Below are 71239 nucleotides of genomic sequence, written 5' to 3' on the forward strand. Positions count from 1 at the left end.
TCGCTAAGCTCATTTACAGAGATACTATTCTGATAAAACAACACAACTGTCCACTTAAGAGTAAACTGTAATAAGAATACATATTCATCGAATGGCATTCTTGTTTTTTTGACAAAGCAAAGTACCCGTAGTTCTCTTCTGTTCTCTTGATGCTATCTTGAGTAAAGGAACATTTTATTTTTCATATCTAACACCCTATAAACTTGTGTTGTTAGGGCTGAGTATTAAGGGGTTTAATGAACGTTAATTAACAAGCAGGGGCGTTTCTAGCTATTGAAAAGACCAGGGGCTCAGTCAAGCTTTCCTGGGGCTTGTATTTCTTTTAAAGGAGATTGGCATAGATAGGTTGGGGAGGTTATATCTAACTTTACAAGAAATATTATCACCCATGCACATTCACAGGTTATATCATTGTGACAGTGTTTATGCTGGGACAAATGAGGAAATGGAGACAGGCGCTACAATCCAAGGTGCACTTTTATTTCTAAAGGTCAATTTTCAGGGCCACTACTTCAACTCACTCTCCTTCTCATTCCTGGCCATCTGAAAGACACACAGAGACACACATTAATAGACAGCCAGTAATTAGACACAGTTGGATCTCGTCCCATGTTACCTGCTGGTTCAATCTGACTCCTCTCCGTTCACAGCCAACACTCGACCACACCCTCACTGCCACACTCATTTTTATTATTAGATAAATAATTTATTATTATCAGAGAGGCTGCGCGAGAGCGGGCTGAGAGCGGTCCCGTACTCGTGGGAGAGGCGTGGAGTGTTTGTGGGATGTACGTGTGCTCTTCTCCTCGTGCGGCTCTGCTTTCCTGTGCTCGCACTCTCGGGAGGGACGGTTCCGCCTGCGGCATCCTCTCGGGTACGGTTTTCCCGGTCGGGAGCCTCTGTGTGTGGCTTCACCTGCGGAGCAGCGGCCCTCCTTTTCCCTGCTTGTATCGTATGCCTGTGAAATGCTGGCGTCGCTTCCGCCACGACTCCCTCCCACTCGTGGTCTCTGGGTCTCTGGCATGAGATAGGGGCGATTGAGCGTGACGAGTGGTCATGCTTTAACTCGGCTCCGTAGAAATTAGAGTTTTATTTCTCCTCTACTGTATGAAATTTTCCATATTTAAGACAAATCTTAAGTGAAATCATAATGTCGAAAGATAATATCCAAAAGTTACGAAAAGAAAATGGCGAACTCAAATTACAGATCAATGAGTTAAGCCAAGAAATGGAAGGACTAAAGAACAAGATAGCGTCTCTTCCTGCACCTTCGAACAAGGACACTGAAATTATCAAGAGCCTTGATTTTATGAGCAAAGGATTTGATGATATGAAATTCTCCCAGTTTTCAGTGGAAAAAGAACTAAAATCGTTATCTGCTAAGTTAGAAAGACTTAGCAAAAGAGTCTATTCCATTGATGGGGCAATCGAAGACCATGTATAACTATAGTTACCAATATAACGTGAAAATCTTCGGTGTTCCACAAGGAGGCCCTCGTGAATCTGCTGACATCTGCATGAATCTTTTTCACAAAATGGGAGCAACCTCGATTTCTCTATCTGAAATCGACATAGTCCACCGAATTCCAAACCGCCGACCATCTTCTTACCCTCCAGCTATCATTTGCAAGTTTACGAGAAGACTGGCAAAGGAACAAGTTATGAATCGAAAGAAGGAGGCAGCAAGAATCAATGTTTCTGATATTACTGGTTTTCCGTCACCAACAAAGTCTCAAATTAAAGTTATGGATCACCTTACCCCAAGATCACAACAACTCCTAAGTGAAGCGAAAGAATTCCAGAAAAAAAACACGACTATAAGTGTTGCTGGACAAAGAACTCGGCTATTTACCGTATCTCAAGAAAGACGATGAATCTATTACCATCAAAGTAAGTTGATCAGAAGTTCTTCATCATCTGTGATCAAATCTACAACTGAAGATAGGAATTACTCTAAATGAAGCAAGATAAGTGTTCACTAAAGAAACAAAAAAACTTACTCAAGGAACTTCCCTATTATAATACGAACATCATGTTAAGTCATGGTCAATTCAACAATTTACTATCGTCAAATACTCAGAATCTTCCTTGTAAAACCTGCTTAGATAAGCTCCATAGACTTTATGATCTAGACTTATTTAAAACAAATTTTTCTCCTAAGCCTGATATCAGTCCTGACTTTCACATTTCAAATAACATTACCTCAAACTATTATTCGCCACATAGTTTCCAAAAACTGAAAAGCACTTTAACCTCTAATAATTCTGAAGCAAGTTTTTCAATAATTCATAACAATGTAAGGAGTTTAAATGCAAATTTAGAAAAATTTAAAACTCATCTATTAAATGAGCTTGGATTCGAATTTGATATTATTGGAATTTCAGAAACAAAATTAACTAGTTCTAGTTTGCCTCGTATAACTCATCTCATTATCTCTAGCCGCTTTATCCTGTTCTACAGGGTCGCAGGCAAGCTGGAGCCTATCCCAGCTGACTACGGGTGAAAGGCAGGGTACACCCTGGACAAGTTGCCAGGTCATCACAGGGCTGACACATAGACACAGACAACCATTCACACTCACACCTATGGTCAATTTAGAGTCACCAGTTAACCTAACCTGCATGTCTTTGGGGGAAACCGGAGCACCCAGAGGAAACCCACGTGGACACAGGGAGAACATGCAAACTCCACACAGAAAGGCCCTTGTCGGCCACGGGGCTCGAACCTGGACCTTCTTGCTGTGAGGCAACAGTGCTAACACCACCGTGCCGCCCCTTCCTATAACTAATTTGAATATTCCCGGCTACTTTTTTGAATACGTTCCGACACCTTTAGCTTCTGGAGGTGTTGGCATGTATATCAGTTTGAATCTTAATTATTCAATTCTCAAAAAAACTTCCAATTCTGATTTTCAAGCCCTATGGGTTGAAATTATGATTACTAATCAAAAAAATATTATCTGTGGTATAATTTACAGACAACATAGTTCTCCAGTTAACTTTTTGAAGGATCTGGAAAACACTTTAGATCTATACAATAAGAAGGAAAGATCAATTTTCCTACTTGGAGATTTCAACATCGACCTATTAAAATTAGAAACTTGTAATCACAGTTATAACTTTCTGACTACGTTGCAGAGTAATTATCTGCTACCAACTGTTGTTAAGCCTACTAGGGTCTATAATACCTCCGCCACCCTTATCGATAATATCTTTACGAACATAACGGAAAAACTGACTTCGAGTGGAAATATAATTTCTGACATTTCTGACAATTCTGTATAATTTCATCAACCAAACTCAAAATACAAACTAGCAAACATAAAACAAGATTTTTTTCTAATAACATTATCAATAATTCCGTAAATGAACTTTCCAAATCTGAATTTACCAAATACCCCGCAGCATCATTTTTTGGTAATGGTTATACAGACTTCCTTTTCTGTATTTTATAAAAAGATAAACAATTTAGTGAATAAACATGCTCCAATGAAATTTCCTTCCAACCGGAGACTAAAACAAATGCAAAAACCATGGATAACGCAGGGTATACAAAGATCAATTAAAAGTAAAAAATCAGCTTTTTTGCTCTGGCGATACTGACAAATATAAATACTATAGAAATAAAATATCTAGCCAAATACATTATCTCTAAAAAAACTTTACTACAACTACTTTTTTGAACTTAATATAAAAAACATGAAACGAACATGGAAAGGTATTAATACGCTTATTAATAACAATAAAAAAAGATCGAAAACCATTTCCCATCTTAAAGACCCGTTAAATAATGAAAAACTGGAATTCAATACTCGAAATTTGTCCAATATTATGAACATGCATTTTTGCTTCGATTGGGCCTAAACTAGCTAGCAATATTCCTTTGGCTAATAAACATTTTTCTGATTATTTAAAGAATCTGGATCTAAAAGAGTCTTTCTTCTTCTCACCAGTTTTAAGACAAGAAATTGAAAATGAAATCCTAGCCTTGCCCCAAAATAAGTCTTATGGTCTATACTCTTGTCCCGTTGACCTACTTAAAGCCTCATGTTACCTTATTCGTGATCACTTAGCCTATCTAATAAACTCTTTTATTAACACTGGATCATATCCCTCTAAATTAAAATTCTCTAAAATTATTCCTGTATTCAAATCAGATGATGACTCTGATCCAAGTAACTATAGACCAATTGCATTACTTTCAGTCTTTAATAGAGTCTTTGAGAAATTGATTTATAATCGTTTAATTGCATTTATTGATAAAAATGACCATGCTTCATAACTCCCGCTTTCTTCCATTTCCTCACACTCACTTCCTGAAACATCACTTCCCTTTGCAAACTTCTGACCATTCCCAGTCCAGTTGTCACCAACCACCTTTATGACACTTCCTCCACTCATCTCAGACAGCTCCAAGCTCCTTCACCAGCACCCTCTTTTTTTCGTAGTCAAACGACAACACTTTCCTCGTGCACCAAGCCGCTCCCCGTTTCGCTCTTCCACATCCATCTTTCCCTCCAGCGGATACCCCAACAAAACATTTCACAGGAAGTGACATACATAAATGCATCATGGGAGATTGAGTCCACTCAAACCATTACAATGTTCATCTTTACAATGTTTCTCTTTTAAATAAAATCCATTAAATTTTTAATACAATCATAATTAATATCATATATGTGCAATATTTTAATATGTAAAAACAAAAAGAACAACATAAACGGTAGCCATTACTTTCTATGGCTGCCTTCACACTTACAATAAATCAGAAATTACACAGATACTGAAAATGAAAGTTTCGCGATTTGATTTTGATGGAAATCCATTTTTCCGTCCGAGTACTAACACCCAAGCGTTGTGCATAAATTTATTTTCAATAACTGTTGGCTTTTTTTGCTAAAAAAAAAAAGTATAAATACAGAAACTAATTTTATACAACAGAAAATAAATCACGCGGTATTTATATACAGGGATGAGAATGAAAAATATTTTAAAAGTCTGAAAAACCGGGGCGGGGCACGGGGGGAGGGGCGGGGCCCATGGGGCTAATTATTTTTGGCTATTTTTTTTTTTTTTTAACCCCAAAACCATTAATTTTATCAGCAAAAATTTGCAATTTATTTGGAAATAAATTCCCCTTTTTGGTGGACTCCCAGGTGAAAATGATTAATATGGTACAAGAGACTTGTTTTTAATCAATTCACATTTGATGATTTCAAAAAATCAATGCACCTTTTAATATAAACGAGCTCGACAGTATTATATTTCTGCAGTTTTGTGATTCATCTTTGAATATTCCAATCCTTTAAAATGAAGTGCAAACCAGAAAAAAGTTCTGTCATATAATTCTCTTAAGCTTTCTTCTGATGTTATCGTGGTAGCAGGAGGTCTTGCATATTAAGCAGGCAACATTCAACATCACTCATCACTTCCCTTTCAACTGTTGTGTGTACTAACTAGGTTTTATCTGGACAGGATGTTGTGTAATGTAATACCATATGGTCAATTTGAAGATCGAGATGGTGATTTTGAATTAAAGAACAGGCATGTACAATGGGCATTACATATTGGAATTTTTTTTTAAATCAAAAACTATAAGTTCATCTCGGCCTAAAAAATGTGGGCAGACGCTCCCGCACGGCACACGCCAGCAATTCCCCCTATGAAATGAGCAATAAGTAGGAGAGTTATACATGCTATCATACCTAAAATTTTATCAGAAATATAGATATGATACTATGATTCTCCCCAACATGCTACATTAGATAAGCTAACCCCATTTATAAAAGATACACACTTATATATGACGTGTAATTGATATATATTTTTTGGGGCGTGCGCTCGCTCTCTGCCATGCCGATCCTGTAGGCTGCACTGACTCAAACTCGGGTCCTCGAGAAAAGAGATAAAAGCCCGCCCACACTGAAAGCTGATTGGCTTATTTTGCTGAGTAACCCAATCAAGATGCTCTTTGTCTGGCATGTGCTACATGAACAGGCACACAGGCAGTGTTGCCAGATTGGGTGCTTTTAAGTGCATTTGGCGGGGTTTTGAACATATTTTGAGCTGGAAAACATCAGCAGTATCTGGCAACACTGCATACAGTCTCCCTCGCGCACCCCCTCGCGCGCACACTCTAAGATGCGTGATGCAGACCTTAATGTTGCGCGCGCACGCTCTTGCTCGCTTCTATCAATATGCAGGAGACTCCCGGAACTTCCGGGAGACTTGGGATGTCTGCGTTATAAGGCGACCACAGATCGTTAATCATACCCCCCCCCAAAAAAAAAAAAAATTCTCAACGGATTTACATCGATCTCAAAAACGATCATTTTGGTCTGAAAAAGTCAGAAATCCGCCAATCGGCGGAAAATTCTCATCCCTGTATATAATTTCTTTAAAATCTAGAGGAAAAAAGTTTAGAAGAGAACAAAAATGAACAGCTTTGGTCTGACCCTGTAACAAAAAGATCTAATCTACAGTCACAGAGCACATTATTAGGAACACTAATTCATGCTGTTGGTGCCAAATTCTGACGCCACCATCTGTGAGCCTCAGCAGAAATCGAGGTTCATCAGACCAGGCTACGTTTTTTCACTCTTCACCTGTCCAGTTGTGGTGATCCTGTGCCCACTGCAGCCTCAGCTTTCTGTTCTTGGCTGACAGAAGTGGAACCCAACGTGGTCATCCACTTCAGTGTTCAGTGTGTTGTGCATTTTGAGATGCTTTTCTGCTCACCACAATTGTACAGAGTGGTTATCTGAGTTACTGTAGCCTTTCTGTCAGCTCAAACCAGTCTGGCCGTTCTCCGGTGAACCCTCTCATCGACAAGGCGGGGCCATCCAGGTGTTCCTAATAAAGTGCTCAGTGAGTATATTAAATACCAACCAAAGGACGAAGTGATAAATGTGCCTTGTAGTGAGTCTCCTCGGGACTTCCTCAGATTAACTTCCCAAATGCCGATCCTGTCAGGTGAGAATCCCACCAATGTCCTGAAACTGTTCCTGTCCATTTCAGCTCCATCTTCCACTGACTGGGTTCAGCTCGAGTCCCTGTGCTTTTTCACCTGCTCTTTCAGGGTTTTTAAGGGACTGAGGTCCAGGCAGTTTCATGCAGATCACAAGTTGTTCCACATTCAGTGTAGAATTGTGTGCAGTCTGATTCACTGTGCACCATGAACACACACTGACCACGTCTCCAAGTCTCTTTCATTTGTTAGAACTAAACGACTGACGTGTTTATGAATGGTGTTGTCTGTTCCCCAACATGGAAATGCAGGAACACCAGAGTCTTCATCACACACACAGATGTTAATCAAAACCTGAACCTAAAAGAAAAACATCTGGATTAATCCCCACACACTGGACTGTGGCACTTCATGACCAACAGCATGTAATCATCTCTGCTCCAAGAGAAACATTATTATCTCCTGTTCATAATTTAATTCAACATTTATTCAGTCTTCTATAATATCTGTGTTCTAACATTGAGCTCCAACAAACGAGAACTTCCACAAGATCTAACAGGAAAGTGAACAGACGTTTCCCATCACATCACTGCTCTTATCCAATCACAGGCTTTGGAGCTTTTTAAACAGTAACTAACACTGCGGTGGGTTTGATCTCTTGTTCTACATGTAGATTTAAGTGCAGACTTTAAGAAGAAGCCGAGGTGAATTTTACAGGAAAGACAGAAGACACGGTATGGAGGTGGAGAGAAGGAAGGAGTGTCAGAGTGAGTCAAGTGGCTCCTTAAATCACATATTTGTGGCAGTGTGGCATTAAAGATGATCATTTTACTGAGTTTTGAGGAGAGTTGAGAAGAAAGTGTGCTGCTGATCAGAAACAGGGAAAAGCCGAGATCATCTTATTCAGACAAAAGCAGCAGGATGGAGTCAGAGGCAGCAGGGTGTCACAAGGAGACGAGGTGTTCATTTACAATCACTCTCATGCACTCAGACGGGACATTTTGGAGACTCTGACTGACTCCATCTTCTGCTTTCAGATGAATTTTAAATCAATTTTACTGAACAACAAACAGCATTAGAGACAACTGGGAGGAAAAAGTTGATTAAATAGAACACAGTGAAAATTTCTAAAACTGGTTTCATTTCATGGCCTGGTCATGTGACATTTACTGAAATTAAAGAAAAATTATAATGAGATTAAATTCTTTTTTTTCCAACAGTCACCTAAAAAATTTATTACTTACGAGAGTGTCTGTAGTTTGTAATGTTCATCATCCTTAAGAGCAGAGAGCAGCTTCTTTCCTGAGTCTTCTATTTTATTCCCAGACAGACTCAGTACTCTCAGGTGTGAGGGATTTGATCTCAGAGCTGAAGCGAGAGCAGCACAGCCTTCATCTGAGACACCACAATTACACAACCTGCAGAGACACAATGACACACACTTCACTGCCTCAGTTTATGAACATCAAGATTTGCTTTGATGTTTTTGCTTTGCTTTCTAATGAGCTCTTGGAGAAGTCGTTCGCTCAGAGGTTCACACACTTTTTAAACCCCAGAGTGTGAATGTTTAAATGGTTTATTCAGGATTGACGAGAACAAATGTGACTGTTTTCTTTAGACAGAATGTGTTTGTCTACGATTCTGACTCGGATGAAGATTAGACCATGTTTTATTATTAAAGAAAACCAGGAAATGTCAAAGTCTTCAAAAACTTTCTTACAAACACAAGGAGTAAAATATTTTTTTTTAAATCCCCTGTTATTTATGAAGAAACATTTTGTGAATTTTTCCAAGTATTTGAAAGAATTTTAATTTCAGAAGAGAAAATGTCTATTCTTCATTACCGTTCTCTCTCTCATGCTGAGATGTTTTTTTTTCTACTGTGTAAAACACGTTCGCCCACACTCCATTCCCTCCCAGTGAAGCCGTGTGTCTGGGCGGGGCTCAAAATGATGCGTTAATCCTGTTGTCCAATGAGCTTTCGTCTTTCTGCCCATTAAAACAGCGAGTACACAAACACCTAACAGACACTAATAGATGCAGAAGCTTCAGTGGGGGTCTGTTAGCTCTGCGTCAGGGGCTTTTCACACAGGCCGCACTGTTCACCACTAAACAGTGTGAGTTTAATGAACAAACAGTGCGACATTGCAGTGAGATACTCCATCAATCTGATTCACTAAAATATTGAATGACACCAAGACTGATGAATAAAATAGACACTTTGGTAAACGTTTCATTGCTGCATTTTAATTTATTAATTTTTTTTATTGACATTCAGAATCAGACATTCATATCCGGTACATCATATGTTCATAAATCTTACATCTGTTGTCTTCCCCAAATGCCAAAATAGCATTTTTGTTTTGTATCTGAAGAATGAAAAGAGAAAAACAAACAAGAAGAAGAAGAAAAAAACCCCAAAAACCTATGTACAAGTAGGGAGTGATCCTTTTTATCCAGCACGGTCACTGGTTTGTGAAAATAAAAAATCAGGCCTATGGGGCATGACATATTTGACCAAGTTTTCCCAGTGTGAAGCGAATTTCTCCAATTTGTGATGAACGAAAGCTGTTATCTTCTCCATTTTATAAATGTCCATTGTAATGTCCATCCATATATTTAAAGTTGGGCTCTCCTGTGATAACCATTTCCTGGTAATACTCTTTTTACAGGCCACCAGCAAGATATTTATTAAATGTTTCTCTCTTTTTGGCCATTCCTCAGGTATGTGTCCGAAAAACATAGTCTTACTCTCGAGGAGTATTTCACATTTGAAGATATCCTGTAGGGCATTGTGTATCTCTCTCCAATCGTCCTTCATGACCAGGCAGTCCCAGAAAACATGGTAATGGTTTGCACTTTGATTTCCGCAGTTCCTCCAACAGACAGGGGAGTTATCATCATAGTGAGACTTCTGAGAAGGCGTAATAAAGTACCTAATCAGGCTTTTCCAGCCAAATTCCCTCCACTTCTGTGAGCTGGTACACATCCATTGATACTTCCATATTGTTGTCCATTCTTCCTTCCTTCCTTATGCCTCCTTCCTTCTCCCATTTTATTTTAATATATAAAGTTGAATGTGGTTTCAAATTCGACAGTCGCTTATACAAGCATGAAATAGTTCTATCAATAGTTTCTGAATTATAGGCATTTAACTGAATTATATGCATATTATAGGCATATAACTTCTGCATCCCTCGCCTGTATACAACCCCGATTCCAAAAAAGTTGGGACAAAGTACAAATTGTAAATAAAAACGGAATGCAATGATGTGGAAAATTCCATATTTTATTCAGAATAGAACATAGATGACATATAAACTGAGAAAATGTGTCATTTAAAGAGAAAAATTAGGTGATTTTAAATTTCATGGCAACAACACATTTCAAAAAAGTTGGGACAAGGCCATGTTTACCACTGTGAGACATCCCCTTATCTCTTTACAACAGTCTGTAAACGTCTGGGGACTGAGGAGACAAGTTGCTCAAGTTTAGGGATAGGAATGTTAACCCATTCGTGTCTAATGTAGGATTCTAGTTGCTCAACTGTCTTAGGTCTTTTTTGTCGTATCTTCCGTTTTATGATGCACCAAATGTTTTCTATGGGTGAAAGATGTTTACCACTGTGAGACATCCCCTTATCTCTTTACAACAGTCTGTAAACGTCTGGGGACTGAGGAGACAAGTTGCTCAAGTTTAGGGATAGGAATGTTAACCCATTCGTGTCTAATGTAGGATTCTAGTTGCTCAACTGTCTTAGGTCTTTTTTGTCGTATCTTCCGTTTTATGATGCACCAAATGTTTTCTATGGGTGAAAGATCTGGACTACAGGTTGGCCAGTTCAGTACCCGGACCCTTCTTCTACGCAGCCATGATGCTGTAATTGATGCAGTATGTGGTTTGGCATTGTCATGTTGGAAAATGCAAGGTCTTCCCTGAAAGAGACGTCGTCTGGATGGGAGCATATGTTGCTCTAGAACCTGGATATACCTTTCAGCATTGATGGTGTCTTTCCAGATGTGTAAGCTGTCCATGCCACATGCACTAATGCAACCCCATACCATCAGAGATGCAGGCTTCTGAACTGAGCACTGATAATAACTTGGGTCGTCCTTCTCCTCTTTAGTCCGAATGACACGGCGTCCCTGATTTCCATAAAGAACTTCAAATTTTGATTCATCTGACCACAGAATTGTTTTCCACTTTGCCACAGTCCATTTTAAATGAGCCTTGGCCCAGAGAAGATGTCTGCGCTTCTGGATCATGTTTAGATACAGCTTCTTCTTTGAACTATAGAGTTTTAGCTGGCAACGGCGGATGGCACAGTGATGGCACAAGTCCTTTTTCCCGCGAGTGCCGGCGTTAATTACTAATCCTTTGTTAACTTTTTTTCTACAAATAAATTTCCAGTATCCTCTTCATTTTTATTGTACTGTCGCTTTCATTTTTGTACTTTTCACTTTCGCTTTCCTTTTTCCGTTTTTTTCTCTCTTTTTTTCGGAAGAACGCCGAGACCGGAAGCTTTCTTTTTCTCTCCTCCTGTGTAAAGTCCACAAGCAGAGGCCATCCACATCTGATCTGCTTTAATATCAACAGATCTTCATTTAAGGTACGTGAATCTTTTCATCATGGCACACCTTCAGCCTGTTCAGTGTGCTGAGTGCAGGATGTTTAGTCATTCTTCCTCCGTCACTAGCGATAGCTCTTGTAAGAATATAATCCTGAATACTCCTAAACCTACTCTTGTAAATGCGCGGCCCAAGGGTGACTGTCGTGTAGTGTAGCAGTTTAGGGTTAACTTTAGGCTAGCTATAATACGCGCTGCTCTGTACATTTTGTATTTTTTCATGTTCTGTTCCTGTTTCATATCCTGATTTTGTCTATGTTTTTGTGTGAAACATCCTGTTGAACTGTGCATAACTCTTGTGACCTTGACTGAGTGTGCAAAGCACATTCCATAATTTTCCACTGCTGATACTTCCTATGAAGAGTGTATATATAAAGCCCCGACGCAGCTGCGCGTTGGGGCACGACTGAGAATAAACCAGATTGATTTAAGTCATGTGGTTCGCTCTCTTCTTGTCCTCGGAGATCTCCTGGTAACGCATCTGAACAGCACGCAGCGCAATCCTAACAATTTGGTGACCCCGACGTGATACTCTCAATCAGGTAAGACATGTTTGATTGACTACCTGGTTGGAAGTAGTTCCGTAGTGCCCTAAGGAGGGCTTTGTTTTCCCTGGTTCGAGTCCAGGAAGAGCGCGCTATAGAAATTTGTGTAGCACCCTAAGGAGGGCTTTGTTTTCCCTGGTTCGAGTCCAGGAAGAGCGCGCTATAGAAATTTGGATAAATATCTGCTGTTTGTTTCTGTTCAGATCCGTTTGCTTTACTGTACGATGGGGGGCTCGTATCCTAAACCTGAGGTCACAGACACCCCGGCGGAATGGATGAATAAGTGTGGTTTAGGCTATTACGTTACGCCGTGGCTGGACAATTTGGCTGGGTGGACGGAGGCAAATCCTCAGATTCCATCGTATCCCCGTGATGGGACGTTTAATCCAGGCTTCCTTGCTTCAGCGCACCGTATGATTTATGAAAGCTTAGGCGATCCGGATTGGGACCGCCCTTATATGCGCGCAGGGTATGATAAATGGTTTGACATGAAGAAGGTATGGGATAAATCAAAGGGTGTTTACACCCCGAGACCTGTTTTAAAGGCTATTCCAAAACCAAGACCAACGCCTGTTACTAAAGAGGCGGCCGTCTCTTTACCCTCGTCGTCCGCCGATTTAGAAGCACAAACTAAAGTTCCACCCGCCCCTGCCGTTTCCAAGAAAGGCAAGGGTCCCAAGGGGAATAATGGGGAAGATCACGATGAGGAAGAGGGGGGCGACAATGACTGGAATGATCCTGATGACGTGGGCCCAGACGCGGGCTCCAGACCATTTCCCCCAGGCAACGTAGCATGTGTCTGGAAAGTGAAGTGCAGTGGGATTGATGTGGAGCCCCCGTCGCCATCAGCCCTTAAAGATATAATTTCCCTGCTCCCTTCGCCCGACAAACCGCTTCTTTTTGTCGACATGTTAATTAAGGCATCCCGTAACTGTCAGTTAACTGGTGCTGACTATAGGTTTATATTACAGAATCAATTAGGGGACTCATATGATGAGGAGCGTTTGCTCGAAATAGTCGATGTGTTGCAACCTAGAAATGACGTCGCTATGAATATAAAGGAAGAAATAGCTCCGGCTCAGGAAGGTGGCCGTCCGCGTCAGCGCACCGTGTCGACATTTTTTTGGAGGGACACACCGAATGCTTTGCAGCTCCTGCGTGAGCAGTTAACTAGGTATTTACTGGCTATGAAACAAGCGAACCGTGATCTGTCGCAGGTTACTAACTGTAAACAGGAAAAGTCAGAAGTGACGTCGGCCTTTTGGAAACGTTTTGGTGAAGTTTGGCAGCACCTGGGTGGGTTAGAATTGGACATGACTCAACCCAATCCAGTGTTCCTGTCCACCTTTTTATCTAACTGCCGCCCTGAGGTTCAGAACGTTTTGAAACATCACTTGAGCGATAGGACTCATTTGGTCCTTCGCCAAGTGGGTGAACGGTTGAGGACAATGGAAAGTGATGGGTTGTTAGATTGTAAGACTAATAAAGCATGTTTATCTGTGGCCCCACAGGGCCCCGGGTTGTATCGTCATAATAATGACAAAACACGCACCGGGCCTCGCACATGGTCGGGTGGGAACCGGAAGAAAACAGGCAGGTGCCACTATTGTGGAAAGGAGGGCCACTGGATGAGGGAATGCCATGCACGGTGGAGGGATGAGCAGAGTAGGACGGGAGAATTAGGGGATGTGTTGCAAGGCCAGAATCCCGGACCTAAGGGCTATCGGCAGAATAACGGACAGGACCAGCGCTATCACGCCCCGCTATAGGGCTGCCCCCAGGGTACGGAATCCACAGCCGTTGCCATGTTAAATCTCTCTTTTAGCTCTCCTCGTAACGCGGAGCTCCCTCTTGTGCCTCTGTGTTTGGCAGGAAGGGAGTATCCGTTTATACTTGATACTGGGGCCACTATGTCCTCAGTAGGGAGAGATTATGAGGGTCCTTTATCTACACGGTTTGTTAGCTCTGTGGGGATAGAAGGGGTTCCTTTTGACTCTAGTTGTACACCACCCTTACCTGTCATCTGCACTCTGGACCCTTCATTGCGTTTTTCACACTCTTTCATTTTTATGCCAGAGTGCCCTTTTAATCTTTTAGGTCGCGACCTCATGAGTCTTCTCGGACTCTCGATCTCCTTTAGTGGCTCACACATGATTGTTGATACCCCGGACGGTGCTCCGCCTGATGTTTTTGCCCTATCCAGTTCTGTGCTGCCACATAACATTCTGAACGCTGCTTGTACGTCCCAAGCTCCTTCCCCTGTTCTCTCTGCTCTTCCTAACACCCTGTGGGCGGATCATAAGGACGATGTGGGCTCTGTGAGCTGCTCTCCGTATGAAGCTGTTATTAAACACTCTACACCTGTTTATGTTAAACAATACCCTCTGTCTCCTAGTAAGCTCGATGGTATTGACAATATTCTACAATCTCTTTTGCAGCAAGGTGTCGTGGTTCCTTGTGTCAGCCCGTATAACACCCCAGTGAACCCGGTCCCAAAACCGGATGGCACATGGCGCCTCACTCAAGATCTACGTAAAATAAATGAACTCATCGTTCCCGTGGCTCCAGTGGTCCCTGACATTCCTTCTCTTATGTCTTCTATTCCGTGTGACCATGCTTATTTCTCTGTGATTGATTTGTGCTCTGCCTTTTACAGTGTTCCTGTGGGCCATGAGACTCAGCCCCTGTTTGCTTTCACACACAGGGGAAGACAATACACGTGGACGCGGTTGCCACAGGGTTTCATTGACTCACCGGCGGTCTTCACTGCCGTATTGCGGGACGTGCTGGCTGATCTCTGTCTTCCCCGGGGCTCCACGGTGCTCCAGTACGCGGATGATCTTCTGGTAACGGCGGAGGATCAAGACGCTTGTGCTGCCGCCACATTGTCTCTCCTCACACTCCTGGCGCAGAAGGGTTTCAAGGTCTCCCGCACGAAGTTGCAGTTTTGCCTCACAACTGTTCGCTACTTGGGACATGACCTCTCCCAGGGTTCCAGGAGGCTTAGCCCGGAACGCGTTCAAGTCATTATGGACACTCAGGTACCTGCAACCAAGCACGCTCTCATGGCATTTCTGGGCCTCATCAATTACTGTCGTCAATGGATCCCTGACTGTTCAATCTATGACAAGTGTTTGCGTTCAGCTATAAGTCACTCAGATCCTTTGACTCAGCCCCTGGTCTGGACTGAGGACATGCTAACGGCCTTCAAGGCTCTGAAGCAAGCTTTGTGCTCCGCCCCTGCTCTCGGGCTGCCGAACTATCGTTTGCCGTTTCACCTGTATGTGTGCAATCAGAAGGGGACCGCCTCTGGGGTGCTGGCTCAGGAGCACGGGGGGGGCATGCGACCTTGCGCGTTTCTGTCTAAAACTCTTGACGCTGTGGCACAAGGGCTTCCTGGCTGTCTTAGGGCTGTTGCTGCGTGTGCTCTCATGGTCACGGACGCTGAAAAACTTGTTTTGTCGCATCCGCTCATTTTACACACTTCACATGACGTCGTGTACATTCTGCGGAATCTTAGCACTCAGCATTTGTCTGCTCAGCGTCGCTCTGGCTATGAGTTTATTCTTTTGGCCACAGAGCATCTCACTGTTAAGCCCTCCTCGTCGTTTGATTCTGTCGCCCACGCTCTTCAGCATCTTCTTAACTCACAGGATGACGATGTTGCGTTTGACTCACATGACTGTCTTTCTAATATCGTTTTTGAAACTAGCATCCGCCCAGATTTACACTCCACCCCTCTTTCCACAGGCGATTCTCTTTTTGTAGATGGTTCCTGTTCCCGCCCTGCGGATGGTGTGTTCCTGTGTGGTTACTCTGTTTGTCGCCTCCCTGATGAAATTGTTGAAGCTCATTCTTTGCCTTTTTCTTCTGCTCAGGCTGCGGAGCTCTATGCTTTGACTCGCGCGTGTATTTTGGCTCAAGACACAGACGTTACTATTTACACCGACTCACGCTACGCTTTCGGCGTGGCGCACGACTTCGGCCGCATTTGGGCGTCTCGGGGGTTTACGACAGCCGACGGTAAGCCCATTTCTCATTCTTGACTTGTTACTGATTTAATCACCGCCTGTCTCCTTCCGTGCACGTTGGCCATTGTTAAGACACGCGCGCACACAAGAGGGGACTCATTTGAAGTTAAGGGCAATTCATTCGCTGATCGAGTCGCTAAAGCTGCAGCCGCATCCGGTGTCCTGCCTCCAGGCTTTAATTGCGCTTTAGTTTCTACTGATCGCATGGTTAGCGCTGTCTTACCTGACATAGATCTCATTTCTATCCAGGCCTCGGCCTCTGTGGCAGATACACAGTTCTGGGACGCCCAGGGCGCGACAGAGAAGAGTGGCGTTTTGCTTGACGCACAGGGCCGTCTTTGTTTACCTCGTCACTGTACTCCCTTTCTCGTCCGCGAGTTCCATGGTCCCACTCATCGCGGCCGAAGAGGGGTAGTGGAGGATATGAACAGAACATTCTGCATCAATAATTTGCACACAGACGCACACAACATTCTGGACAAGTGTTTAACGTGCGCCCAGAATAATCTATCTAAACCAGGCGCGGTACATCAGCACCTTCCCATACCCGACACGCCTTTCCAAGAATGGCAGATCGACTTCACTCACATGCCAAAGCAGGGCCCGTTCAAATACCTTTTGGTCATGATTGACAAATTTTCACGGTGGATTGAGGCTTTCCCGTGTAGCAAAGAGAACGCCCGAACAGCAGTGAACAAACTTACACAGGAAATTATCCCACGTTACGGTCTTCCGGTAGGAATTGACTCTGATAAGGGAACGCCGTTCACCTCTAAGGTAACGCAGGAGCTATGTAAAGACCTCAAGATCAATTGGCGTTTTCATATCCCATACCATCCACAGTCCTCTGGCATTGTGGAGCGCGCGAATAGAACAATTAAGGGTAAGTTGCGTAAGGCTATGCAAGACGCAGGCACGAAAAATTGGGTCCAAGTTTTACCGTTGGTCCTCGCTGATATGCGCATGACTGCTCAGGTCGCTCTCGACAATTTATCTCCGTACAAGCTCGTCATGGGACGCCCCTTTCCTGTCCCTTGGCGTAGAGGCATGCAGGTTATAGGAACGGGTGATCTTGAAGTACATCTCAGCGAGTACGCGGTGGGTCTCATGCGGGTGCTGGATGAGTATTGGGCGAGAGTAAATTCCAAAAAGCCTCCCATTCCAGAGGCACACACTCACCCCTTTGAGGTAGGGGACAGAGTTTTAGTAAAGAGATTCGCTAAACTAAACGCTCCCATGGAGGAGTCACCCTACAGTGGGCCCACCGATGTACTCGCTGTAACTCGCACGGCTGTGCTAACGGACCTTTTTCCACAGTGGATCCATGCCAGCAGAATAAAGAAGGCTCCAATGTAATAGAAATCTATATTGTTGATGCTTAACAGACTTTTGTGTTTCAGAAAGTTGCTGTGACAATAGCTGACGGCCTTTTCAGGGATCCCCTTCCAGCATCTGGAGCAATCCAGTTTCGGCTGATCTACAAAGAGGGGATGGTTGGTGAGTCTTGCAAAGTTCTGGGCTGAAGAGTCTGAAAAGCACGGGAGCCTGTGACATTTTTCGCCGTCTGCACCCTGTGAGCATTAGAGAACAAAGTCAGTGACCAGTATGACTTTCTTCATCATCGTGCTGATCTCAACGCTTGGGGCAGGGTTACCCGCACAAGCAATACACCGGGACCCAAGGGATAACGAGTTTTGGAAATATATAAACTTCACTGTAAAAACATCAATGAATATGAGTAAACCCTGTTATGTGTGTTCTTTGTTACCCCATGACAGCAGCGATCCTTTTCCGGTCCGAATAGCCCCATCTAACTACTCTAAGGTTAATATGACATGGCTCAGCCTGTGGCCCTCGTATACTCAAACTAAGGTTTTCCTGACAGACAATACAGACCCAGAGGTAAGGTTGTCAATACACTGGGATACCTCTATGAATTATTCAGTATGCTTTCATCGATATGAAGGTGACGGTACGGAAGTAGACCGAGAGGCGTTCAATCACTGTAGTCTTTCGAACCCAACCGTATGTATCCGGAGAAATTTTTCTTCCCCCTGGCAGAAAGGTCTACCTGGCTGCCGTTGTCAATATATCTTTAACCTGAAACGGGACACGGCGGGACGTACCATGTTTAATTCTGACTACCCGATCTGGCTACCAGATTGGTATTGGGGTGCGACCGGGGTAAGTTGTGGTCTTACCTTCCCTCTCTTCAACGCGGCCTGTGTGCCCTGGTTCAGGTCCAGCATGCATTTACTGTTGTGCCCGTCCCTGAGGTTCTCAATACGGGCCGAAGGCGGCGATCCGTAGACGACGATTTTTTCCCGCCTTGTGAACATCAATTAGAAAGCAAATGGAATAAATTTTGGCAATCGTTGGTCCCACAATACGGTCTAACACAGGTATGGAACCAACTAGAAGTAACTCACTATCGTCTTGCTACCTTTGTTAATGCTACTAACGCCGCTATGGAAGGCATCCGCGTCGAACTAACGGCGCTGCGCTTAATGACAACCCAGAATCGAATGGCTTTAGACATACTTCTCGCTAAAGAGGGCGGTGTTTGTGCAATGATAGGCGACTCTTGCTGTACCTTCGTTCCTAATAAGGACGACGAAAGCTTCGGGGAGATTGCAAAACAATTAGGAAAGATGCGACAGGTAGCTCACGATTTACATATGGACGAGCAAGCTAGCTCGCCCTGGGGATGGGGGTGGTTGCACGTTTTGTTCGGAAGTCTGGCTCCTTATATCTCTATGATCATTCCCGTTGTGTTTATTGGCCTTCTGGTGTGCCTGTGTGGCCCGTTTCTTTTCCGTTGTTGCATGGATCGTATATATAATATGATGATCTCGCACACAGGTTATGTCCCTGTGTCGGCCAAGACTGGGGTGTGAATAATACTCTGGGCTTGCGTCAGAGTATTAAAGAGGGGATTGTAAGAATATAATCCTGAATACTCCTAAACCTACTCTTGTAAATGCGCGGCCCAAGGGTGACTGTCGTGTAGTGTAGCAGTTTAGGGTTAACTTTAGGCTAGCTATAATACGCGCTGCTCTGTACATTTTGTATTTTTTCATGTTCTGTTCCTGTTTCATATCCTGATTTTGTCTATGTTTTTGTGTGAAACATCCTGTTGAACTGTGCATAACTCTTGTGACCTTGACTGAGTGTGCAAAGCACATTCCATAATTTTCCACTGCTGATACTCCCTATGAAGAGTGTATATATAAAGCCCCGACGCAGCTGCGCGTTGGGGCACGACTGAGAATAAACCAGATTGATTTAAGTCATGTGGTTCGCTCTCTTCTTGTCCTCGGAGATCTCCTGGTAACGCATCTGAACAGCACGCAGCGCAATCCTAACAGCTCTATTAGCTTTACTTGTGATAAGTGCAGATTAGTTAGCTCTCTGACGGAGAAGATTACAGTGCTAGAAGCGTGTGTCCAGGCTTTAGAGCAGGTTAGTGAGCGTGAGAACAGTGTAGTTTCTGTTAGGGAAAGTCTGGACGCCCTAGGTGGAGTTAGCAATCCCCCAACTCCGGCATTAGAGCCCTTACAGCGGGGCGAATGGGTGACGGCTCGGCGGCATAAGCGTAGAGCCAAAGCTACCGCTGAGGCTCACCCACGGGAGCACCACTCCTTTCCGCGTCACGTGTCGAACAGGTTTGCTCTCCTTAGTGATGCACCCGCTGAGAAACCTGAAAGAGTATAGGGGACTCTATCATACGGCACGTGAAATTAGCTCAGCCTTTAGGGGCACCAGCAGCTTTAGTCAGGTGTATACCGGGAGCCAGGGCGCCGGACATAGCAGGTAATCTTAGGGTCCTAGGCAAGCACAGGTTCTCAAAGATAGTTATCCATGCAGGAGCTAATGATATACGCCTTCGTCAGTCTGAGGTTACTAAGAGTCACTTTGTAGAGGTGTTTAAATTAGCGAAGGCGATGTCCGATGCTGTAGTATGCTCTGGCCCCATCCCAATGCGGCGTGGCGATGTAGCTTACAGCAGGTTATGGTCGCTGAACTGCTGGCTGTCCAGGTGGTGCTCTGAAAACAGTGTGGGCTTTATAGATAATTGGGCTAATTTTGAGGGCACTGCTGGCCTGTTAGGGCGGGACGGTATCCATCCCACTCGGGAAGGTGCTGCTCTCATTTCCTGCAGCATAGGTCATAGTCTCAGAACAGGCCTAGTTAATTTCTGACAATCCAGAGCCAAGGCCAGGGAGCAGATGAACAGGCTAAACCGACTGTCTGCTAGCTGCACAGAGTCGTCACTCAGGGCCCACTACATCAAGACTGTGTCTGTTCCCCGAGCTCAACAAAAAGGTAGAAATTTTCAGAGAGTTTGTTCCAGTAACCTAATCAATATAAAATTAGATCATACTGACTGTACAGCTGCTGCCAGCACCTTTGATCTAAAGGTGGGGCTATTAAATATTAGATCTCTTACATCTAAAGCGCTAATGGTTAATGAACTCATTACTGATCAGGAGTTTAATGTACTGTGTTTAACAGAAACATGGATTAAGCCAAATGAATATATAGCATTAAATGAAGCGAGTCCTCCTGGATACAGTTATATACACCAGCCTCGTCTAACTGCCAGAGGAGGAGGCGTTGCGGTTATTTATAACGATTATCTAGGTGTAACACACAAACCTGGTTATAAATTTAATACATTTGAAGTTCTTCATACTCATATAATGTATGTAGCCTCGAAAAATAAGTCTACCCAGTTAATTCCATTGCTTATTATTTACAGGCCCCCGGGGCCATATTCTGAGTTTCTTTCTGAATTTGCAGATTTTATCTCAGATCTGATTATTTCCTTAGACAAAGCTTTAGTTGTCGGAGATTTTAATATTCACTTCGATAACCCAGAAGACCCTTTAAAAACAGCGTTTGTGTCCATCTTAGATTCAGTCGGGATTAAGCAGAATGTCATAGGACCGACCCATAATGGTGGTCACACCCTTGATCTAATACTAACATTCAGATTAAACGTAGACAATATAGTCATACTTCCACAGTCTGAAGTTATCTCAGATCATTGTCTCATCTCATTCAAAATATGTCTGAGTAATAATATATGCACCTCACCACGCTACTGTATTAAACGTACTTTCACGTCAACTACTGCACAGAGCTTTATAAATGATCTCCCAGAGCTGTCAACTTTGATTGGGTCACTGTCAGCCCCTGCAGAACTTGATCAGGCAACTGAATGCTTAGAGTCAACATTCTGCCATACTTTAGATAATGTAGCTCCTCTAAAAAGGAAAATGGTCAGAGACAAAAAATTAGCACCCTGGTATAATGATGACACTCGCACATTAAAACAGACCACTCGAAAATTGGAACGTAAATAGCGTCAAACAAAATTGGTAGTGTTCAAATTAGCTTGGAAGGAGAGCTTCCTGAAGTATAGAAAAGCTCTTAGTGCTGCGAGATCAACATATTTCTCCTCCCTAATAGAAGATAACAAAAATAATCCTAGATTCCTATTTAATACTGTAGCAAAATTAACCAGGAATAAGTCCACTATCAACACATGCACACCTGCAGTATGTAGTAGCAACAACTTCATGAATTTTTTTAATGACAAAATTGAGAATATCCGACAAAAAAATCAAACTACTAATTTGTTAGACAATGAAAGTGACCTTGTAGTTAACAATATAACTGTATCAGATCATCAGTTAGAATGTTTTACTCCCCTAAAATAAACTGAATTACTTTCATTAATCTCTACATCAAAAGCCTCAACTTGTGTACTCGATCCCTTACCGACACATCTATTCAAACAGATAATGCCTGGAGTAATTGAACCGCTTCTAAAAATAATAAATTCTTCTCTTATGATTGGCTATGTACCCAAATCCTTTAAACTAGCAGTTATCAAAACCCTGATTAAAAAACCTGACCTTGATCCGTGTCAGCTGTTCAATTATCGGCCAATATCAAACCTCCCCTTTATCTCCAAGATCCTTGAAAAAGCTGTGGCACAGCAGTTATGCTCATATTTACATAGGAATAACATCCATGAAATGTATCAGTCAGGATTTAGACCTCATCATAGCACAGAGACAGCACTGGTTAAAGTAGTAAACGACCTACTGTTGGCATCTGATCAGGGCTGTGTCTCGCTACTTGTGCTGCTTGACCTTAGTGCAGCATTTGATACCATTGATCATTCCATTCTTCTGGATAGACAAGAAAATGTTGTGGGAGTTAAGGGAATGGCCCTCTCCTGGCTCAGGTCTTATCTAACTGATCGTTATCAGTATGTTGATATAAATGGTGATATTTCTAGATGTACCGAGGTAAAGTTTGGTGTTCCACAAGGTTCTGTCTTGGGTCCACTGCTTTTTTCTCTATATATGTTACCTCTGGGCGATATTATTCGTAAACATTGTATTAGTTTCCACTGTTATGCTGATGACACACAGTTGTATGTCTCTGCAAAACCTGATGAGAGACACCAGCTTAATAGAATTGAGGAATGTGTTAAGGACATTAGACACTGGATGCTTATTAATTTCCTTCTGCTTAACTCTGACAAGACTGAAGTACTTGTACTAGGACCACATACAGCTAGAAGTAAGTTTTCTGATTACACAGTAACTCTGGATGGCCTTTCTGTTTCTTCACGTGCAGCAGTAAAAGACCTCAGAGTGATTATTGACCCCAGTCTTTCATTCGAAACTCACATTGATAACATCACCCAGATAGCTTTCTTTCATCTCAGAAATATTGCAAAGATAAGAAATTTAATGTCATTGCATGATGCAGAAAAACTAGTCCATGCTTTCGTTACCTCCAGGTTGGATTATTGTAATGCCTTACTGTCTGGATGTTCCAATAAGTGCATAAACAAGCTCCAGTTAGTTCAAAATGCAGCAGCAAGAGTCCTTACTAGAACTAGAAAATATAACCACATCACGCCTGTCTTATCCACACTGCATTGGCTCCCAATCAAATTTCGTATTGATTATAAAATACTACTTTAAATGACCTTTAAAGCACTAAATGGTCTCGCACCACAGTACCTGAGTGAACTTCTACTCCTCTATGACCCGCCACGCCTACTTAGATCAAAAGATGCAGGCTATCTGCTGGTACCTCGTATAGTGAAGGCTACATCAGGGGGAAGAGCCTTTTCTTACAAAGCCCCACTGTTATGGAACAGCCTTCCAAGTAATGTTCGGGAATCAGACACAGTCTCAGCATTTAAGTCTAGGCTGAAAACATATCTGTTTAGTCAAGCCTTTTGTTAATGGTGTTTATGAGGTAAAGGAGTAGATCTGGAGGGTCCTCAGACATAGAGTGTTTTGGTAAACTGGGATGTATGGATGCTGTCAGTCCCCACTCGCTTGCTCACTCGAGTTTGTTGACGGTGTAGTGGCTGGCTGCTTTATGTCCCGGGGCTCCCTCATGCCTGTGTTACCTTCTGGCTCTCTCCTTTTAGTTATGCTGTCATAGTTAGTTGCCGGAGTCCCTGCTTGTACTCGGTGCAATATGTATACTGTTCCTACTTATTCAGGTGACATTGGGCATACCTAACCACCTGTGTTTTCTTTCTCTCCCCCCCACCCCAAATCTGTCCCTCTGAGTTACATGGAGTCAACAGGAAATCTTTTGGTGGAGACGGTGGGGACCTCGACTGGCTATCGTAGCCTGCAGGGAATCGGCTGTCAGACATTCTGTCGCATGTCCCAGACCCGGTGAAATGTAACTGAACTGTCTTGGCCAGGCCTAAGGGTCCCATCTGCATCTCATCATTGCTGAGGAGTGTGCTCCCATCACCCAATCAAGCATCCAGCCAGAGCAGGTCATGATGTATTTTTTACCATATTAACATGCCATTGTGTGTTATGCCTGATGTAAAGACTCTCGTCTCTGCGAGCCTACCACACAGATTTAATACTTGTCATTTTTAGGGCATACCTAACAACGCGTTTTCTTTCTCTCTTCCCCCCCCCCATCTGTCCCTCTGAGTTACATGTTGATCCTGGGATTGAGATGCTGGCCTCTTCTGCCCCTCGGACCTGCTTGATCCATCCTGGTTCCCTGTGTCTGGTCGGAGTTTTATCGCCCCACTCCTGTGAAGGACGGCCCCATGAGGACAGTTGAGGGTTATACCTGTTAAAACTGTTAATATTATAGTCAGGCTGTCTGTTGTTGCCCAAATGAGGATGGGTTCCCTTTTGAGTCTGGTTCCTCTCGAGGTTTCTTCCTCATGTCGTCTGAGGGAGTTTTTCCTTGCCACCGTCGCCACAGGCTTGCTCATTGGGGATAGATTAGGGATAAAATTAGCTCATGTTTTAAGTCGTTCAAATTCTGTAAAGCTGCTTTGCGACAATGTTTATTGTTAAAAGCGCTGTACAAATAAACTTGATTTGATTTGATGCATTATTACTGTTTATCACTTTTTAGAAGAGTTTTTCAATTGAGATTTAAAGGCATTTCAAATCGAATGAATGTTCAATAATTGTTGTACAGTAATGTTATTTGGCCATTAAGTGTTTGTTGTATGTGTAGTCTATTGCATCATTTTCAAATTTTATGCATTAAACCTGATGTAATGCATGATGCAAACAAGTTTTGTACACGAGTTTGAATAATTAAAGACATTAAAAGCAGGAACTGCCCCGTCTTATTTGAATGCTATACTAAAGAGGTCCTTCCAGGATGCTGCGCTTCTCCAACATGAACTGATTAGCCATGCCTCCTGCTCACACAAAGCGATCCCAGTCCAAACTGTTATGCATGATGGTGTATGATCTATACACTGTGTATGACTTCTTGGGCTATGTGAAGTTTTTGGTTTTGTTTATATCAGTGTATACCAGTGTAGGCAGCAATACTGACATCTCTGTTATAGAACAGTATCCTGTTACCTAGAATTATCACTCAATACTTTTTGCCTTCACTTACTGAATAATTACATAGCCCTGGCAGTAACAACACCAAAACCCAACATGATAGATCTCTGCATGAAATGCAGAACTTGGCTGAAGTCAGCTAGATTTATAGGCTTTCTGCTGTCCTCCCTTTCATTTGCATCCATGGACCATGGGTATGAAAAAGTTCCATATCGGTCATTGACAGTACATCACAGTGTACACGCCGGGCATGTATATAGCCATAAACCGATTTCTAATGATATGGCTTCCCCATTCCAGAACACCCCCACTTTTGGAAAGCTTGATACGCCCCTGATTGGGGCTATTGCTGCAGTCTGTTGATTCAACCATACTCAAGACCTGTTGATTCAACTGATACAAAAAACAAAAAGTGGGTAATGTCTATTCAGTGCTCTTGTAATCATAGGACACCTTATGCACAAAATAGCCCTAACATTGCTGTCCTATTAAAAGTCCAAAGGCCCTTGAGTATTCAGTACACCATTCTTTTGGGATATTCCATCTGTTAACTATGAATATGCACTGTCTCCTTAATCACTAATGTCAAGATCAGTAAAGTCATCACTCTCAGATGTTAAAAGTTCAGAAATGTCACTATCAGAAATATTCTCCGTATCTGTATCCTCTGTTTCAGACGTTTCATCGTCACCAAAGCACTCGTCACCAGTTCTTGAAGCATGTTCTCCTTCGCTTTGTTCCTCATGAAGTGGTTCACTCTCTTCCAGGGTCTCATCTGTACAATCAGTTGAACCTGAAAGTGATGTTAACATTTTGAGCAAGGTGAAAATTTAAGAGAAGAAAAATGAAAAGAACTGACTTGGACCTGGATAAAGAAATTTATCTACCATAAACTTGTCGTTTTCTGGAGGATTTCCTGCTCTTTGGTCGAGCTGGGCCACTCTCATCTACTGTCTCAAGATCTTCATCATATTCAGCTGAGCCTGCAAGACAGAACATTGGATTCAATGTAAATGCACTTTGTTCTTGAATTTGAAAAGAATTAGATCAAATTAGAGAAACACTGCTTACCCTTCTGTTGATCCTTTCTCTTGGTCTTTTTCTTGGAGAGACTTGGTGGCAGTTGTGGACATGTAAACCAAATTGGCCGGATACCCTCGTCTGTTCTTTCCCAACCGCTGCCACTGTCGATGGATGGGTACTCTATATTTGGCTGCAGACACTGGTACCATATCTGTGCCTGGAAGTTACTCCTCTTTATGTGCTCATCAGCGCTGCTCTCATCTGGCAAGATCCCTGAACTCGATTTAACCTTCTGCTTGCTGTACATCCGTATTCTGGTCTGCAGAAATTATTCCTCATCCAAACTGCTATCTATTCTTGACCACCTGTCTGCTAACTCCCAATACCGTTTCAGCCCATCTTTTGCCACTTTGGAAAAATCTTCTTTCGCTTTAATGCAACTATTGCAAAGAACACACAATTCTCCGTCACTGGCTCCCTGGCTCAAAAGCGGTTTTGCTGCCATTACTGTGGTTTACACAAAAGTCTATTGCTTGCCTGCCAACAGCATCACAGAGACTCTGATGATGCTGGAAAAGAAATCACAGTTATTTATCCCCATTAAAATTTGTGAACTGGGTGATATTTCTATGATTTTAGTTTTTTAAAAACTGGGATTAGAGATAGATTAGATGTCAATTAGAGATAACCAGTTATCCTGCAGTTATCTAATACACAGAAACAGGACATGAAACCTTACATGAACATGAGAAGATCACACAATTTATTTGAATTCAACAAACTATGTCCCTTGATCACAAATCACACAAGACCATTTCTCCATGGTGGGGCGCCATTTTGGATTTTCTGATTGACCAAATGGTCAGATTTGCAAAATACCTTCAGAAATGGATTCCCTGACCATGAAAACCTATGAATAGACACCAGAATTACGGCTGTAGTCCTTCTAGAACAGGAGATATGATACTTTGTAGTTTAGGGGGCCGCATACGGCGGCCATCTTGGATTTGCATGATGAAAACACTGGGTAAGGATTTGAAAGCCATGGAATCTTATTTCTCTCACCATAAATCATCAATTTAGGCCAAAAAACAGATCTTTGGACAATTTCCTCCCACATAGGACCGATTTTAGGTATCCTGGCGGCCATCTTCGATTCTGAACAAATTTCAAGATGGCGCAAAATCTTAATTTGATCAGTATGGTCTGAAGTACCAGAATCTGTTGAGAAAACCTTGACAGGAAAAAAGGGCAGTTTTTACCTGGCTCAGCCCTGTCTATATAGGGTAAGGTGGCCTGGGCCAGTCTCTTGCATCTTTACAGCTTTCTTAGCCATTGCAAACAGGCAGAGAAAAAAAAATAAGCCAGTAAGTAAATAAAAAGAAAGTAGAAGATAGGAAATATTGTGTCTCATGAAAAAGTAAGAAAAAGAATGACTGCAGACTAACAGTCCAGTTGCTTGTTAAACATGGAGAAAACCAGAAAACAGGGAAAAATCAGACAAAAAAAAGAATTTTCTTTATTTTTTGAGCAAAATAACTCTTTCTAGGACTACTATAATGTCACACAGATACATGGAACAGAAAAAGCAAACCCCACTTTTAGCTCTCTACTGTTAAACATCTACTCTTACATAGAAAGCACAAGCATTAAACTAACATATTAAAGAAAAGTTTGCCTTTTTTTTTAGTTTTTAAACAAGGGCACCATTCCTGGAGATACTGCAATACCAGGTTGATGCGTGGAGCAGAAAGAGCAAGCTCTTATTCCAAAATCTGTTTAATATATCGCCCTCATTTAGAGAACATATCAGATATCAAACTGATAAGAACAGATACTACACTTGATCTTAGTCAAAAGACCGAGAAGCGATATCTTGCTGTAGTCAATAGCTTTAAATAAACCACTTCCAAATATTAAACTCCAGAAAGGTAAACACAGCTAGACTCCGCCCCAACAGCTGGATCCTTTTGAAGAGAGACATCGTCTTGGTGTGTGTGTGTGTGTGTGTGTGTGTAGGTACCGGTTCACCCAATACGCACATTACGCACGTTGCGTAGGGCCCCGCAGGGGCGGACTTACCATTAGGCAAACCAAGGCGGTTGCCTAGGGCCCCCAAAATTTGGGGGCCCCTAACGGTCAGCCCCGTCACGGTAAACACCAAACAATATATATGTAATCTTAATTTGTCTCTGATATTAAGTAGTCAACGATATAAATGGAAAAACACACCAAAATAGCATCAGAATATCGAATTCATGTGTATATAGTATTTGTCCCAGCACACACACACACACCCTGATTGTTTTACATTGGACTAGTCCATGATCTGAAGACGTAGACAGGTGCGCGACGGAAATTCAAACCAAAGCAGAGGGAACTGTAAACAAGATGAAGCGCAGTTGAGAGTGATTGCGCTAAACGAAAAAAAGGGCACAAAGCAAAAAGAATGCAGCTGCACTTCTGAAACTAACTACCTTTTTCAAATCGCCTGAGTCTGCAACCTCCGCTGTTGACTCTGTTGAGGAATGTGTTCGTGTGGAGGAGGCAGACTTTCAAGTAGGACTTTCTTTCTCATATGATTATGATGAACAATGGACATTTGGAGATTAAGGACTTTTCAGTAATGTACTGGCTGTAGCCTTTAAAAACTCATACCTCTCTCTTTCTCTACCCCCTCTCTCTCTCTCGCACACACACAAACACACACTCTCTCTCTCTCTCACACACCCACCTACACCCCATTATAGAATAGAAGATAGATAGAATGCCTTTATTGTCACTATACACATGTACAATGAGCTTAAAGCATCTCCAATAACAGTGCAAACAGCGTGTAGAGAGAGAGAGAGAGGGGAAGGGGGAGAAAAATAAATAAAATAAAAGGGGGGGGTGTAAGGTGCACAGTCAGGTGTATGTGTTGTGTTACATATTATGGAGTGAGGTATTGCACATATAAAGTATTGCACAGTGACAGTCACATTATAAATTATTGCGGTGTGTGGGCTGTGTATAAGGCGCACAGTCCTGAGGTGAGTGTGCTGTGTGGAAGGTGCACAGTCCTGAGGTGAGTGTGCTGTGTGTAACGTGCACAGTCCTGAGGTGAGTGTGCTGTGTGTAAGGTGCACAGTCCTGAGGTGAGTGTGCTGTGTGTAACGTGCACAGTCCTGAGGTGAGTGTGCTGTGTGTAAGGCGCACAGTCCTGAGGTGAGTGTGCTGTGTGTAAGGTGCACAGTCCTGAGGTGTGTGTGCTGTGTGTAAGGTGCACAGTCCTGAGGTGTGTGTGCTGTGTGTAAGGTGCACAGTCCTGAGGTGTGTGTGCTGTGTGTAAGGTGCACAGTCCTGAGGTGTGTGTGCTGTGTATAACGTGCACAGTCCTGAGGTGAGTGTGCTGTGTGTAAGGTGCACAGTCCTGAAGTGTGTGTGCTGTGTGTAAGGTGCACATTCCTGAGGTGTGTGTGCTGTGTGTAAGGTGCACAGTCCTGAGGTGTGTGTGCTGTGTGTAAGGTGCACAGTCCTGAGGTGTGTGTGTTGTGTGTAAGGTGCACAGTCCTGAGGTGTGTGTGCTGTGTGTAAGGTGCACAGTCCTGAGGTGTGTGTGCTGTGTGTAAGGTGCACAGTCCTGAGGTGTGTGTGTTGTGTGTAAGGTGCACAGTCCTGAGGTGTGTGTGCTGTGTGTAAGGTGCACAGTCCTGAGGTGTGTGTGTTGTGTGTAAGGTGCACAGTCCTGAGGTGTGTGTGCTGTGTGTAAGGTGCACAGTCCTGAGGTGTGTGTGCTGTGTGTAAGGTGCACAGTCCTGAGGTGTGTGTGCTGTGTGTAAGGTGCACAGTCCTGAGGTGTGTGTGCTGTGTGTAAGGCGCACAGTCCTGTGACTGTGAGTCCTGTGACTTATTTATTTAAATAAATAAATAAAAAAAACACAAACTGTGTTGTTTTAACACACTAGTGTGTTAAATAGTTCAACACAGTTACTGTGTTATAGAGTTCAACACATTTATTAACACAAACTGTGTTGTCCTTATATAAACACGCTGATGTGTTAAATATGTGTTGTTTTTAACACATCTCTTTTGAGAGTGCAGTGCCTCAATCTATATACAGATGCTCCAACTCTTCTGCCGTGGGCGGGAGATCTCCCGCTTTAGGGAACATTTCGAAAATCCTCCTGACCTCCCACTGACAACATAAAAATCTCCCACTCGCCCTTACTACACATGATTAGTTAAAAAATATATATAACTTGATACATTTACAGTATGTTGACGAAAATTAATAGTTGACTTTCCGCTTTTCGTGTGTCTGGCATTGTATGGGTGGACTCAAGTGTGTACCCCGCAGTATATGCTGATTCCCCGGTCAGTACACCGATCGGTGTAACGGGGGGATTGGAGTGAATGCCGGTGGCATGCGCGCGCAGATCAAGCCCGCATATAAATCGAGCGGAATTTGGTACGCCGCGTGGTACACACTTGAGCCCGCCCAATGTCTTAGCAGTTACCAATAAAGCATACAGATGGCACTATTAATGATAAGCGCGAGAGGACAAGAAAACCTGCGACACTCAACCATTTTGTTTGGGGTTTTTTTGCTTCTGCATTTATCGCCTGCTTGTCCTTAATTTTATGTTCTCTTGAATGAGATAATGAAATGAAGTTCCGTTGGTGGAAATGGCGAAAGCCAAACTACGAAGAAAAAATATCAGAAAATCACCGAGATAAAGTTCGGATCGCCCGTCACGATGGTCGCCAGGGACGAATGGCGGACTATTTTGGACGGCAGCAAGACGACCCTATATCTGACAAGGTCAGATCACCAGACCAGACGTTAGATTCTAATGAACTTGTCTGACTTTTTTTGTCTGACTTTTACTAACTAAGAAATAAAATATTATTAGAAGAACATTATCATCAGAGGGTCGACCACTGGCAATTTATAATAGTCATAATTGACATTAACATTAGGCATATTAAAGTTTGGTCTATAGTCACTGGATTTATCTAGATCTGTTACCATTAATAAGATTTAATTGACATGAAATGTGGTGAGTCACTCATATATACACACACATTTTACATATATGCTCAAGGGCACTTCAGCCCAACACCACCTAACTACATGTGTTTCAACTGTGGGGTTAACCAGAGCTGACACAGGGAGAACACGTAAACTCCACACAGAAAGGCCCCCACCAGCCGCTGGGCTCAAACCCAGAACCTTCTTGCTGTGAGGCGACAGTGCGAACCACTACATTCCCCTGTTAATAAATTGCTAAAGCCTCCCCGTCGGGGAATTGAACCCCGGTCTTCCGCGTGACAGGCAGAGATACTGTCCACTACACTAACGAGGATGATGTAAAAGCTCTCATTTATCAATCGAAAGGGTAGAAATCACCGTATGACAGGGTTCACGTGTGATTCATGAAACGTTTGCATCTTGCCAATCACAGCGTAAGAATGATTGGGCATTGATAAATGTGGTGGGTGAAAACCATTGTCATTTCAATATCACAATCCTAAATATTATCGGTTTAGAGGCTCCTTGACTTTACGACATGAACAACAGAAGGGCAATAATATAACAACAACCAATCAGAATTCAGATACAACAACCAATCAGAATTCAGATACAACAACTAATCAGAATTCAAATACATTCTGTTGCCAAGTAAAAATGTAACCTTTCAACGTATCAAAAAGTTCTCGAGCGCTCGTGCTGTTTTACCGTTAGACCAATCACATCTCAGCTTAAACTCGCATTCTAAACTAGTTGCAGCTCCCCCAGAAGAGAGCGACTCCCCCTGCAGCCTCATGGAACGCAGGGTTTAAGGCTCCGGATGGGTTTTACTGCCGTTTATGAGGGAAAGGAACATACACATAGGCGGTTTTAAACGGGGGCCAGTGCCCCTGTAAAATTGCTCCTGGCCCCTGTTGTGGCCCCTGTGCTGAACAGATAATAAGCTTTATTAATTTCGACGTGCGCTGGCTCGAAGATTGGAACTGACATGACAGAGTGTTCTACACGGACTCCTTAAAGCGCTACACGCACACTGTTACCTGCAGCAGAAAGACCCGCAGCAGCGCGAATTGTAAACTTCGGATGTGAGAGATAACAGCTGCAGCCCTGCAAGGACTACGCTACTGCAAAGAGGCGAAGGTAAGGAAAATTATTCAGTTTCGTAACGTCAGTGTTTGCACATATCCGTGTTTTACTGTTGTTGTTCACTACAATAATAAATCCGTTTTATTGCGCTTTCTTAAAAGTGCGTTGCACAGCAATAAGTAGCCTAACTTAATATTTTTGGGAAATGGGTAAAATAACCGACAGTGTTTAACCTTCTTGTAAAACTTGAATGGCCTTGTGATATGTAGAGGCTACATTCCTCTCCGTTTACTTTTTAGTATAGACCTACTGTAGGCTATCATGGAAAGGAGCAAGAAGGACATTGTCCTTTTTGCCCCTGTTGGCAAAAAGCAACATAGAGAGAGTAAGGAAGATGAAGATTATGAAAGAGGAGAGAGAGCCAGAGGTGGAGAGAGAGCCAGAGGTGGTGGTTGGAGAGGTGGAAAGTGAGGCATCTGAAAGGCAATCTGAGAGTGAGGATGAAGACATTCAGGATCAGATTGAGGGACAGAATGAGGGACAACCCAACGAGTCATTGGGACAACCAGATTCACCATGCATATCAAGTACAGCACCATCAGGTTTGTGATGTTGAACAAGTGCATGTGTGTGAGCAGTGTTGGCCTACAATTCATATAGCCTACCCTGAAAGTGTGAAGTCTGAATAATAATTAATAAATATAAAATATAAATAATAGATATAATAATAAATTAATAAATGAATAATGATAAATAAATGTTGTTCTCAGTAGCACTCTCATATTTACTGTATTCATCTTTCTCCAGATATCAGCAAGTGCTTGGACGACACTCCAGTGCAGCCACATCTGAAGAAAAGATTCATTGTATGCAAAAATAGAAATCTTATTTTACAAAAAAGAGAAACATGGTTTTAAGATTTATTGAGCACAATTTATTTTATGTTTAGGCTATTGAGACAGAATGTTTATCTCATTGTATTTATGCTCAATTGTTTTGGTTTTAAATAAACTAAACTAAACATTTTGAATGCTTAAATATTGCCATCTTTTGTCCATATGTGCCCCCCTGAAAAAACACTGGCCCCACCACGGCCCCCCTAGTAATTTTGGTCTAGAACCGCCACTGAACATACACCCTCCCGACAGTCAATAAAACACATTTGCAAATTGGTAGAATGAGTTCATCATCACATGCAATATTTGCAATTAATCAAATGAATTTTTTATTATTATTATTATTATTATTAATGAATTACTACAGTTCTAAACTTCACATTTTAAAAGTCTGGGCTTTGGAGAGATGATGGAGCTCTTTTGGTGGAACACAACGAAGCAAAATATTGTGACCCCCCAAGGCGATGTCTCTCTTCAAAAGGATCCAGCTGTTGGGGGCGGAGTCTAGCTGTGTTTACCTTTCTGGAGTTTAATATTTGGAAGTGGTTTATTTAAAGCTGTTCACTGCAGTAAGTTATCGCTTCTCGGCCTTTTGGCTAAGATCAAGTGTAGTATCTGTTCTTATCAGTTTAATATCTGATATGTTCTCTAAATGAGAATGTTATATTAAACAGATTTTTAAAACAGGGAGCTGGAATAAGGGCTTGCTCTTTCTGCTCCGTGCATCAACCTGGTATTGCAGTATCTCCAGGAATGGTGCCCATGTTTAAAACTAAAAAAAGATGAGCTCTTTTTTTTTTTTTCTAGTAAATCAATTTAATTTTATGCTTCCTAAATAATAAATAGGTGTTTAAAAATATAGAGCTAGAATTATGGTTTGTTTCTTTTATTCTATGTGTCTGTATGACATTATAGTAGCTCTAGAAATAGTTACTTTGTTTAAAAGGGAAAGATATGTATATATATATATTTTTTTTTTTTTGCTTGATCTGGTCTGACTCCTCATTTCCTGGTTTTCTCCCTGCTTAACAAGCAACTGGACTGTGAGTCTGCAGTAATTCTTTCTTTTACTTTTTCATGAGAGAACTCACACAACACCACCTATCTTCTCTTTTTATTTACTTATTGGCTTATTTATTTCTCTGCCTGTTTGCAATGGCTAAGAAAGCTGTAAAGGTGCAAGAGATTGGCCCAGGCCACCTGACCCTATACCAGCTTTCTGGACCTCCAATAGCGTTTTCACCAACATCACCAAAACACAAAAGTTCTGGATGTGTGCCATGTTGGTGGTTATGATTTCCATAAACAGTGCTTGCATTTCATCCAGAAAAAAAAAATCACATTTTTTGTAATGGTATTGGTTAAAGAAACTTGCAATAAGAAGACAGAAGCTGCTAGAAAGCATGTAGAAGGCCTAGAGCCCAGTGTAAGAGCCTACTATCTCAGGAAACTGCAGTTAATCAACAGCCTGGAAAAATATGAAATGGGAGAGAAACTGAGTGAAGACAATGCATTGCTGCCCGCTGTAATATACCCAGACATCATCAGCTATTTAATTTATTCGCCAAGTCCATACACTGCTGAGGATCTGAAGTGTTTCAAGGGACTAGAAGCCTATAACCAGATGTGCTGTGGCTGGGTCAGGGAATGAAAAGCACGGAAATTTGGTGACAAATGTCTGGTGAAAGCAAAGGTGTGTACTGTGTACATTACATGTACAGTGATATACTGTAGGTCATGCGTCCACATCCCCTGTGGGCCTACCTCAGCAGATGGCTGATTGTGATTTTTAACTTTAGCTTACTCTCAAGAGAACATACAGAAGCACCATCACGGCTAGACAGTAGAAATATGGTGTCATGCTTAATTTTAAGACATTGATTAAAACTTAAAAAAAAAAAACTCAGACCTGATACAAAGTGAACTGAACACACTATGTTGTGCGGATTTTTGTCGGTCAGATCCTGGTTTAGTTTGGAAAGCCAGACATGATGACACTCCTCTGACAATTTTCTGGTTTCCTCTCCCTGAGTTTTGATTATTTTAGGTAATCGGTAGAAGTGCAGATGTTTCTCAAGATCTGAGTGATTGTGGCAACCCAAAACTGTGCAGTAATTCACCATTATTTGGTTTGTTTATTGAAAAATTCACAAAGCTTGCTTTGCTGTTCATGTGTCCAATGCCTCTAATATGGCTGACTTTCGGTTTGATGACATCATGTGAAAATACTCTATACAGTGCCACTAGCCTGATCCAGTGTTAAGTGTACAGTAGCTCAGGTTTCTTTTCATTGACACATAAATCTTTCGCCTTTTACTAAAGATTTCTGTGGAGAGGAATGTTAATGAGATCAACTTATTTTTACAGGCTTTGCTCTGGGGGAGCTGAACATTTTTGGTGGTCAAAGATAAGAAATGTCAAGCTTTTGGTATAGCTCCAAAACTTTTCTCCATTTCCTGGTTTTCTCCATGTTCAACAAGCAGCTGGACCATTAGTCTGCAGTAATTATTTCCCATGCACGCCTAAAATTATGTCTCTTTTCAAAAGAATTCGGCTGTAATTTTTTTTAATAAGGTCACCATTTCTAGAGCTACTGCAATGCCATGTTGATGTATAGAGCAGAAAGAGTAAGCCCCTATTCTAACTCTCTGCTCTAAAAAAATGATAAATTTAATTGATCATCATCATTCAGAAAACACATCGAACATGAAAGTGACATAGGATTTTTTTTTTTCAAGAAGGGCACTATTCCTGGAGGTACTGCAATACCAGGTTGATGCATGGAGCAGAAAGAGCAAGCCCCTAATCCAGCTCCATGTTCTAAAAACCTGTTTAATATAACGTTCTTATTTAAAGAACATATCAGATATTAAACTGATAAAAACAGATACTACACTTGATCTTAGCCAAAAGGCAGAGAAGCAATAACTAGCTGCAGTTAAGAGCTTTAAATGTACCACTTACAAATATTAAAATCCAGAAAAGTAAACACAGCTGAATCATTATGAAGAGAAATATTGTCTCAGGGGTACACCAAATGATTGGAGGAGATTCTTTATAAGAAGCTTGATATTTCTAATACTTGACCACCCAAAATGTACAACTCAGCCAGAACAGAACCTCCAAAAAAAAAAAAGTTGAACTTATTAATATGCTTCTCGGCAGCAATCTATAGTAAACCACAAAAGCTTTATATGTTAATGAAGAGAAACCTGAACTACGTTTTACACTGGATCAGGTTAGTGAAACTGTATTGGAGGTCCAGAAAGCTGGTATAGGGTAATTTGGCCTTGGCCAATCTCTTACACCTTTACAGCTTTATTATCCATTGCAAACAGGCAGGGAAATGTCTGACCAACGAGCATTTCTGATAGATAGATAGATAACATTTTTGGTGGTCAAATGTTAGAAATATTGAGCTTTTTGCATGGACCCCCCCCCACACACGCCCCCAAGACGATGTCTCTTTTCAAAAGGATTCAGCTGTCAGTAAGTAGGGAGTGGGGATTGTTGAATTTTGAAAAGGAAAAGCTGAGTGTTGTGTGATCTGTCTAATGAAAAAGTAGGGGAAAGAATTACTGCAGACTAACAGTCCAGCTGCTTGTTGAGCATGGAGAAAACCAGGAAATGGGGAAAAGTTAGGTCGGGCAAAGAAAGAAATATTTTTTTCTTTATTATTTTAACAAAGTCACCAATAAAGAAATAATATCTTGACAAATAATATCTGGAAATAATATTTTGTCATCAAAAATGGCAAAAGCAACAACAGAGCTTTGGTCAGACCTCGGGTTATTTGACACATGGAGAGTCACTAATCCATGAGAGAAAGATTTCACATTTTTCCTCACATCCCCATCATTCTTTTTCTAGAATTGATTATATTTTCATCTCTAGATCGGCCCTTGACAGAACCAGAGCCTGCTCCATTAACACATGCATTCTCTCAGACCACTCATCAATCTCTATAGAGCGCCTGCCTCCTTACTATGACCCTTTATCTAGACATTGGCGTTTAAATCCATCTCTTCTTAGCAATCCTGCATTTTTGACATATTTAGGAAATCAATGGGAACTTTTTATTTCTACAAATGATTCACCTGAGGTTTCAGCCTTTACCGTATGGGAAACAGACAAGGCCTTCCTCAAAGGGTCTATCATTTTTTACACAACTGCGAAGAGGAAGAATATATTAGCAAAACAGTTGGAGCTTGAACAAGACATTGCTATCTTGGAAAGAGATTTTAAAGTGTCTTTCTCCAGTTCTGTGTTGAAGAAATTAGAAGCAGCCAGATCTGCTTTAGATCAACTGCTAACTCAAAAAGCAGAATGTTCAAATGTTCAAATGGGTTTTATTCAAAGAATATTTGGCAGCCCAAGAGCTGAATTACATGTTCTGTACATTGGATAAAAGGTATATTGACAAATCAAACATATTTAGAGTTAAAATCACAAACAAATATATATACAAAATAAAACATCATGATTAGCCATTCCAATTACAATGTGCTATTCAGAAGTTGAACAAGGTAAGGAAGTGGACTTTTAGAGTATCGTACAGTGCGAACTGGCAACTGATCAAGTTTTTTGTTCTGTCTAGTTTCCCTACCACTTATCTCTCCCCGCAGTCGTGGAAACCAATGTTTGTACTGTTCAGATTTGTACAGTTTCTGGGCAAACTTCAGACACAGCGTAACATGTCGGTCCTCAAGTTTTTGGAGTCGTAGAGCTTCACAAGCTGCAGAGTAACTGTGAAAGTTATTGCCAAGGATGATCTTAGTTGCACGCACTTGGATGTTCTCTATCTTCATCCGTTGGCTGTTCATTAAGCCTGGATGCCACAGGGGTGTTGCATACTCCAGGACCGGTCGTACAAAACATGTGTAGACTATAAGCAGGTCCTGTATGGGTAACTGAAACTGCTTCAGCCTACATAGGAGGTACAACCTCTGTTTCCCTTTATTATGAGCCTTTTCCACTACCCTTTTTCAGCTCACTTCAGCCCAACACGGCTCGCGTTTCGACTACCTCAGAGCAGCACGACTGAGCTCACTTCAGCCTTACTCAGCACCCAAAACTCGCACGGTTTTGAAGTGAGGCTGAAGTGAGCTCAACCGAGCCGAGTGGGGCTAGGGGCGTGAGGAGACAGTCCCCTGTGCACTGATTGGTGAGGAGAAGTGTCCTCACATGCCCACACACACTCCGCAAGCACGCTGGGATCTTTAACCACCATCTGTAAACGCCGTAAACCCGGAAGAAGAAGAATTACGACAAAGAAGAAGAAGAAGATCAGAAAACTAGAAGATGGAAGACTAACCCAAGCGAGGAAAGGCCAGCCAGTGGTCCATCGTGGAGACACAGATGTTTCTCTGTGTTGTGGCTGAGGAGCACATTCAGAAAAATCTCGACAGTGCTACGCGTAATGAGAAGGTGTTCCAGGAGATATCCTGGCTGATGTCGGAACACGGTTATCCCCGCACCGTGGTTCAGTGCCGGGATAAACTGGAGAAACTGAAGAGTGAATATAGGTAAGTGAAGGACCACAACGGACAAAGTGGGGCTAGCCACAAGCGGTGGAAATGGTACGATCAGATGGACGCTATCTATGGCCACCGTCCGGCGAACCAGAGGGACATGGGTCTTGACACCGCAATGTCTTTGTTGGAGGCGATAGATAATGGTAAGTCACGTTTCAGTTATTCTGAGTTACCAATAGCTGCTAGACTTGGTGCGGTTTTAAACACATTAACAACGAATGCATAGGATACTACATACCAAGTGGTATTGCAGTGTTGTGATGTGTGAACTACGTGTGTGTCTTTTGCTCTGCCATTTTGAGTTAGCAATAGCTGTTACATGTTGGTGCGGTTTTTAACACAACAACGAATGCAGAGGATACTACATATCAAGCAGTATTGCAGTGTTGCCATGTGAGAACTACGTGTGTGTCTTTTGCTCTGCCTTATTTTCATACACCTTTTTTTCTCCCCCCAAAGACTTGGTTGAGGAGGAGTCCGCCTCGGAACTGGCGTCTACCTCAGAACTGGCGCCTACCTCGGAACAGTCTGAAAACGTTCCTCCCTCGCCGTCCACAGACTCCACGCCTGCAGGAGTTTCGACACCGGCGTCGGAACCGCAAGTGCTGGCTGTGAGCGCTCCACGTCCTCACGCTGGTATGTGCAAACTAAACATACATCTTGTCTTGCTGTCACAACGAATTGCCTGAATAATTTTACGTGTACAATTCCATTGACTTGTATTCTGGGTTGCAACACAACGCATTTCAACAGTAGCCACTTCACAAGTGATCACAATACTTCTGGGTACTCAAATCAAACCCAGTCACACCACCAGAAACACTCTGCCACTCCTGTAGAAAATCAGGCATAACATGAAGACATAGAGCATTGTAATCTCTAACAAAAGTGAGCTGGCCAGCCTAAATTATGTTTGGCATGGTCTCACTGGTTGCAAAGGAATCACTGCATGAAAAATGTCTACTGACCCCCATTTATATGTTTCTCTTTGAATATCTCCATTGTTTAGGAAAGAGGAAAAGGAGCTTATTCCAGGAACAGGGCACTGTCCTGTGTGAGCTGCAGGCGTCCGCAGAGGCCCAGCGCGAACGCCATGAGGCGCAGCGTGTGGCCCAGCGCGAACAGCGTGAGGCACGGCGTGAGGCCCAGCAAGAACAGCGTGAGGCCCGGCGTGAGGCCCATTGGGAACGCCTCTTTGAGCTGATGTTGGAAGACTCCCATGCTGCGAGGGAGTTAGAATTCGCTGCACGAAGCCACCAGGCAGCTCAGTCTGAAGCCTTTGGGCAAGCACTACTCGGGGTGCTGGACCGGATGGCGCAGGCGATGGCTGACAGGAACCGGACATCGCAGCTGTAGTGGCACTACAAACCCCTGACTCTGGGTTCCCTGATCCCTGACTACTGCCTTTGCACAATGCATAGTCCACTGACTATTGCACAACGCACTTGTATATAGTTCATACTCATGCCCATGTATATAGTTTGCACTATTCACCATCGTCGTTGTGTTTCGTTGTTATTGTATGTTTGTGTCATTTGAATCACTTAAATTTTGCGCCTTATTTTTAATTGCACGTGTTATGGTCACTGGTGAGAGTTTTAATAAACAGTTGTTTTTTACAGAAAAAAAACAAAATGCCTTGTGTCATAAATGTATTGACCTGGTTCATAATGTGGCAATGAACCCAGCTAACCTGACAACAGGTTTCTGAATCTTGCAATGAACCATCCATCACTTAAAGGGGGGACCCCAGGTGACCTGACCGCTTGACCTTATCAATCTCACAATGAACCTGCCTAATACCCCTGTAATGTGTCATTTACAACCCCAAAACATTCAACCCATACTTAAGTTGGAGAATTATGCAAAGACAACAACTTATTTCTTGTTCTAGACATGATTTTAGCAGCTCAATTGGTAGGTTTCTTCTTCATCATGTTTTCGCTTGACCTCAAGGTGACCTGACTTCAGGGTTACCAATCTCACTATGAACCAGCCTAATGTCCCTGTAATGTGTCATTTGCATCATCTTCAGTAGACGAAAAGGGGTGGTGTGGCTCACACTTGACCTCAGGTGACCTGACTCCAGGGTTATAACATCTGCATTGCTGAGGTTATTTTTTATTTAGCTTTTATTTATTTATATTTTTATCCTGTCTGTTTTATTAATTTTATAGGCCTAGTTATTCTGCTTAAATTTCTTTTTGTCTACATCCATGTATTTTCTTCATCTGTTATCCTGATTTTTATGGATTTGTTAGATTAACTCACAATGAACCAGCCTAATGTCCCTGTAATGTGTCATTTGCATCATCTTCAGTAGACAAAGGGGGGCCCTCACACTTCACCTGACTCCAGTAACCTGACCACAGGGTTATGAACGACCCCTGTAATGAGCCCAGGGGACAAAATACAAAGTGTTTGTGTAGAATATGTTTTAATATCATTGTATGTATGTTTGAATTGAGATAGTATGTGATAATGTGCATGTTACACATGCATTTCATAAGCGCCGGAAAATGGCAGCTTTGACTACCAACATAAATATACATGATTAAAGACCATCACAGAGGCACCGAGTCAATCAGAATTGAAGATGTGGAGGCATTAGTTATTACATAAAAATATTGAATGACCAAGATTGCATGTACATACAAGTAATTGAGACCTACATCTGTAATGAAAATCATAGTATGGGTTTATGAGATCATGGGATGCTCATTGTCTGTAAACATACTCTGACACTCCAACAGTTACAGCTGGTGAAAACTTGACCATGAAAACAATGCTTCATATGTGCACTTGATATTTGCCTCTTCGTGTATCGTGAATGCTGCACTATGAGACAAACCAAATATGTTGCGATGTCACTAAAAGCTGAAATCAAAACGCAGATGGATCTATTGCATTGGTGTTTTATTCAAAGATTGAAGGCACATTACAAATAACAGGGGCTGTTTCCATGCGCAAGTAGTGGGTGGACAACATCACTGAGGAGAGGGCAGGAAAACTGCAACACAGGTATCATCAGCAATAACAAAAATTTTACTATATACATACAGGAAGTGTTACTTCACATTCACATTTAACTGTTTGACAACAAGTAACGCATCAACCCCTCCCGAACATCTCTGCCCTCCTCTTCAACCTCTTGTGGTCCTGCAACACCTGGCAGTGGCAATGCTACTGCTGCAGGGTCCCATTCTGTATCGCATCTTTCACCATGACTTTCACATAGGTTGTGAAGAGCACAGCAAGTCACCACCATGGACCTCACCAGTGAGAGATCACACTGAAGGAGTGCGGCGTGTTCCAATAACCGCCTGAAATGCACACAACACAACACATTTTAGTACTTCACGCCGATTTACAATGTTGTTGCGCTATAGAGGGATATTACTGACGTCACCCGAAACCGGAAGTAAACAGACCCTGCGCCATATTGGAAGACCAACAAACTCGTGATTGGAGGAAATAACGGCAGAGGTATGTGAACCCACGAGAATAAAGTGGAGTGGCAAACGACTTAAACAAACAAATCTGAGCTGTTTTATTTATGATTTATTGGCCCAACAGTAGACTTGAAAGAAACCTGTGTGAGACTTGGCAAAAAACTGTGGATATAATGGATAAGTCTGTGCATGATCTGTGGACATGGCAGATTATTTCAAAACCCTGAAGCCTGCTGAAAGGAAGCGATATGGTTTGGTCCCTTGGCTGCGTTTATTACAGCCAGCCACTGACACATTTAGTGTGTCTAATGACGAGGGTGTTTTCGTTAGAATTTCATGCACTTGGTTCATCAAACAACCTACAATGGTAAACTTTTGTGCTGTGTTAGGGTTCTAACAAAGCTGATGGGAAAGGTGAAAAGAAGTCTTTCTACAAAATACCAGCTGTGATTGAGACACAAGGGGAGCAAACCAAGGAGCTTTCTGCCAGGAGACAGAGAGAGTATTTAGCTGCTTTATGCAGAGCGGATCTGAATACTTCAAATCTACAACAGTACAGAATATATTCAGACCATTTTGTTACTGGTAAGTCACTAGGCTAGAGTGTTGTAGAACATTTTTTAAAAATGTTTACTGAATAAAAACATCCTTAAATTTTATCACATTTATGTTATATATTTCATTTCTTTCTTTTGTTTTAATTTTCCTCCCTCCATCCCTCTTTGGATTTTAAATATAGTTTTTCCCCATGTCCAAATAATTCAAAGATATATAAATAAAAACTTCACTCTCGCTCGTAGTTTGTTTTATATTGTGAGTATGTATGTACTTGAGGTCTTCCAATATGGCGCCCTAACAAAATCTCGCGATACGGTGACGTCACGCGATAGCCCTCTATAGAGGGCTACCGCATGACGTCACCGCGCTGCGAGATTTTGTTAGGTGCCATATTGGAAGACCAAGTACATGCACTCACAATATAAAACAAAGTACGAGCGAGAGTAAAGTGACACGATGGATGATAATTCGGGTTATGTGAGTACATTACCAGCTGCAGAAAGGGCACGGTATGTGGAGAAACTGGCTGTGATTGATGGGTTTGACCCATATGATAAGACTCGGGGCAAGGGAGAATGGAAACATAAGGAGGACCGGACACCAATTCTGCCATCTGTTTGCTACCCAGACATTGTAAACTATTTGTTGTTTACACCCAGTGCCTACACTGCTGATGACTTGAAGGCCTACAAAGGGCTACAGGCTTACAATTATGTTGTTAGTGGCTTGGTTTGTGATATTACAGCTGTTGTTAAGAATAACCTACACATAGTTATGGCCAAGGTAATCTTGTTGATATTTCTCTTTTAATAATATATCTTTTCAGTTGAAAAATTAATACTTTTTGTTAGGCCTGTAGCGACGCGTCGATGACGTCGACATCAAAATATCGTCGACGTCATATTTAGTCGTCGACGTATCGCCACGCACACGTGAGTCAGAAAAACAAAAAGTTGGCACTCGGCAAAATGGAGAAGGAAACGGCGACCTCCTCAAAGCAAAAAAGCCCTAAGAAAACTGCTCGGCCGAGGTCATCGAAGGTATGGGAATACTTTAAACTCAGTACCAAACGCAAAGGCATCGTCATCTGTAGTCTTTGCCAAATCGAACTGGCATATCACACCAGCACAACGGCGATGTTGGAACATCTAAAGCGGAGACACCCCCTTGTCTCTCGTGGAGGGGACAACAATAAGTAAGTAGCCTACTAACTTTGGTTAGCGTTAAGTTGATTTCACTTTTGTGTAGTGTGTTGTGCAGCTTGAGCTGTGAGCATTTCTGTAGTGCCAGCTAACTATCCATGCGATTGTATTGGCATTTATTGTTGGCTGGAATGGCAGCTAGCTTACGGCTGCAGAATACAGCTCTGCCTGGCCGCTACCGGCACAAACAAACTACGTTTAGACAGAGAGCTCATGTTGTGGTCATTTACAGGTGAAAGGTAACATTAACGTTAGCCAGCTTATTGTCATGATTCACTATGTTAACGTTAGTTCGCCAGGCCCAGTGTCAAACGGAGCCAAACAATGTCCAGGCAAGGGCCGTGCGCAGTGGTCATGAATGAATCAGTTTTATGAGCATTGAAAACATTAAAATTAACATTACATCCAAGTGTGGTAGGGCTCGTATGAGATGCATTAACGTTAGGCTATGTACATTTTTTACTGTGTGGATACAGTAGGCTACAAACTTTTAGAACATGAAATGCATTGTTGGACTTGACATTAACGTTACTTTAAAAGTAACGTTAGTCATCAAGCAAGCTAATCATGCCATAGGCCTAGAAGTGCAATGAGTTTAAGACTAGAGTAGATTTAATATGTCCCACTGTCAACTGTTGTTTTAATATGCATTGCTATTGTGTTTTCAGGACAAAGCAAAGTACCTTGTCAACCTATCTTGGGAAAGAGGCGCAGTGCACACCACAGAAGGCAGCTGAACTCAGCAAAAAAATCATGAGAGTGAGTAATTATTTGCTTGCTTTGAGCATCTTTTAGGAGGGAAATGATTGGCCTGATATCATTTAGGCTATTGTGCCCCAATTTATTTGCAATGTTATAGGTTTGTTGACTTGGCCTTTTTCTGTATGTCCTTGTTTGAACACTGTCAATAAATAAATAAATAAATAAATAAAAATAAATATTGAATAAATAAATACATACATACATACATACATACATGCATGGATACATAATCTTGCACTGTAAGCAACATTACTGTGCTGTGTTGTTATAATAATTAGTTTCTTTATCTTTCAGGTGATCATCAAAGACATGAGGCCTTTGTCCCTGGTGGAGGGTGAGGCCTTCGTAGATATGATCGAATATGCCTGCCAAGGCTTCAAATGTCCCTCCAGGTGGTGGTTTACCAAGCAGCTGGAGAAGGCATATCAATGTGTTCTTGACGATCTGAAGGGAAACTTAAAGAAGAGGTCCTCAAAAATTACTCTCACCACCGATGCCTGGACGAGTATTTGTACAGAGGCATACCTTGGAGTGACCTGCCACTACATTAACGAGAAGTGGGAGATGGTCTCATTCGTTCTCTGCACATTGCCCCTTGATGACAGACACACAGGTGACAACATTGCTCTCTGGATTGAGGAGGTTGCTAAAAAGTTTGACTTTTCTCTCCATGACGATGTCCAGGCGATTGTCCACGACAATGCAGCGAACGTTGTGAAAGCTCTTAGAATCCTTGAGGAGAAGCATGGTGTTGCCTCACTGCGATGTGCTGGCCATACCATCCAGTTGATTGTTAACAGTGCACTTAAAGAGCCCCGCATCAGCAAGGCACTTGGGGCAGCAAGGAGCCTTGTCACCTACTTTCACAGCAGTGAGGTCGCCACCCTCAAACTGAAAATCAAGCAAGAGCAGATGGGCACACCGCAACACAAGTTGTCCCAAGATGTACCTACCAGGTGGAATAGTTCTTTTTATATGATCAAACGTCTTCTGGAGCAGCGGTGGCCTATAACAGCAACCCTTTCTGACCCAGAGGTCACGAAGACAGAAAAGCATTACCTGGATCTAAAGGCTGAGCAGTGGAGCATCTTAGAGGACCTGCATCAAGCTCTTGAGCCCTTTGAGCAAGCCACTGTCTTCCTCAGTGGCGAGGCATACGTCACAGTCTCCGTCCTGCCTCCACTGGTGAAAGGACTACAGAAGTCCACACAGACAGCCTTTGAGTGTGCTCCAGTAGCCAACTTCCAGACCACAGCCGCAGCAGAGATTGCTTCAAGGTTAGTTTAATTATTCAGCTCTTTAAATATCTAATAGTGAAATAACTGAATATATGTCAATGTCTGTCAATTTTATTTATAAAGCACTTTAAACAACAACAGTTGACCAAAGTGATGTACAAAAAAAGAAGCAATTAAAAAAAAACAAACCAAAAAACAGAATAAAGATAATAAGTAAAGTAATGATTAATGTAACCATAAAAAAATAGAATATAAATTAAACTTTCCCAGTTTGCATTGCATATTGCAGTGTTTTTCCCATTGTGATTCTATCATGTAGAGTTATTGATTCTGCTTCTTTCTCTTGAAGCACATTTGATTTCTTTCATTTAAAGTGTACAAATTATTTTTCAGATGGAGGGTTGAGACTACATATGATGAAGACGGGAACACCATGTGCATCTTTGCTGCAGCCCTTGATCCAAGATTCAGGAAACTCAAGTTCCTGTCCACAGATGACATCTTGAAAGTGAAAATCAAACTTCAGCACCTTGCACTTGAAGCTGGACGAGTGCGAGTGAGGGAAGAGCCTGACTCCCCCAGTGGCCAGCCTGATAACTCAACAAGACAGAGGCCAAGGTCTGTTCTGGACACATTGCTTGGGTCAGAAGATGAGGAAGAGGACTTGGAAGATGAAAACCCAGCCCATGACCAGAGGGAAAATGCTGTCAGGAATGAGGTGCTTGTGTACTTTGGGGAAAAACCCATTCCAAAGGACAAAGACCCACTCCAATGGTGGAAAGACAATGAAACAAGGTTCCCAGCCCTGGCTGTTGTGGCAAAATCTTATTTGGCTGCCCCTGCAACATCCACTCCCTCTGAACGTCTGTTTTCAGCAGCAGGGAACATTGTGACCAAAAAAAGAGCAAGCCTCACCAAAGAACATGTGGACATGCTCACATTCCTCCACAGCAATTCAAAGTAGATGGTGTAGGAGGGGTAAAGAGTTGTGATGAGAGGGAGGAGAGAATAAGTAAAGTGGACAGAACAATATACAGTATATTGCATACTCTTCATTAGCATGTTGTAAGCTCACAGAATTACAGTTAAGGAAGGCACTTTCACTTCATTAGGCTCTATGTTATGTTGTGTTAAGCACTCAGGAGTTGATGTACTGTGCACGGCACAGTGTATGTTTTTGCACTACTTTTTGTTTGTAATTTTGTACAAGAGAGATTTTTGTTGAACTTTAAGAGAAACAGGCTGGCCTTTTTATTTTGTTTATTCCTATTCTATTTTATTCTATATTATTTATTTTACTGTGCAAAACAACAGTGCTGCTTAATAAACTATATTATTAAGATTTTTTTGGTATTTATTTGAGATACGAAATGGCTTTTATTAATCGAACAACGGAAAAATAATCGTTAGACTAATCGTCCAATTAGTCGTTAGATTAGTCGATTAATCGATAAAATAATCGTCCGATTAATCGTTTTAAAAATAATCGGTTAGCCCCAGCCCTACTTTTTGTTACTATTAAGGTATCCATAATTTAGGTTAATTTATCCAAATTATACATATGTATTTATGATATATGCCTACACAACAACTATGCTTTATTTATATAATAGGAGGGAGAGCAAGCCCCAAACCATCCTTTATTATTATTATTAAATTGTAGAAGTCTGGGAGGCTTGCTCCTCATACAGTTATCAACTTGGGGCCAATTTAGCATGTTTTAAATCTGAATTTCTTGCGTTTGCTTACCTCAAAGTGTCCGCAGATCATGCACAGACTTATCCATTATATCTACAGTTTTTTGCCAAGTCTCACACAGGTTTCTTTCAAGTCTACTGTTGGACCAATAAATCATAAATAAAACAGCTCAGATTTGTTTGTTTAAGTCGTTTGCCACTCCACTTTATTCTCGTGGGTTCACATACCGCTGCCGTTATTTCCCCCTAATCACGAGTTTGTTGGTCTTCCAATATGGCGCAGGGTCTGTTTACTTCCGGTTTCGGGTGACGTCAGTGAAAGGGGTCTATACGAGACAGGGTGGAAAGCTAGAAATGTAACTGTTAGCTCACCATTACACGTCGTCTCTTGCTAGCAAGCTCGAACTCCGTGTCAGAAACTGTTCCATCGTCCGTGTCTGTGTCGTCCGTATCGTCTGTGTCTGTATCGTCTGTGTCCTCGTCGTCTTCACTGAGAAGGAATTGAAGAAGTTCCCTCTCTTTCTGAAGCCTTATGCGCCTCGCCTCATCTATACGCTCTTGCCAGTATCTGTTGGCGTTGTCGGTGACAACAAGCCACAGCACCAAGACCAGCAACACTAACGACTCCATGTCCTCCATGTTTATTGTTTACTATTCGGGTCGTGAGACTACCGCTTAAAAGATCACTGATGTCACTGTTTGCGCCGCCTAACGACATCACGTGACGTCCACCCACTTTCGCTAACTCCACCTTTGTGTGCCGCGCACGGGGCGGGATTTTTTTTCTTCAATCAGAAATATTGGTAGGGACACGCCCATACCGCCCACACCCAAACCGCCCACACCCAATTCTACACCTGTGTTGTTGAGCATGGAGAAAACCAGAAAATAGGGAAAAAGTTAGGGCAGGCAAAATAAAGATTTTTTTCTTTTTTTTTTTAAATAAGGCAACTATTCCTAAATCTACTATAATACCATATGAGAGTAGAATAAAAGGACCAAATTCCTATTTTTATTCTCTACTCTAAAAAAACCCATTCACCAGCTTCATTTAAAAAGAAAAAAAATTCCTAGAACAAAGAAATACTACCACATCAGGTTGGTATATGGAGCCGAAAGACCGAACTCCTATCACAGCTCCTCGCTCTAAAAAAATCTGCTTGATATAACGCTCTCGTTTAGAGAACAAATCAATGTTAAATTGATTAGATTAAATACTACACTTGACCCTGGTCAAAATGCGGAAAAATGATAATTTACTGTAATTAACGGCTTTAAATATACCACTTCCACATATTAAACTCCAGAAAGGTAAACACAGCTAGACTCCGCCCCCAACAGCTGGATCCTTTTGAAGAGAGACATCGCTTTGTGGGGCGTGTGGGAGATGCTTCAATGCAAAAAGATCAATGGTTTTAACATTTGTTGACTAAAAACGTTTAGCTCTGCCAGAGCAAAGCCTGCAAAAATATACTGAACTCATTAACATTTCTCTCCACGGAAATCTTTAGTAAAAGGCGAAAGATTTATGCGTTAATGAAGAGAAACCTAAGCTGCACTTAACACTGGATCAGGTTAGTGAAACTGTATTGGAGGTGCAGAAAGCTAGTATAGGGTAAGGTGGCCTGGGCCAATCTCTTACACCTTTACAGCTTTATTAGCCATTGCACACAGGCAGAGAAATGTCTGACCAATGAGCTTTTTTGCTCCTCCTACTCAAGCGAGTAGGACGCTTCTTTGCTTTGCTCCTGCTTTCTTAATCTTTATTTCTATACTTTACTTTCTCATTGAATTTCCACTTTTTTTCTTTCTTCTCTTTTCTTCATCTTTATAAGCTTTTAAATTTAATTTTAATTTCCACTTTTTTTTTTTTTTTAAATGCCAGGAAGCAAAAAATCCTGCAGAAAATGCATGGAATTAGAACAGAGGATTTCTATTCTGGAATCAAAGATTAATGCTCTGCCAAAAACGGACGAATTAAAAGCGATATCTCAGGAAAGGAGTACAGAAACAGTGGCTGAGAATGCAGAGATTGCGCTCCGACAGACTGAGGACATTGCAGACCAAGTGGAAGAATTCATAACTCAAGCTGTACAAAATGTGAGTACTGAAAACTGGCAAATGATGGGTGCTAAGCCTAAAAACAAAAACAGAAGAGTAATTACTTCAACACCAGCTCGTTCTACAAATTACAATAGGATCTACAATCCTATGGAAAATCCACAGCCCATAAAGCTTCAGAACAAATTTGAATGCCTCAGGGATGTGGAAGAGGATTTGTCAAGTGGACAAACACATAGTAAAAAGAGATCGCACCAAGATCGAAGAGCTGTGAGAAGAGGCAAAAAGCAGCTCGTAACACCACCTGATCCCACAACCCTTGTTCTTGGTGATTCCACTGTAAGACAATTAAAAGGTTATGAGATGATTATTTGTTGTCTTCCAAATGCATCCATCTCTGACACCAAAGACAGCATTTTGAAACTCATGTCCGAGCATAAAACGATTAAGCGTATCGTTGTACATGTGGGAGCAAACGATGTTTTCAGAGAACAGCTGTTTGTCCAAGATGATTTCAGAAAACTTTTTTCTGAGCTCTACAAGACTGGAATTCAATCTTTTATCAGTGGCCCACTCCCAGCGAGAGGAAGTTTTGCTTTTTCTCGACTCTTCAGTCTTAACACCTGGCTTGGAAAAACTTGTTCTTCATTTGGTATGAATTTCATAGACAATTTTAATCTTTTTTGGAATCGCAAAGAATTCTACAAGCCAAATAGCACTGAACTCAGCTGGATTGGAGCCAAAGTCTTAGCAGACCACTACAAACTTGCAATCTTTTCTCAGCCAGCACCGAGGAAAACAGTTGATAAGATGTCGCAGACTGACATAGTTACAAAGCCTAAACAATCATCTTTGCAAGTCGTCATCAAGGACACACAAACATCTGACTTGCAGGCCTCCCAACATTCAAGGACAGACGACTCCACTTCTCCTCGGATGGATTTCCCAAATAGCATGAAAAAACTGCTTCCTATGGCTACACTCTCTTTTTCCAGTCCAAATTTGTCGTGACAAGCAGTGTACCCAGTTCATCAAAATTGTGTTCGTCCAGGACTTTCAGCTGGCTACAAATCTTTTTCACCATCCAAAAGATACATGTCATCTCCAGTCCTTTCACCCTCAAACCAAATGGAACATTTAGAAAGTCTTGTTTGATATACTCTGGGTCCCTGCAAATGGATGTAGAAAAAAGCAGGGATCCGATGTTGACACTATTCCTGTGTTGATAAGAAACAGAAAACATAGAGCACATTTAACCCTGGGGGTGAACCAATCTAATCTCCTTCCTGTTTTAAAACAGCATCAGAGTGCACAACCAAATATTACTGTAAAACTAGCCCTTCTGAATATTAGATCACTTTTAAACAAGTCATTTTTAATTAATGATCTTATTTGTAAACACAATCTTGATTTTTTGCTTCTAACTGAAACCTGGCTGGATCAAGCAAATAGTGCTACCACCCTTATCGAAGCAGCTCCCCCAAATTTTAATTTTTTGAATGTTACCCGACAAGGGAAAGGTGGAGGGATCGCAAATATATTCAAAGTCTCTTTTCAATGTAAACAATCCTCACTTGGTGATTTTATGTCCTTTGAACACTTATGTGCACTTGTTACATGCTCTCCTAACATATTATTATTAACTATTTACAGGCCTCCGAGACATTCAGCCAAAGTCTTTCTTGAAGAGTTTGGTGAATTGTTATCAGTCATTTGCTTAGAGTTTGATTGTCTTATTATATCTGGGGATTTTAACTTGCATGTAGATAATACTGATAACATTTATGCCAAAGAACTATTTGCAATTATTGATAACTTTAACCTAGTACAACATGTACAGGGACCGACCCACTCTCGTGGTCATACTCTTGACCTCGTCATCACAAAGGGTCTTACTGTTTCTTATACTGTTGTTGACCTGGCCTTATCCGATCATTTCTGTGTTTTCTTTGAAGTTTCTATGTCTCCTCACATTCAGAATAGCTCAACGACTATAGGCAGGAGAGTCATAAACGACAACACATGTGCCCTTTTTAAGCAAGCTCTCTCTCAGAACTCAACCAAAATGTCAGACTCTGTAGATGATTTACTGGAATTTTTTAATTTAAATATGACCCAAATTATGGATGATATTGCTCCATTCAAAATCAAAAGAATCAATGATAAGCAGAAAGCACCATGGAAGCAGTACCCGGCTGTTAAACTGCTAAAGAGAGAATGTAGAAAGACTGAAAGAAAATGGCGCAAATCTAAACTTCACATCCATTATCAAATCCATAAAGAGATGCTTTGTAATTATAATTATGAAATTCGTAAAGCAAGACAGTCTTTCTTCTCCAATATCATCAGCAGGAATATGAACAATGCCCGTGTGCTATTTTCAACAGTAGAGAAGCTAACTAATCCCCCACCACAATTAGCACCTGAACTTCTCTCAGTTAATAAATGCAATGAGTTTGCATCCTTCTTCAAAGGTAAAATTGATAAAATACGGCAGAATATTTCTCATAATATATCTCAGTTGCAAAAAATTGAAAAACTGCAATCACCAATGACACAGATAGATAACTTTAACACAATGTCAGAATTTTGTTTAATTGATTATGAGACTCTTGAAAAAACTGTACAAAATCTCAGTTCCTCAACATCTGAACTGGACATTCTGCCCAACAACTTTTTTAAGTCTGTTCTTCATCTTATAATTACAGATGTGCTTCAAATTATAAATACATCCTTGGAGACTGGTGTTGTTCCTGTGTCCCTAAAAAAAGCTGTTGTAAAGCCCCTTCTTAAAAAAAATAATCTGGATCCTTCAGTGTTAAATAATTACAGGCCAATATCAAATCTACCATTTATCAGGAAAATCCTGGAAAAAATTGTCTTCAATCAATTAACTGCCTTCTTGATATCAAACAGCCGTTTTGATAATTTTCAGTCAGGATTTCGTGCCAATCATAGCACTGAAACAGCGCTGATTAAAGTTATAAATGACATACGTCTTAATACTGATGCAGGCAAAACATCGGTCCTGGTATTACTGGACCTCAGTGCAGCTTTTGATACTGTTGATCACAACATACTGCTATATCAACTTGAACACTGGGTTGGATTGACTGGTAAAGTTATCAATTGGTTAAAATCATACTTAAAAGATAGAAGCTTCTTTGTTACCCTGGGAAATTGTTCCTCAACGTCAATGCCCTTGACCTGTGGTGTCCCCCAGGGGTCGATTCTTGGACCATTACTTTTCAACCTTTATATGCTCCCACTTGGGCAAATTATCAATAAAAATTCAATTTTGTATCACTGCTATGCAGATGATACCCAAATATATTTTGCTCTATCACCAAATGATTATGCCCCCCTTGAATGTCTCTACCAGTGTATCGATCAAATCAATAGCTGGATGTCACAAAATTTTCTTCAGCTGAACACAGATAAAACAGAAATAATTCTATTTGGAAAAAAAGATGAAAGACTCAGGATTACCACTATTCTTGACACAAAAGGGATTAAAACTAAAGAAATGGTTAAAAATCTTGGTGTTTTCATTGACAGCGAGCTAAACTTTGACAGTCACATGAAAGCAATCACTAAAACGGCATTTTATCACCTAAAAAACATTTCCAAACTAAGAGGACTTATGTCAAAACATGATCTGGAAAAACTAATACATGCCTTCATCTCTAGTAGGGTTGATTACTGCAATGGCCTTTTCACAGGCCTGCCAAAAAAGACCATCAAACGACTTCAGCTGGTTCAAAATGCAGCGGCTAGGGTTCTCACACGAACAAAAAGAACAGAGCACATTACTCCAATTCTAAGGTCCCTTCACTGGCCTCCAGTAAGCTACAGAATTGACTTTAAAGCATTGCTGCTGGTGTACAAATCTCTAAATGGTACAGGGCCCAATTACCTCTCTGATATGTTGCAGCGGCCTAACCCAGTCAGATCTACCAGATCGCAACAGAAAAATTTACTATTAAAACCAGTTGTTAAAACAAAGTGTGGTGAAGCAGCTTTTAGCTACTATGCAGTACAGCTATGGAACCAACTGCCAGAGGACATTAAAAATGCTCCTGCTGTTGGCAGCTTCAAATCTAGGTTAAAGACCAAGCTGTTTTCAGATGCTTTCTGTGAAATAATTAATATTTTTACATTTTTTATAATCTTTTTCTCTGCATGTTTTAAATTTATTTTAACTTTATTCTATTTTATTCTGCTAGGTTTTTTTTTCTCTTTCTCTTTTTCTCCTTTTTCTTTTTGGCATTTTAATATTTTATTTCTACTATTGTTTAATTCTTATTATTTTCTTTTAATTCTTTTAATTAATTATTTTAGAATAAAGATAAAATTATTTTATGTAATTTTATTTCTCTATTGTTTACTGTTTTTGTTTTTACTTCTGTAAAGCACATTGAACTGCCATTGTGTATGAAATGTGCTATATAAATAAACTTGCCTTGCCTTGCCTTGAAAGAAAGAAAGATAAGTAAGCGGGGTGGGGGGTGTTGAATTTTGAAAAGGAACAGTTGAGTGTTGTGTGATCTGTCCAATATCACGGATGTAGGCCTATAAATTAAATATGAAAACATCAGCTGGAGTTTGATTATTGACAGGAACGCTGTTGACCCCAGCAGTAAGTGCTTTCCATACCACATTTTTTATTGATAAATGAGGGCTATTGCGTCATCCTCGTTAGTATAGTGGACAGTATCTTCGCCTGTCACGCGGAAGACCGGGGTTCGATTCCACGACGGGGAGACTTTAAAAATTTATTAACTTGTGCAGCAGGGGGATGGAGTGGTTCGCACTGCCACCTCACAGCAAGAAGGTTCTGGGTTTGAGCCCAGCGGCTGGTGGGGGCCTTTCTGTGTGGAGTTTGCGTGTTCTCCCTGTGTCAGCTCTGGTTAACCCCACAGTTCAAAGACATGTAGTTCGGTTAACATGGGGTGGTGTTGGGCTGAAGTGCTCTTTAGCATATGTATATAAAGTGTGTGTGTATGAATAACCACATATTATGTCAATTAAATCTTATTAATAGTAACAGATCTAGATAAATCCAGTGACTATAGACCAAACTTTAATATGCCTAAAGTCAATGTTAATGTCAATATTATGAATTGCCAATGGTAGACCCTCTGATGATGTTCTTCTAATAATATTCTATTTCTAAGTCTAGTAAAAGTCAGACAAAAAAAAAGTTTTCTGTGTTTTTAGCTTATAGGTAAATATCAGAAAATTGAGTTAGCTAATTTAATGGACGCTCACTAACCTATCTTTGCGCATGGAGTGTTAGCAAACCTCCCTTGTGATAGTGAGAACTGGCAGCCTGGATTTTTCCATTGGCTCGCGCGCTTGACCCCCAATCCAATGTTGCTTTGGTTGGCCAAAGTTATGAGGTTGCTGTGGGGTACTAAGACTAGACTAAATAACAAAATTAAACAATTCAGACATCCCTAGTCTCCCGGATGCTCTGGGAGTCTCCCCAGGAGCATGTAGACAGAGACAGGAAAGGCAGGAGAAACTTGATCTAAGTCTTATTTGGAAAGTTGTAAATTAAATTGTAATGACTGGCTATTGCTGATATGTGGTTTGATGTTGTGACATGTAAGTAAGGTGGGGTTTACATTAGACCGTATCAGCAGATCATCAGATTAACGTTTTTAAAACAATTAGTGTGCACACAGCAACGCCAATACACGATTCACGTGCACACAGCAACACCAATACACGGATACGCTCGGCTCCGCAGGCATCCTGCACTCCAAATCACTCCACCCTGAATAGCGAGTGCCCTCTGGAGGGTGCGCACTCCGGCCCTGCGCAGCTCACAGAGCGCGCGAGTATAGCGCACGAGCAGTGATTCGGGACTGAGCCGCTGTGTGTGTGATCTCAGTGCATGTCGGGCATGCGCGTCACTTACCACTTGCAAGTGGAAGGATGGCAAGCCTAAAGACAATCATAACTACACAATGGGCAGTATTTGCATCAGTATTTGCAGTATTTTCATACTTTTATACTCTTTAATGAAAGGTGATACAAGGCGGAAGTCCGCGCCGTTTTTCAGCAGTCGCGTCACATGACCAACGCCAGCGAATCAGGAAGGTGGATGTCACAGTGACGTTGTCCAATGATGACGCCAGCTAGAGCTCAGCACAGCGTATCCGCGTATTCTCAATGTTTACACAGCACCGGACCAGACACGATCTAGATTGAATACGTGGACCCTGGCGGATTCCCGTTTCCCGGCGTTTCCAGGCGTTTTAATGTAAACGGACAGTGCATCCGCGAAGAAAACGAGACAGATACGGTCTAATGTAAACTTGGCCTAAGTGTAGCAAACAATTGATTTGATTGATGTAGATTTATGGTGTGAGATGTAAAGAACTATTGCTAATATGTGAATTGGTGGTGTATATTGTGAATAGGTTTTACAAATTACAGTGTAGATTGATGGTGAAATGTAGGCTTAATAAGTTACCAATATGTGCATTGATGTGAGATATAAATAAGTAGGCCATAAGCTGATAAAATATGTATTAAACTGATGGTGCGATAAATAAAAATGTTTTGAGAGATATTGACCACTGTGAGTGAAGAAGAGCTCCCCCTCCTTACAAAAGCCAATTTAACCACTGTCCGAACCAATGGATTTTTGACCAAAATGCTCTGAACGGATCAAACTTTGGTGCGCGAACCAGAACGGAACCCGTTCCCTGTTGGTGGAAAAGGGCTACGTGCCGGTCGGTGCAAAGTCTTGTCGGGTCCATATCTTGTCTGACTAGTAGAGGGAGCGCACATGAAATCACCACCAGTGTCTTGTGCTGAATTGGAAGAGGAGGGGCCAAAAATTATGCAAAACCCTGTTCAGATGCTTTGCCCACCCTCATGGAGCAGCCTACACCCTTGCAGGGTTACATCTCAGCCAGGCAAGAAAACTCATACTTACTTGGTAGGGGCAACACCATGATCAAGAAGGTAGGTTGCCCAAAGTGAGGCCCAGCCATTGCACGCACGCACGCACGCACGCACGCACGCACGCACGCACGCATGCACGCTGTGCTGACCTTTGTGAATTCCTCAAATGCAGGAATCTTAACTGCATAATTTCTGGTAGTGGGGGGCTGTGTTCGCGCTCTCCCCTTTTGCCTAATTCTGTGGGAGTCAAAGATAGAGCTGTTTGTTTTTCTGAAGTTTTTCTTTGTGTTTAGATGTTTTACATCAAGAGCTACTAACTGCTTTAAATCTTTGAGGAGCTAGAAGGGTTATGCTCTTAAGGGTAACATGTGGAAAAAAATTCTCTGGTTGCTGCGTTCTGAACAGTAGGAAACAGGTTTTGTTCAGGCTTCTTTTATTCTTCGCATCCGGCTAGGGTTTATGAGTTTTGAGCAGAAAATGGTTGTTGAGGATGCACCGTGGATGGAGGGAATTTCACCGGGGTCATGCAGACCTTTGTGAATTCCTCAAATGCGGGAATATCGACTGCATAATTTCTGAAAGTGGGGGAATGCGTTCCTGCTCTCTCCTCTTTCCCATAACCCTGACAGAGTCAAAAATAGAGCTGGTGGCTTTTCTATCTATCTATCTATCTATCTATCTCCTGCCTTCCTTCTTTCCCCTCCCCTGATGTTGTGCGCTGGAGTGCAAGTTGCACGATGTGTTTGAAGTCTTATGAAGACAAGTGGGCTCAGGGACCAAAGTGCAGCATGTGGAGAAAATGTAGCTGGCTCTGCATGTTGCTGTTATTTTCGCTCTGCTCGCACGGCTTTCCGACCACCAGGGAACGTGTTCTTGAACGGGTTTAGGTCAGGCTTCTGGGAACCTTGGCACGAGCAAGGGTCTCGATCAGGGGCATCACTAGGAATTAAGCTTTACTGGGGCACTGCACCCCCCCAACACACACACAAAATCCCCCCCCCCCCCCCCCCCCCCCGCACAATGCACCTTAGCGTTCCTGTCCCCAATCTATGCAAAGTGGATAATTCTCATGCTCTCGTGGATGAAGTTATGCGAGGAATAGGTCAACGAGACGGAAAACACATCCCAGTCCCCAAAAAAATTATTGTTGGCATTTGGGCTTTTAATGCATGCTGATGCTAAACGTGTCACCTCAACTCTCACGATTTACGAACTTAGCTGGTTAGTTATGACTGACTAGCACATAGCCTACAACCTTAATCTTACCTCTCTCACCCTCCTCCTCATCTGTCACTGTTTCCCTGCCCCGTCTCTGCTTCGTGAGAAGAATTGTCTGATATCCATCTGGAAAAGTAATTTAATATCATTTAATTCCATGTAGTTTAATGGGTTTGTTAGAATATGGTTTGCTTAGTTTTGTTGCAAAGACTTTGTGCTACCTTAACTCATCCAGAGCCCGTTCTCTGACTCATCCAAAGAGTAGACTCATCTCTCCAGTAGGCTAAATGGACTCATGGCACGCCGCACGCACGCTATGTTTACAGTGAGAATCTCCCAGACCAATCAGAAAATTAGTTAGAAAGAAGAGGCGATAGAAGTTTGAAACACACTCTGTCCTACAACTTACAGTAGATAAATGATCTGCCAAAGAAACTAGTTTGTTACAAAAATCTTTCAACATTTTCTTACTGGGGCACAGCTGATTTTTACTGGGGCACGTGCCCCAGTAAAAAAGGCCTAGTGATGCCCTTGGTCTCCATGAGTTTTCAACAGAAATTTGTCATCAAGAATGAGTCATCGACAGAAGGCATTGCACAGTGCACAGCAGAAGTAAACAGTAGTCCGGAGATGGTGGATCGCATTGCTTGCCTGCAAGCTTTGTTCTGTTATTTCTTCCCTGGTGGTCAGAAAGCCGTGCGAGCAGAACGAAAACACCAGCAACATGCGGAGCCAGGTACATTTTCTCCACACACTGTGCTTTGGTGCCTGAGCCTCCTTGTCTTCATAAGACTTGCAGACATAGCAGATATTTGCTTTCTTCCAAAATACAAGCACAAACCAACTAGTAATCATAAGAAGATGTAGAAACTTATCCTAAACTAAAAACACGCCCTCTGATGTCGTCACGGTTCGCACCAGGAAAAAAACAAAAAACAAAACTTCTATCCGGAAGGGGACCGACTTTTCAGGTTCCGAACCCAGAGATTAAATTAGGCCGGAGCCCTCCGGAGCTCAGTTCTGCCTCCTCACCTCGGCAGTACAGCCAGCAGGAGCTGAGCTCCCTCTGCTTTAGTGTTTACTATAATATAATACTTTTATTCATTTTCATCTATTCTAAAAACACCATCAATATGAGAGTTCATCAATAATGATTTAGACAACAAAAAATAAGCTAAAGTGAATTACACCCATCAATTAAAAAAAAAACATTTTCATTGGAATTATCATTGAATGCGCATGCGCTGTGAGAATGCGTGACATCACACAGCATCATCATACGTTTAATGTTAACGTTAATGGACTTCAGCTCGAGAAACTGGCGACACTGTTTTCTATCAGTCCGTCATACTTTATATTTTATGAGGATTTGTGTCGTGCGAAGTTATAACTATCTGCTAAACACGATGCCTTAGCAAAGTAGACAGAGGTAAGTTGTGGTTCTTTTGTTTATTTTGTCTTTAGTTGAGAAACTTTCTCAGGCAAAATATACTAGTGCAGCAGATGACATAAGTAGCGTTAGCTAACACTGACAGACAGGATGCTCGACGAAAAATTCACGCATCCATTTGCTGAAGTTCAGATCTTTTTGTCTGTAGTTCTGTCATATTTTATCTTCATTTACTAAGTTGTAGCTGTTTTCTGTGTTTTTAGCTTTTAGGTAAAAAGCAGAAAATTGAGTTAGCTAATTTAATGGATGCCTTAAATGGTCGACCTGAACTGCTGGCGACATGGATTTCTCTTGGCTGCATCGTTCTGAAAGTGCTTGTTTCATGAAAGGTTCATCAGAAAATACCTGGTTTTCTGGGTGTGATGTGCTCAAATACACTGTAAAGTTGGCAAATAAATAAAAAATGCTTCTTTGCGTCTGAATTCTGTTCCAAAAATCACTAAAAGCTTGTCCGCCATTATTAGATCGCAGCGACTGACGGGTAGGCGGATTTCACTTGGCTGCATCATTCTTAAAGTGCTAGTCTAATGAAAGTTACGTCAGAAAACCCCCAGTTTTCTGTGTGTGCTGTGCTCAATTACACTGTAAAGTTAGCGAATAAATAAAAAATGTTTTTGAAAAATGCTTTTTTGCATCTGAATCCTGTTCCAAAAATCACTAAAAGCTTGCCTGCCATTATTAGATCGCAGCGATTTACAGATTGACGGCGCTGTACGCTTGACATTATTTGCACCAGTACCTTCTTTTGTTTCCACACGGACTCTATAATATTCTCCTCAGTGGCGTGAATTCTTGATACTGATTCTTTTGAAAAAGACACGAAAGCGCTTCAAATTCATCCTCAATCTTTGTTTTTTTTTTTTTTGAGGATGATTTGGAGCCAATAGCCGAGCAAGCAGACTCAAAAGAGAACCCATCCTCATCTGGGTCACACCAGATAGTGAGATTATAAAGAAGTTCCCTTCTATAACTTTGTGCCACATTGTCAAAATTTGCAACAGACCCCTTGCACTGATCTCACACTTACATTAGCAACCGTTACTGCCCTTATCCTGGGGGACAAGTGAACTTTGTTTACATACTGAAGGCAAGCAATATTGAAGATGTCAGATGTCTGCAGTTCAAAGAAAGCTACCACTAAAAAAGCTTTACTACCAGATTGCTTGGATAATCTAAGTCAGAGAGAAGCAAAGGATAGATAAAGACAAAAGTTAGCTTATTTATGGTTATGATGTATGCAAAATTGCTCAAAATTATTGGAGTGACGATGTCTATTTTTGGCCTAGGTTTACCGACATGGATGTTGGAATGTACCTTCTCACTGCATTTGCTCTGTTTTAATAATTAAAAAAAAAAAACGTATCGTTTACTGAAAAAGAAGGGCAGGGAGGATTGAGAATCCATCAGCTGTGGTTTGTTTACACCCGATACTAAAACTGGTATCATCCTAGCCAACAAAATTAAGATTCAGAGACAGTTTCACTAACTCTTTATAGGCTCCAGTGAGAATTGAACTCACGATCCCTGGTTTACTAAACTAGTGCTCTCACCACTGAGCTATGGAGCCGTAAGACTTTCACAGTTGCTAAAGATTGGGACACAGCAGAACCTTGAAGACCCTGCGCTGATCCCCAAAACAGCCCCCAGAAACTGCTGTAAAGTCACTCACAACTTTAGTTCCTAGCTGCAGTTAGCTTCTGTTTACTATTTGCCTCGCAAAAAATGGACACACATTTTAAATAATGCAGTGTGTTAATCGTAGAGTGGGCTGTGGACTGTACATTCTGGCTACTTTCTCATCTGAGTTAACAAAAACACTGGACAGGCCAAGACCTCAAGAGACAAACCATAAGCACCATGAGTGACCTCACTGATCTCCAGGCTCTTCATGTGGGGCCATCCTCAGCAGCAGCCAGTGGTTTTCAGGTGATGAGAACTGCAACCCGCAAAAAATTCAACCAGTATTTTTGGTTCTTTTTTGATCGCCTGCCCAAATGAATTTTGGCGGGGGATATAGAAATGGGTTCTGTCCAGCCAGCTGTCCGTCCGGTCACATTTTTGTTTCTGGGCCATATCTTTAAAACTACTGAAGATATCTTCATGAAACTTTATATACATATCAAGCAACATGTGAACTGGTGCCTTTTGCTATTTTGGATTTTTGAAAAAAGTATTTTTCAAAATTTTACATAAAAAATATATTTTGACTTAGTTTATCAGAGCAATGTTCGTTTCCGGACCATATATCCAAAACTATTCATGATCCAGATTTGAAACTTGGTATGCATGTTAACAAGGTGATGTTACGGGTTCCTATTTTTAATTTTTTTTTATTTTTTGACATTTCAACGTTTAGGGTGGCACAGTGGTTATCACTGTCTCCTCACAGCAAGAAGGTCCTGGGTTAGAGCCCAGCGGCTGACAGGGGCCTTTCTATGTGGAGTTTGCATGATCTCCCTGTGTCTGTGTGGGTTTCCTCCGGGTGCTCTAGTTTCCCCCACAGTTCAAAGATGTGGTTAGGTATATAGGAGCCATGGCCTGAGGTTGGGCTGAGGTGCCCCTCAGCAAGGCACCTTACCCCCTGGGCGCTGTAGCATAGCTGGCCACTGCTGTGGGTATGTGTGTGTGCTCATTGCTCACTTGTGTGTGTTTACTGCTTCAGATGGGTTAAATGCAGAGGAGAAATTTCACTGTGTGATTCAGTCGGTGCTTGAGTGTATGTGAAACAAATAAAGGCTTCTTCTTCTTAAATCTACTTGGCTAGATAACGCATGTTCAGTACTGACACAGATACTAGTAAACAATCCTGTTGCCATCGCAGTGTGATTCTTGCCATCTAAAAAGATCTCTTTTCTCCATGAATAAAAACAAAAGCATGTCACATAAAATTATCAATGATCCGGTTTATTTTACACCCAAATGCTTGACACTTGGCATCTTTAGGGTTGTTAACAACAATTTAGAAGCAATGTGTCCAAGAGCTCCACTAGCCTCGGTAAATCATGTTTGGAGCACTGATCTCTACGTAAAAATCTGGAAAGCTCAGAGTGAAACCATCTGACCGCCATCTTACCACTCACATCGTTGAGGAGAATGGTCATTTAGGCTACTGGAAGCTAAACAAAACTGGTCAAGTTATTGATCTAGTTGGTGAGAAAAATTACAAGAAAAATGCCTGCATGTGCAGCAGTGAACTGTACAAACTGTCAAGTCAAAGGTTGTGGACGGACATTTCACCTCTGAGTATTGATAGTGTGTGATCATTTTTACACGTGTGTGCAGTGCCATTTGCGTGGACCCACCTACAGCATTTTATGATGGTTTGCAAGAGCAAAAAAAACAGAAAATCTGTCTCATCGTTTTGTCTGTTTTTATTGAAAATCTGACAGTGATATCTGGGATGAACACTGTGACTGTGTCAGATTTTTGATGGAAATGTCCCAGACTAGATCAAAGCCAAAGTCTAGACATGTTTGATACTGAATGTGAGAGCTCAAGCTCAACAGGCCAAACTCAAAAAGAAGAATGAACTGAGTAAATTAGCCTCAGCAGCCTAAATGAAAGAAGGACCATAGCCTTAGGCAGAAATGGCAGTGAGGGATGCAAATAAAAAGAGATGTTGTTTTTCTAGTTTGGTCAGTAGTTATTTTCATTTATCTCAGGCGAAGCCCAAATGACAATGTCCATCATCTACACACGTCACACCTACTTGCACAAATTGACAAAATGGGCATGATTGTCTGTTTTAACATGATTTTAGTTTAAATTGAGTCCAAGTACATTGATAAGTACTCTTAAATCAGGGTTGGTCATATTTCCCGGTCAATGGCTTATTTCCCGGACGGCGTCCAATATATGATTTCCTGTACAAAGAAAAACTGAAATAATCTCTGTAAAAATAATTATAGGAGTAAAAGAGCCGTTCAAAAAAAAATGATCAGAGACTGAACTGGAAAAGGGAAAAAAAAAACAATAACAGTGAAGGGGAGTGCTATAAAGATATGTAAGGAATGTGGGTAAAGTTGAGAAAATAAGAAGAGGTAATGAAAGGAAAAAAGTCAGGAGATACTTTTCTTGGGGCAAATTTGATCGGACATGACAGTTTAACACAGAAGCCAAATGATCACACACTTTCGATGTGAGTGGTAAGATGGCAGCCAGATGACTTCACTCGTCTCAACAGCAGGGAATAGGCTATGAATGCTCCAGATTTTTACGGAGAGCTCAGTGGTTTGTAGTCGGTGATGTCACGATTTGTCCTCAGAATGTGATATTTGAACCTTGGAGAGAGGAAGATGGCGGTGCACAGGAACACTGTTTTCCTTTTAAAATAAAATATGTACACAGTATACAGATACGAATATGAACAAGTGAACACTCAAACATGTCTTGTATGGATATTATCTGTCAGTATAAAAGTTTACTTTTTGGGTTTTGTTTGTCTTTAATTCAAGGCATTTAACAAAAATATTCTTTTAACCATTTAGGAATTATAGCAGTTCATTGTTGCGGTGCAAGGACCCGATAGAATTCACATTGCAACCGTAAGGACTACTATTAGGGCCCGAGAACCAGAGGTGCAGGCTGACGGCCTGAGGGTCTGTTCCTCCAGTGGCACATGCATCTTTGGCTTATGCCTCATACTTGTGAAAAATCAAAAACATACACTGTCTGTGGGTTTTGGCATGATTGAGGAGCTCCATAGCTTTCCCGAATGCAAGCAATGTTTAGATTTTTGAATGTGTTTATTTCTGTAGTTGTCACAAAGTTTGTTCGATCTCCGTGGTTTTTGGTGGGGACACTGTCATCACCATGACAGACATATTTCACACTGGCTTATATTTGCTCCACTCAACAGGAAGTCAGCTATTTTGAAAGATTTGCATTTTTAAAAAAATAATTTTTATGTACTCTTTCAAACTCATTGGATTCGCTTGAAATTTGGCTGGTATAAACTCCAGATATATGAAAATACAGTGGTGCTTGAAAGTTTGTGAACCCTTTAGAATTTTCTATATTTCTGCATAAATATGACCTTAAACATCATCAGATTTTCACACAAGTCCTAAAAGTAGATAAAGAGAACCCAGTTAAACAAATGAGACAAAAATATTATACTTGGTCATTTATTTATTGAGGAAAATGATCCGATATTACATATCTGTGAGTGGCAAAAGTATGTGAACCTCGAGGATTAGCAGTTAATTTGAAGGTGAAATTAGAGTCAGGTATTTTCAATCAATGGGATGACAATCAGGCATGAGTGGGCACCCTGTTTTATTTAAAGAACAGGGATCTATCAATGTCTGATCCTCACAACACATGTTTGTGGAAGTGTATCATGGCACGAACAAAGGAGATTTCTGAGGACCTCAGAAAAATGTTATTGATGCTCCTCAGGCTGGAAAAGGTTACAAAACCATCTCTAAAGAGTTTGGACTCCACCAATCCACAGTCAGACAGATTGTGTACAAATGGAGGAAATTCAAAACCATTGTTACCTTCCTCCGGAGTGGTCGGCCAACAAAGATCACTCCAAGAGCAAGGCGTGTAATAGTCGGCGAGGTCACAAAGGACCCCAGGGTAACTTCTAAGCAACTGAAGGCCTCTCTCACATTGGCTAATGTTAATGTTCATGAGTCCACCATCAGGAGAACACTGAACAACAATGGTGTGCATGGCAGGGTTGCAAGGAGAAAGCCACTGCTCTCCAAAAAGAACATTGCTGCTCATCTGCAGTTTGCTAAAGATCACGTGGACAAGCCAAAAGGCTATTGGAAAAATGTTTTGTGGATGGATGAGACCAAAATAAAACTTTTTGGTCTAAATGCGAAGCATTATGTTTGGAGAAAGAACAACACTGCATTCCAGCATAAGAACCTTATCCCATCTGTGAAACATGGTGGTGGTAGTATCATGGTTTGGGCCTGTTTTGCTGCATCTGGGCCAGGACGGCTTGCCATCATTGATGGAACAATGAATTCTGAATTATACCAGCAAATTCTAAAGAAAAATGTCAGGACATCTATCCATGAACTGAATCTCAAGAGAAGGTGGGTCATGCAGCAAAACAACAAACCTAAGCACACAGGTTGTTCTACCAAAGAATGGTTAAAGAAGAATAAAGTTAATGTTTTGGAATGGCCAAGTCAAACTCCTGACCTTAATCCAATCGAAATGTTGTGGAAGGACCTGAAGCAAGCAGTTCATGTGAGGAAACCCACCAGCATCCCAGAGTGGAAGCTGTTCTGTACAGAGGAATGGGCTAACATTCCTGCAAGCCAGTGTGCAGAACTGATCAACAGTTACCAGAAGCGTTTAGTTGCAGTTGTTGCTGCACAAGGTGGTCACACCAGATACTGAAAGCAAAGGTTCACATACTTTTACCACTCACAGATATGTAATATTGGATCATTATCCTCAATAAATAAATGACCAAGTATAATATTTCTGTCTCTTTTGTTTAACTGGCTTCTCTTTATCTACTTTTAGGACTTGTGTGAAAATCTGATGTTGTTTTAGGTCATATTTATGCAGAAATATAGAAAATTCTAAAGGGTTCACAAACTTTCAAGCACCACTGTACATTGCGACGGTATAGTAGATATGGCCTATTTTAAAAAAAAATGGCTCACTGAGTGTGACAAAAGGGTGAAAAATCTAAACTACACTCAAATTACATTTTGTGTTTGCTGTGTACTACAAAGTCCACATTTTCTGAAATGGATGTCCATTTAACTCATGTAGTCCTAGTTTTGCTGTGAGGCAGGCAAATAGCTTTCAAAAAGAGGATAGACCTTGATGGGTGAAGCTAAAAATATGTAGGAACTTCAGAATTGTAACACTCTTGACACGTGCCACTTCTTCATTGTGTACTGAGAAAAAGCGCATCCAACAACATATCCTGGTACAGACTGCATGTCCTTCAGGTAAACTGCATAGCCAAGTCCCCAGAATGCAAAGCGCATGCACAGTAGGGCAATAAGTAATTTTACTGTAACACTCCTGACAGTTTTGAAGTGCTTTGAAAAGCTTTCAGCCCACCACCACTGTGTTAACGACATAAATGGTTTGTAGCAGAACAGAAGAACAAATGAAAAATTGAGAAAATGGTCACAGGTTTATTATTTAGGGCAATTTTCAAGCAGCAGTGATGCTGTATTTGGTCAAAAAAGACAAATTAGTTACAAGTCAACACATTCAGTGCCAGCTAACAACAAGGTTATCAACATCAACTGTGAAACAACTGTCGCTCTCAGGCCCTGTCCACACGGCAACGGATTCAGGTGACTCCGATACAATTGCTTATCGTTTAGGCCTGGTGTCCACACGGCACCGGCGTTTTGGGTGCCCAAAACACAATCTTTTTGAGAACGGGTTCCAGAGTGGAAAGATCTGGCAACGTTGCCGTTGTGAAGTCGTTTGGATGAGTAGAACGGATTTGTTTACGATGACGTCACAACCACATGACTGTGAGTGCTTCACGCCGGGTAGAAGTGTAACGAACTCGATGCGAGTTGTCAACAAATCCTATAACTTGGTTCATGAAACGCACTTACAAAATATTTTCACTGTGAATATTTATTGTGTAATGGTGCAAAGTGAGAGAGAGAGAGAGAGACTCTGCCCTTAGGGCAGAGTCAATCCCGCCAGCAAAAATAGGGAAAAAAAGGAGCGATCTCACCTTTTCAGATGTTGATTTAAGTCCTACAATACATTCCTCAAAAAGGGCGTAGAAGAGCAAATTAATCCATCAACGTGTAGCATTCAATTTATTCCGGACCATTAATAAGGACGCCGCCTTCCGCGTAGAATCCTACGTCATCCTCGCCGCCATATTGGATAGGTCAAAGCGGAGAATAAAGATTCATGTGCTGCATTTAACTGTACCAACAGGTTTACCATCCAAATGAGATCACATGGGATTACCTTTCACAGGTGAGAAACAACAAATTAATCCATCAACGTGTAGCATTCAATTTATTCCGGACCATTAAAGACGCCGCCTTCCGCATAGAATCATACGTCATCCTCTCCGCCATATTGGATAGGTCAAAGCAGAGAATAAAGATTAGTTGCGTTTAACTGTACCAACAGGTTTGCCGTCCAAACGAGATCACATGGGATTACCTTTCACAGGTGAGACTGGAAAAATACTTTTCATTGTATTTGGTCATTATAATGTAATTTTACGAACAGATTTTCCTGACTTTGTGGCTAATATGAAGTCTCGCGCATAATAGTTTATGCGCATGCGTCCTTACTTCTTCTATTGTTCTGGTGTCTCCGAAGGGACCGTCTTACAGCGCCCCTAGAGGTGTGGCATGTGTATTGCATCGTTTTCAGCAAGCGTTGCGTTGCCATATGGACCTGATATTTTACTGCTCGTTGCCCATTTGGACGCGATATATTTTTAAATAACATCTCGTTGCCGTTGTCGTGTGGATGTAGCCTCAGACTTGAACCACCAGTTGGATCTCTAACAGCAACAATCAGCCATCAGAGTACCTGTAAAATTTTCTTTTGTTTCCACACGGACTCTATCCTATTCTCTGCAGTGGCGTGTGTTCTTGATACCGAGTCTTTTGAAAAAGACAAGAAAGCTCTTCAAATTCGTCCTCAATCGTTGGCTTTTTGTTTGAGGATGATATTGAACCTTTTGCCACGGAGAAAGAAGCGGACGGATTTTTTTTTTCCTAATTTTTTTTTTAAATTAGGTTGGCTCATTGGTCTAGGGGTATGATTCTTGCTTAGGGTGTGAGAAGTCTCAGGTTGAACTCCCAGATGAGCCCAGGTTTTACCTTAAATGGTCGATCTGGACTGGGGTATCAAGGATTTCACTTGGCTGAATCATTCTTAAAGTGCTAGTCTAATGAAAGTTACATCAGAAAATCCTTGGCTTGCTGTGTGTGATGTGCTCAAATACACTGTGAAGTTGGCAAATAAATGAAAAATTGGTTTGGAAATTTTTTTCTGCACCTGAATTGAGGAATGTGTAAAGGGCATTAGACACTGGATGCTTATTAATTTCCATCTGCTTAACTCTGACAAAACTGAAATACTTGTACCACATGCAGCTAGAAGCAAGTTTTCTGATTCCACAGTAATTCTGGATGGCCTTTCTGTTTCTTCATGTGGAGCAGTAAAAGACCTCGGAGTGATTATTGACCCCAGTCTTTCATTCGAAACTCACATTGAGAAAGAAGCAGACGGGGTGGGTTTTTTTTTTTTTTTTTTTGCTTGTTTTGCTGTTGAAGAGTAGGTTGGCTTGTTGGCCTAGAGGTGTGATCCTTACTTAGGGTGTGAAAGATCCTGGGTTCAACTCCTGAACAAGCCCAGGTTTTACCTTAACTGGTTGATCTGGACTGGGGAGTCAGGGATTTCACTTGGCTGAATTGTTCTTCAAGTGCTCATCTAATGAAAGTTACATCAGAAGATGTAATGTGTGTGATGTGCTCAAATACACTGTAAAGTTGCTGGGTAAATAAAAAAGTTGGTTTGTAAAATGATTTTTTGCATCTGAATTCTGTTCAAAAAATCACTAAAAGCTCGTCCGCCATTATTAGTTCGCAGCGATTTACAGGTCAGTGGCGCTGCACGCGTGACATTTGCGCCAGTCCGTTCTTTTGTTTCCACACGGACTCTATCCTATTCTCTGCAGTGGCGTGCGTTCTTGATACCGAGTCTTTTGAAAAAGACACGAAAGCTCTTCAAATTCATCCTCAATCATTGGCTTTTTGTATGAGGACGTCATCGAAACTTTTGCCACGGAGAAAGAAGCGGACGGATTTTTTTTTCCTAATTAATTTTTTTTTAAAGTTTGGCTCGTTGGTCTAGGGGTATGATTCTTGCTTAGGGTGCGAGGGGTCCCGGGTTCAACTCTTGGACGAGCCCAGGTTTTACCTTAAATGGTCGATCTGGACTGGGGTATCAGGGATGTCACTTGGCTGAAACCAGCCGAATCATCTGCACTTTCAGCCAAGTCAAGATCAAATTTCTTTCGCCACATTCAAAGCAGCACATCTGTGAAAACAGCCACTATTTGGATTAAACCCACAACCTTGGCACTGTTTGCAACAATGACCAAATCAACTAACTGCACACTGCTTTTCTGCTGATATGCTCCTCTGATGAGCTCCGAAGGTGAGCTATCACAGATTCCTTTCAGTTTGCTTGGCTTTATTTCTTGAATTGCCCACTGACCTCAGAATCTCCAACTCACATTTTTCAACAGGCTTGTCATAGTCCCACCATCCACTATGAAATTCTAACTCTCGCTCGAGTGCAAAGTCAGCTGAGACAGCTTTTACAAACTGAAAATATGATGCTTACCTGCTTGTATTCTTAAAGCTGCTGGTGAAAAGCAAGCTGCTGTTGTGAAAAGGCACTTTTCACCACCTTCCAGCCAACTGCTCTCATTGAACAATGAAGCAACAAATGCTTCCTGAGGCATGCCCCAAAAGGGTGAGAAGCATGCCAGGGACTCCATGTGAGGAGATTGGGTTGTTTTAGGGGCAAAACCCGTGAAGCTTCCCACCTGGTATTCATGCAAATGGGAGTCAGAATACACTCCCCAGAACAAAAGTCTGCTTCTGGGCAGTCGCTCACTTGAAAATAAACAACCAATGGAAACTCAGGCATGGTTCCAGAGAGCAATGAGCAGGCCAGGAAGGGCAGGTTGGGGAGCTTCTGGTTAGTAGTTGGACAAACGCTCAAACATAGCAGGGGAATTAGCTCAAGTGGTAGAGCGCTTGCTTAGCATAGGCAGGGGCCCAATCTTTGAGCTCTCGGCGCATGCAGGAAACATCACGAAAATAAACGCCAACGGAGTGAAGGGGATTTGGTGAAATTCTACTGTGGGCTTTTTGTGTGGAAGTGTATTAATGTTGTGTTTGAATTGAAAGTTTGCAGGTTGTCGCGCCGGACGGGATTCGATACCGCGACACTTCTACATGGGGGTCTGGTGATCTTCTCTGTCGTTCTGAAAAAAAAAAAAAAACAGCGCAGCGCGTCATTTGTCGACTCCTCCTCCACGAAGAACAGCGCAGCACATCTCATCTCCCGACAGACTCCTGCATGGGGAGGGATTGTCGATCTTCTCCGTCTCAATTTTCAGCGTGGAAAAAATAAAAAGAAAAAAGAAAACCGCGCAGCGCGCCATTCATCGATGCCTCCACCATAAAAAGAGCAGCGCGGGATTCTTCGATGCCTCCTCCACCGATGCATTCATTTGTTTATTTGAAATGTTTATCTATGGCTAACTGTACTCTAACTTATGGCAATGCAATGCTATGACAAATGGTGGTAATAAAAGAAAATGTCTTTACCTTATATTAGCAGTGACAAGAACTGTGTATATTAATAGTAATGCTTTCCCATGTTCATGTTAATTGTTTGATGGTAATAATAAAGTGGCACAGACACAATATGCTGTTTTTTTTAGCTGCTACAACTGTTGACTTAGGATGATACACAGGATACAGTAACTTTATAGTAGACCTAATAGGGAGAGGTGTTTCTCCTTATATTAGTAGAATTACTACTAAAAGTTTGCCAATAATAATTATCTTCATATAGTCAGTCCATTTAATGTTCAGGTTGTTTGATGGTGAAGTTAAGTGCACAAAGACAGTAACACAATATGTGGTGTATTTTGTATGATAAAGGTTTTTTTTTATGATGATACACAGGCCGAGACAAATACATCTGAGTGCAATCAATCACTTTTAATGTATCTGAAATTGGACAGTAAAAAACAAGAGATGAAACATCAAGTTTAAAAACCAAGCATGTATTTAATCACTCACACAAACCAATGTACAATTTACAGGGAGAAATGTGCATGAGTAAAGGGGGAAGGTTGTCAGGAAAACTATGTACATGTAAAAACTACATAATATATGTGGTATATACACACACACACGCACACACACAAACACACTATATACAAGCAATAGCAGCAGAACTTATACACACACTATATACATATTGTACAAGAGAAGAACTACTTTTGAGCTCTCTGTTCTTCCAACCACTCTTCAACAGACTTGCCACCTGAGGCCTGGGAACAGAA

The 71239-nt window shown here is 41.6% G+C and overlaps 1 protein-coding gene, 5 non-coding genes and 3 pseudogenes across 6 annotated transcripts; 4 read left to right on the forward strand and 5 right to left on the reverse strand.

Moving 5' to 3' along the window:
• Window positions 1-27773: 27773 nt before the first annotated feature.
• On the reverse strand, window positions 27774-27950 carry LOC132897255 (U2 spliceosomal RNA; annotated as a pseudogene).
• A 5699-nt stretch (window positions 27951-33649) lies between these two features.
• Window positions 33650-33840, forward strand: LOC132897024 (U2 spliceosomal RNA). The gene has a single exon (XR_009656221.1). It is a non-coding gene; the product is annotated as a U2 spliceosomal RNA (small nuclear RNA).
• Window positions 33841-35345: 1505 nt separating this feature from the next.
• On the forward strand, window positions 35346-35459 carry LOC132896049 (U5 spliceosomal RNA). Its single transcript, XR_009655918.1, has one exon. It is a non-coding gene; the product is annotated as a U5 spliceosomal RNA (small nuclear RNA).
• A 349-nt stretch (window positions 35460-35808) lies between these two features.
• LOC132897094 (U2 spliceosomal RNA) lies at window positions 35809-35999 on the reverse strand. Its single transcript, XR_009656240.1, has one exon. It is a non-coding gene; the product is annotated as a U2 spliceosomal RNA (small nuclear RNA).
• Window positions 36000-43627: 7628 nt separating this feature from the next.
• Window positions 43628-47080, forward strand: LOC132887158 (E3 SUMO-protein ligase ZBED1-like). The gene is made up of 4 exons (XM_060922623.1): window positions 43628-43812; window positions 44488-44578; window positions 44876-45858; window positions 46213-47080. Exons 1-4 carry the CDS (start codon window positions 43754-43756, stop codon window positions 46781-46783), a joined length of 1704 nt encoding a protein of 567 aa, XP_060778606.1. The 5' UTR covers window positions 43628-43753; the 3' UTR covers window positions 46784-47080.
• Window positions 47081-48595: 1515 nt separating this feature from the next.
• On the reverse strand, window positions 48596-48766 carry LOC132898575 (U2 spliceosomal RNA; annotated as a pseudogene).
• Window positions 48767-48957: 191 nt separating this feature from the next.
• Window positions 48958-49072, reverse strand: LOC132899181 (U5 spliceosomal RNA). Its single transcript, XR_009656657.1, has one exon. It is a non-coding gene; the product is annotated as a U5 spliceosomal RNA (small nuclear RNA).
• Window positions 49073-56521: 7449 nt separating this feature from the next.
• Window positions 56522-56725, forward strand: LOC132896915 (U1 spliceosomal RNA; annotated as a pseudogene).
• A 3935-nt stretch (window positions 56726-60660) lies between these two features.
• On the reverse strand, window positions 60661-60733 carry trnat-agu (transfer RNA threonine (anticodon AGU)). Its single transcript has one exon. It is a non-coding gene; the product is annotated as a tRNA-Thr (tRNA).
• Between the last annotated feature and the right edge of the window lie 10506 nt (window positions 60734-71239).

The sequence above is a fragment of the Neoarius graeffei genome, chromosome 1, assembly GCF_027579695.1.
Source record: "Neoarius graeffei isolate fNeoGra1 chromosome 1, fNeoGra1.pri, whole genome shotgun sequence".
Classification (NCBI taxonomy): domain Eukaryota; kingdom Metazoa; phylum Chordata; class Actinopteri; order Siluriformes; family Ariidae; genus Neoarius; species Neoarius graeffei.

What these genes read in the sequence shown, in the direction of transcription:
- LOC132887158 (XM_060922623.1), top strand. Translation starts at nt 43,754, where the DNA reads ATGTTGGAACATCTAAAGCGGAGACACCCCCTTGTCTCTCGTGGAGGG. An exon ending in CGTGGAGGGGACAACAATAA is followed by an intron (nt 43,813 to 44,487) that starts GTAAGTAGCCTA and finishes TTGTGTTTTCAG; the next exon opens with GACAAAGCAAAGTACCTTGT. An exon ending in GCAGCAGAGATTGCTTCAAG is followed by an intron (nt 45,859 to 46,212) that starts GTTAGTTTAATT and finishes ATTATTTTTCAG; the next exon opens with ATGGAGGGTTGAGACTACAT.